Genomic DNA, 60,948 nt, shown 5'->3' on the forward strand with positions numbered 1-60,948 from the left:
TCCTGTAAAACCTTCAGCCCGATGTGTGCGTGTGCCATGAGATGGTAGCTAACTGTGGCTGGATCTATCTCAACACACACAAGTAATACTGTTAGCAAGGTGAACTTATTAGGTAAACACTTTGATATGCAATGATTCATCTCCCATGTAAAAGCTCTTATATGGCCAGCAGATGTTGTAGTTTACGGTACAGATAAATGACTCACATTACTGAAACAGCCTGTTAGTCCTTCTTTCCACTCTTGTATGGCTAAATGAGAATCTATTTCAGTTAAACAATGGCATCACACAAACAACCCAGACAAATAGTTGAATGAGGTTCGGGGCTAACTTATACAAATGTCTTAGTTTTGATATATCTCTTATTATGTCATAGCTCTCTAGCACTTGTACCATTTATACAATAAATAATAAGATCTAAAACACACTTATACCATTTATAAAATAAATAATAAAATCTAAAATACAACGACTGTCTAAACACAATAAAAGTGGATAGAAAAGGAAAGATGGAGTAAGATAGACAAATGGATCACGGACACGTGTGACAAATGAAGTTTAATGGGGTTATAGTCATTCAAATAGTTCAGAGTTCAAACAGTGAGATGGTTATATAGAACAAAGTGCAAAACCAGAGCCACTTTTGTGGTCATAAACCACAAAGAACATTAAACAAACCATTCCTCAACCTAATACAAATCACCTGGGCTCATCACAGTTCTGGCATGTCTGACACATAGTATTGGTGACCAGAGTCATATAGGCATATACTGCCTGTATATGGCTCTGTTGGTGACCTCTTTCTTTCACCAGGATTAGATTCTGGTTTTTATTTGGGCAAACATTGGGCTATATACCCTATTTCTTCAACACCCTGCTAACACCTTCAATGGGGATTTATCTGGGTGTTATTCTCTTTCTTCCTCTCTCCTTTCTCTCTCGATCTTATCACTCGTTTCTCTCTGTTAGTTAATTGAGATCAGTGTTACTCTGCTGGGAGAGTAAAAGTGACCTCAGTCTAAGTCATTGACACAATGTCCGTAGAGTATCAACTGTCCTGCCCTGACACACACACAGAGAGAGAGAGAGAGTGAGAGAGACAAACACACAAACAGACACGCTCTGGCCCTGGGACAATCACAGATTCAGAGATGCTGGGTGACTGACGGAGAGACACAGAAAGTTCTGGTGGATGGCGGACAGACAGACAGACATACAGAGAGACAGTGGTAAAGAAAGTTGCCGCATGACAGGGAGAAAGGGCAACAAGTGTACTGTGGCGAGGGCTGAGATCCTATTGGTCTGCCGTCAGCGAATGGGAGCGCTGCCCGGAAGCACGTCACAGAGTGCTAGTTGTGGAGGCAGCCAATCGCTTCCCTATGTAGATCCTGCGAAGGGAGAGAGAAATATACTGCTAATAATGAAGGATGCACATTTACCTCCTTGTTGTATAAAAACAGATTGCTGCCATTAGGAAAGGGATCTATAATAAAAAGCATCAGGTGCTGGTGGTCATATAGTAGGTTACTACATTATCATTATTAAGACAACCTGCATCTCATTATCTCTTAGTGTCGGTAGCTTATATGTCCTATATTTATCTATTATAGTGCGTGTATATGCTTTCGATTGTGTGTGTGTGAGTGTGTGTGTGTGTGTCTCTTACCCTACTCCCAGTGTGAGCAGGTGCGAGGCAAGCAGTGAGGGGATGAGGATCATGAGGACGTCAGAGGAGAACAGGCCTCTTTTCATCACCTCACTCTTCCTTACGCTCAGGGAGCCCGACTGCTGCTTCGGATGCTGGAACACAAACTCCCTGAGTGCAAGAGAGGCATAAAGCAGAATCGAGAGAGAGGGAGAGGGAGGAAAAAAAGCGAGGGAGGGAGATGGAGGGAGAGAGGGGGAGGGAGAAAGGGAGACAAAGAAGATGAAGAAAGAAAGAGATGGAGAAAGGGGAACATAGAGAGAAAGAGAAGGAGAGAAGAAAACATGCTTTGTTCCTCAAGATAAAAGGAGATTTCTCAGGAGAAATTCTAGTTCTCTTATTTTCTCAGAATATTTCAAGAAAAGCCTGTGAGCTGTTCAGTAGCTCCATAACAGGAGAAGAAACATACATTCATGTACATTAGTGTAAAAAGGAAATGAAACTATGTGGAAGACTATCATCTGTCATGTTTAGGTGTAACAGAGAGATATCTGTCATGTTTCAATGTTACTGTACAAGATTTCATTCATTATGTATAAAAGATAATGACTACATTCCCTATAGCGCATCCACAGGCTCCTCACAAGTCAGTGCTTGTTATAGGCAGCCAAGTACGTGTGTAAATTAATGTTTATTTTATTTAACCTTTATTTAACTAGGCAAGTCAGTTAAGAACAAATTCTTACTTACAATGACGGCCTAAAAATGAAACTAGGGGTGAAATGATTCACTGAGACATGGTCAATGTAAGGTTAATGGAATTAGAACGAATTAGAATGAGAATCAATTCGGAGTCGTTCCAATTCTATGCGTAGGTTCTTACTTTGGTGGAAGGTTCTCAGGCCGACTGGACCAGTCCCACACCCACTCGGAAATGAGCCTCCTCTCACCTTCTTCTTCGGACTGAGATGGAGAGGGGGAGGAAGAGAGAGGTAAAGAGAAGAGAGGGAAAGTTAAATGTCAATTATCAATAACATTTGCCATCATGTTTTGATTAAGAATGGCGCTGCAATGTATAGCAGCCGTTTTACCGGGCTCCTGACAAATTCTGCTATTTTCAGGTTTTTTTGTGTGCTAATATTAACTTTTTGTACATAACGCTTCCGCCATCATTTCCTATGACCGAAAATAGCTTCTAGACATCAGAACAGCTATCACTAACATCGATTTGGATGAAGATTTCCACTTCAATGAGGCGGAGGCACAGGACATACTGCTGACCCCAGACCAGGTCCTAATCCCCGAAACTCGAAAAAGGTGGCGTAAGAGGCCGACATGCGAGCACCCTGACGAAACTACGTCGGCGAGTACATAAACCACCTCTACCCTCCTATTGGAGAACGTACAATCACTGGGGAACAAACTGGACGAGCTCCGTTCAAGACTATCCTCAATACGGAAGTGGTCAGATGAAGCTGATGCTAAGCTACAGGACTGTTTCGCTAGCACAGGCTAGGATATGTTCCGGGATTCATCCAATGGCATTGATGAGTATACCACATCAGTCACCAGCATCATTAATAAGTCAATCGATGACGTCGTCCCCACAGTGACTGTATGTACATATCCCAACCAGAAGCCATGGATTACAGGCAACATCCGCACTGAGCTAAAGGCTAGAGCTGCTGTTCTCAAGAAGTGGGTGTCACGTCCTGACCATAGAAAGCTTTTTTTTCTATGGCAGAGTAGGTCAGGGCGTGACAGGGGGTTTTTCTAGTTGTTATTTTCTATGTGGGGTTCTAGTTGAGTTTTTCTATGTTTAGGTGATTGGTGTGATACCCAATTAGAGGCAGCTTGTAATCATTGTCTCTAATTGGGGATCATACTTAAGTAGCTTGTTTTTCACTGGGGGGTTATGGGATATTGTTTATGTATAGTTGCATTGTAGTCACGGTTCGTCTATTCTTTATTTGTTTTGTAATTGCATTACGTTTCACTTTATAATAAATTATGTGGAACGCTACTCACGCTGCGCCTTGGTCCGATCCTTCATCTAACGAACGTGACAGTGGGACACTAATCCGGATGCTTATAAGAAATCCCACTACGCCCTCCGACGAAACATCAAACAGGCATTCACGTCAATACAGGACTAAGATCAAATCCTACCACACCGGCTCTGACGCTCATCGGATGTGGCGGTGCTCGCTAACTATCACGGATAACAAACTATCACGAAAACCCAATCACAATCTGCCCAGTAACGCAAGCCTTCCAGACGAGCTAAATGCCTTCTATGCTCGCTTCGAGGCCAGCAACACTGAACCATGCATGAGAGCACCAGCTGTTCTGGAAGACTGTGTGATCATGCTGTCCGTAGCCAATGTGCGTAAGACCTGCAAACAGGTTAACATTCACAGGGCTGCAGGGACAGACGGATTACCAGGACGCATACTCAGAGCATGCGCTGACCAGCTGGCAAGTGTCTTCACTGATATTTTCAACCTCTCCCTGACAAAGTCTTTAATACCTACATGTTTCAAGAAGACCACAATAGTCTGTGTGCCCAAGAACAACAAGGTAACCTGTCTAAATGACTACCGCCCCGTAGCACTCACATCTTTAGCGATGAAATGCTTTGAAAGGCTGGTCATGGCTCACATCAACAACATCATCCCAGACACCCTGGACCAACTCCAATTCGCATACCTCCCCAACAGATCCACAGATGACTCCATCTTTATTGTAGACCACACAGCCCTTTCCCACCTAGACAAAAGGAACACCTATGTGAGAATGCTGTTCATTGACTACAGCTCAGCGTTCAACAAGCTCATCACTAAGCTAAGGACCCTGGGCCTGAAGACCTCCCTCTGCAACTGGATCCTGGGCTTCCAGATGGGCCGCCAACAGGTGGTGAGGGAAGGCAACAACATATCCACCACGCTGACCCTGAATATGGGGCCCCTAAGGGTTGCGTGCTTAGTCCCCTCCTGTACTCCCTGTTCACCCACAACTGCATGGCCACGCATGGCCACGCACGACTCCAACACCATCAACTGAGCTACAGCCTTCCCTGTAGCTCAGTTGGTAGAGCATGGTGTTTGCAACACCAGGGTTGTGGGTTCGATTCCCACGGGGGGCCAGCACAGAAGAAAAAAAAAATTATGAAATTGTATGAAATGTATGCATTCACTACTGTAAGTCACTCTGGATAAGAGTGTCTGCTAAATGACTAAAATGTAATGTAAATGTAAAATGTAAATTAAGTTTGCCGACGACACAATGGTGGTAGGCCTATAGGGAGGTCAGAGAGGCAGTGAGTTGCAAAGAACAACAACAACCTCTCCCTCAACGTCAGCAAGACAAAGGACCTACAGGAAATGGAGGGCTGTGCACGCGCCCATTCACATCAACGTGGCTGTAGTGGGGCGGATTGAGAGCTTCAAGTTCCTCTGTGTCCACATCAATAAGGATCTATCATGGTCCACACACACCAACAGGGTGAAAAGATTTGGCTTGGGCCCTCAGATAGTAAAAAAGTTATATAGCTGCACCATTAAGAGCATCTTCACTGGCTGCATCACTGCAACTGCTTGGCATCCGACGCAATGCGCTACAGAGGGTAGTGCGTACAGCCCAGTACATCAATGGGGCCGAGCTCCCTGCCATTCAGGACCTCTATACCAGGCGGTGTCAGAAGAAGGCCCTTAAAATTGTCAAAGACTCCAGCCACCCAAGTCATAGACTGTTCTCTCTGCTACTGCACAGCAAGTGGTACCAATGCACCAAGTCTGGAACCAACAGGACCCTGAACAGCTTCTTTCTCTGTTGGGAAGGGCCCATAAGTAATAATTTCACTGTTAGTCTACACCTATTGTTTACAAAGCATGTGACGAATAATTGGTGTATTTATTTTATTTGATAACACTGACTTGTGTGGTGTTAGAGCCATCTAATAGCAAAGGATTGCTACTGCTACAATAAAATATGTAATTTGAGTGTGATGTGCGTGCATGCGTGTGTGTGTTTCGTACCTGTATGGTAACACAGTCTGTACTGCTGCTGCCTTCACTGTGGGGAGGGGAGTTAGTGGTCTGCGGAGGAGTCACCACCAGGGGAGGACTGAACAAAGAGAGCAGGTCAACAGGACTTCTCAGTAACAACAGACATCCATGTATGCACACACACACACAGAGGGGGAGAGAGATTTTTGTTGGTGTAGGGTACTGACCTGTCTTTACTCCTCTCACACTCAAGCTGTGCCTCCAGCAGGATCCTCTCTAGCTCCCCCTGCAGGGCCCAGGAGGCTGTGTCCTGTTGTTGTCCTGTCAGACTATCCCTGCTGCTCACTGCTGATATTAGCTCCTCCAGCTCGACCCACGAGCCTGTGTGTGTGTGTGTGTGTGTGTGTGTGTGTGTGTGTGTGTGTGTGTGTGTGTGTGTGTGTGTGTGTGGTGTGTGTGGTGTGTGTGGGGGGGGGGGGCAAGAGAGAGAGACAAGAAGGAACAGCACGTCAGAAATCAGCTCAATGTAATTGAATAATCCATAGAATCTAAACAAACCATTTCTGGGAATATTGGAACACACTAAACAAACAACAACACAAAGCGTTATCTATCCAAAACAGAGATGTATGGATAAACCACTTCTCCTATCTTTTTGGCTCTATAACAAAGAACAAACAGCAAAAACAAATCATACATCTACAGAGAGATGAACCTGGAGAAGAGTCCCCTAAGCAAGCAGGTCCTGGGGCTCTGTTCACAAACACATACAGACCCCACAGAGCCCCAGGACAGCAACACAATTAGACCCAACCAAATCATGAGAAAACAAAAAGAAAATTACTTGACACATTGGAAAGAATTAACAAAACTGAGTAAACTAGAATGCTATTTAGCCCTAAACAGAGAGTACACTATCGCAGAATACCTGACCACTGTGACTGACCCAAACGTAAGGAAATCTTTGACTATGTACAGACTCATTGAGCATAGCCTTGCTATTGAGAAAGGCCGCCATAGGCAGACCTGGCTCTCAAGAGAAGACAGGCTATGTGCACACTGCCAACAAAAAGAGGTGGAAACTGAGCTGCACTTCCTAACCTCCTACCAAATGTATGACCATATTAGAGACACATATTTCCGTCAGATTACACAGATACACAAAGAATTTGAAAACAAACCAAATTGTGATAAACTCCCATATCTATTGGGTGAAATACCAGTGTGCCATCACAGCAGCAAGATTTGTGACCGGTTGCCACAAGAAAAGGACAACCAGTGAAGAACAAATACCATTGTAAATGCATATTTATGTTTATTTATTTTCCCTTTTGTACTTTAACTATTACATTGTTAAAGTACATTGTTAACACTGTACATAGCCATAATGACATTTGAAATGTCTCTATTCCCCTGAAACTTTTGTGAGTGTAATGTTTACTGTTCATTTTGCAACCTCTCAGTAATGTTGCAACTGAGAGAAGAGCTAATTCTGGATCATTCCATAGTTTACATTTCAGTTAATCGTATTCAATCATATTGAATCTCCCAGAATAACTTTGCTAAAGCCTAATTCTGGAAGGCTAAACCAGGAGGAAGGCTAAACCAACACTGCCTATCAGCCAGAAGCCATGCAGGTGGAATGACACAGCATGAACAGACAAAAAATAGACAGACAGACTAAAGAGATTGTAATTGTCTGTTGTTGCTCAATCATTACAGTAGATGGCCTAATGTTAGGACACGTAATGCAGAGGGGCTACTACAAAGCAGGATCGACGAGTTAGCCAGCTAACTTGCCTAAATATTCAGAATTATTTTTTGGGAAAGATAAGCTTGAAATGGGCATGGTCTAATTGACAACAACACATATATACATTTAGCTTTGTTAGTGAACCAGAAAATCAACAGTTATTTCTCATGGTTTATCAAACATTGCTGGCTAACTCATTGATCCTGCTTTTTTAGTAAAACCTTTAGGTCTGCGTTGTTGTTGCTGTTGTTGTTGGACATGACATAGGCATTCTGTCTCCTTTAAAGTTGCAATCCAGGATCTTAAGCACAACAAATTGGTAACATATGGTACGAATGGGATTCACCACACGAATTGCAAAAAAATTAAAAATATGTAGGACGTAACATATCATACGCAATTTGATGACTTAGTACACAAAAAAACGGGAACCACTTTTAGCTTGTGAGCATCACTTTCAAAACGAATGGCTGAAATTATACAAACGTTCAAGAGTGCATTTTTAAGCAGACAGGACATCCCATTCCTGACATAGTATTAGACAAGACCCAATGACTTAATGACATAAGGGCATTTGTAACAATGAAGGTTGTGTTTCCCCTGGTCCTTAGTTTAGCTTGAGTGTAACACACACAACAAACAGGGACAACCACACACACAACACACACACTAACACAAAAACAAACAGGGACAACCACACACACACTAACACACACAACACACACTAACACAAAAACAAACAGGGACAACCACACACACTAACGAACACAACACACACTAACACAAAAACAAACAAGGACAACCACTGACACAGCCTGACAGAATGCTTATGTAAGATCTTATTTCTCTATGAGATTAGCCACCCTTTACTCTCCTGTCTCATTCTCGTCTATTTCCTCATCTCTCATTCTATCTCTTTCTCTCTACGGAATGCAAGGCCTGCAAACATCATCACCTGCTCTCCTCATCGACACATCCTCCCATCCCCTCTTTTTGTCTCTTCCCCTTTATTATTTGCTTTAGGGAAGTGAGAGATCATATAAACAGCAACAGTGGAGAGGGGGGTGGAGATGGGGAAGGAAGGGCAGAGGGCACACTGTGCCATTGCCCTAGTTTTCCTCCCAGAATGAGAGAGAGTTATGACATAACCACTGGCTGCCAGCCTGCTTGTGCTCTCTCTCTCTCTCTCTCTCTCTCTCCCCCTCTCTCTCTCTCTGTGGCCTTGACCAGGCTGCACTGCAGCAGCACCCAATGTCTGTCAATAGTCCAGTATCCTTCCATATAAGTACTGTAGTGCATATCAGGTGTATGTTATGTGTGTTAATATAGGCCTAGTTCTTGAAAAACAAAGCACAGATGTGTTGTTGTGCCAAAGCTTTGTGTATGTCCTAGCTGTGATATTATGAAGGCTATACAACATCCCCCATGCACTGTAGAGGCTATAAGCAAACTGTACAGTGAGCTATAAGCTTCAGGTAAATCTCCTGGGCTTAATTGGCTTAGTGATATACAAACAGGTGAGTCATGAAATCTGTTTACACGATGACCATGTCAGTGGCAACAACAATGATAACTTCAAAATGGCATACTTACATTTCTCTCCCTAACATGCCCATTTTCTCACATCATTTTCTCACAAGTCCACGTTAACCATGCATTATGTCGTGGATAATGATTATAAATAAACGTTGTCCATTAATTAATTAAAATGTGATAAACAAACTTATTCTGGTGAAAGAGGTCACTGTTCATGCATCATTAATTGATTGTTACTAAAAATAAGCATTGTAGGCCTAATGAGGATGAACATAATAATTTCAACATCAATAATGTTATTTTCCTGATGGACCCCTCTTGGAATTATTTATTTAAATGTTAGCCTAGAAAAACAGTTGAACATAGTTTATCCCTAGGGTATACACAGAGAAAGAGTCGTCATAGGGCAGTTACAAGGCTTTTAATAAACATTTCATAGTTACTACACCACAGATAAATCAGAATTGACCCGACTTTGCAATGACCCAATAACGACAAATCGTCCAGATCCATCGCCCCCCAAAACCCTTACCGTACAAAGCGTCCTCTGGAGTCGACGAGCCTGACATGGTTAGGGGCTGAATTGTGGAGAGAGATTCTTAAAACGGACAAAAACGCACAGTGAGGAGAAAACGGTGTATTATAAACTGCCTGCAGTAGGTCGATTTGTCGTTTATTGTTGTTGCCTTAGCGCGTAGACCGTGACGTACAGCGCGCAGTAATCCCTCCCTCCCCACGTGCAGGGCATGTCGAGGTAAACAAAACAGACTGAAGCTCAACAGTCATTTAAACTAGCTGACAACACTTGTGTGGTAGATTACAACACAATACATACTCCATTAACGTTTGACGTTCATTCAAATAGCCTACAAATTGGAAAAGTATCGTTCTTTGCAGTGTTTCTGAAATGTTTATTTCCACACAGCAATGTGTCTTGAACCATTTTCTCGTCTGTAATTCGTTGCGTCAAAATGAAGGGGCTTGTGAGTTGTTGTGACAGCTTGTGGTGGATGGACAGTGACTCATCTATTTCGCTCCATTGAAAAGAAGCCCCGGCAACTAGTGACATCAGCACTCCGCAGGCTCAGGCTCATTCTGCCTATGAAGTGCATGTTGTTGTCCATAGAGATAGCACAGCACAAGGGCGTGGGTGTCATGACGCACAGTAGCTCCTCTGAATCCACGTTTTTGCGCTCTCCTTCTCGTCATTTTCCTCTTCAAAGAAACACACACGCGCACGCTGCAGTGGGGGATGGAGGGATGAATGTCAATAGATGAAAGACATCTCTTATAAGAAGAGTAGATATACTGATGATTATGTAGGCTATTATGTACCTCTTCTGTTGATGTTGTTGATGTGGCTTTTGTGTCCGTTACACAACTGGTTGTCCTGCTCCTTATAGGCAACACTGCCACCTGGCTGTCACGGCTCCTAAAGATAACTACAGGATGTGCCTATTACTGCAGGCCTACCTTAGGCTACAGCTTTCACAACTAGCCAGGCCTATAGAATACTGTACTCATATTTAACATTTTTGTGCAATCAGACACTTTTACTACTGCATTAGTATTACATTTTTATGAACAATGCAATTTGTATTGATTCAAATACAGCAGTCCTAAGCGATAAAGCTGTCATGGTCACAGAAGGCCGTATTAGCTAAATGCTGAAGAATCAGTCCTTCTCCTATTATGGTGCTTTGCTTTCCGTCTCTGGCCAACCCTTCAGGCCCTTAAAACCCTGGCGCCAACGATCCACAAGTTACCCGTGCCAAGACTAGGCCTATTATTTGCTTTCACAAACTATTCCTTTGCCCCCCCTATTGGTTTAGCTTTGTTTCTCATCTCATCTGACCTCCCGTTCTGCCCTGAGAAAGTCATTATGAGATACAATCGTACAGAAACCCAGAAGTTACCCATTCATCAATGGAATTTGAGATCTCTGTGACAATGTTCCTTCTTAGACCACGTCTCTGTGTCATAGAAGATGAGATGCATTCTGGGATGCCATGCTCTTAAGAGTCCAGCAAATGACCGTCTGTGGTGCTAATCCATCATGCTTTACGTTCGCAGATAGCGAAATAATACAACCTTTTCAGGTAATGGCTACGGTTAGATCCTCCCATTAGACAATGTTCCCGATTCTACAAGACTGCATTAGGAGATGATTGATGACTTGATCTGAGTCGGCACTAAAGGCTTCTGCTTAAAAGTCGCTTTTGTAGCCGGCCAGACGTGACTGGCTTGATTAATGAACGCCAGAACTAGTTGTGTTCCTCTGTTGGCTCCCGTGGACCCTGTGAAAACAGGATCTGATTGGCTGCCCCGCCGAGCCCGTTTGGATTAGCGTGATAAATAATAATTACACTTCCTGGTCTCGCCCCTAGAGGACGGATGCCTATTGACTTATAGAGGGATCACGGATCAACACTTCACCATGGTTCTGTATAAGCAAACAACTGAGGCCTATTGCACTTTTAAGCGCTCGGTTCACACTTCTAGACGTGTTTAATGAATTGAGGGACATGACTGCTGTCACGGCCTTTTTTTACTTAATATCTGTCTTAAATCCGCCGAGGGTGAGTTCCAGGAGTTTCATGTTAATTAAGTATTAGTGGCTGTCATCCTTTCTCAACTGCCACCATTGACACGTATGCACGTATTTACCATAGCCCATAATATTATTCATAGTCTCTGGTGGATCTTTAATCAATGAGCCTGTTTTTCCTCTGCCGTTTCAAATGTACATTTGAGGCTGAAAGTAGAGCAACTGGGCAATAACAGGAGGTACAGAGAGAGAGAGAGAGAGAGACGAGAAGACAAGATAAGTAATCAGGGATGAGATCTGTCAACCCTCCTTCACCCCCCCCCCCCCCCCCCCCCCCCTCCTCCCAGGCATTTACCTTATCTCCAAGCCAGCCCCACTACACTAGGTGGTTGACATTAGCCTGAGGTGATAAGTACTGCAGGAATGATGATACAGTCGCAACAATACAAGAAGAAAATTGCCTGAATCAATTGGTTCTAGTCAAGGGACTATATAATATACTCTCTTTCATGTAAAACAGAGAGAGAGAGAGAGAGAGAGAGAGAGAGAGAGAGAGAGAGAGAGTGAGCAACAACCTGAGCGTGACAGAATAAAACAACATATTAGATGTATCCACTGGGGCGTGACATCACAGGGCACTGCTTAATTTGCACATAAACACACATATGCAAGGAATGTGCAAATGTGTGTGGCAGTGCAGTCACAGACGAACACATGGAGTGTACACACACACACACACACACAAAGAAATACACACACGCGCACACACGCATGCACACAAGAATGCACACGCACGCACACACACACACACACACACACAAAGACATCGGCATAAATTGCAGCCAGGGCCAAATTAATCTATGAATCATCAGTGGGATAAAACTGCTTATACGGTAGTTTTTTCAGATTAACATCAAGGTGATTTGGAACATATTTATACTGTAGATACTGTATCCATACAGAACAGCTGTTTAACCTTATATTTTAACCCTGTGTATCGCTATGAATAGAATTCTAGGGGATCTGTTTTTATGGGAATATTTCTATGGTGCTTTACCCATATGCACTCACTCTATTGTTCCCCTCATCAAGATTCTCTGGTTGTGCTTCTTCTGTTCATATTATGAGCAACTTACGTCTGCAGAATTCGACCTGTCTGTTCTTATCCCTCTTATCCTCTCTCTCTTTTCTTCTCTGCTCCCCCTCTGCCCTTCTTTCAGCCCTCTACAGCTGACCTTGGTGTCCGGTCGTACCTCCTTCCTTTTCCAACCTCACACACTAGGGTCCCCCCCCTTCTCTCTCTCTCTCTCTCACTCTCTCTCTATCCCCATCCCCTAGTGACTCCCCGTTCCCTCTCTGCCCATTGGTCCCGCCCCCTAGATCACTTCACTCCTTCGCTCGGCTCTCTCCCACTCTCCCTCGGTCCCTCTCTCTGCAGCTGTACATACTCTGCTTTTTAATTAGACAGAGAGACACACACAAGCCCCACCTTCTCCTGCCTCCTACTCTCTCTCTCTCTTTCGTTCTCCCTCCCTCTGCTGACAAGTATACAAGACTTGTGCGGCGTCACTGAGAGGGAAAGAGAGGTCAGAGAGGGAGAGCGAAAGAGAGAGGGAGACCGAAAGAGAGGGCGCAAACTGAACGGAGCATCTAAGAGGATATCTGCCTGTTTGTTCACTGTGTCTCTACTCCTGCTCTCCCTCCCATTCTGTCTCACACACGTGCCTGCACACACACACACACACACACACACACACACACACACACACACACACACACACACACACACGAACACACGCTGACAGTCACCTGCAAAGCCACAGTGCTCAGGCTGGGAGATGAAGAGGCTCACAGTTGAGGAGATGAATTTGGGGAGAAGAGAGTGAAACAGAGGGCACAGCAGACGGAGAGAGAGCGAGAGAGAGGGGGACAGATGGAGTACTCACTGATTATACTAGGGAACGGAGGATCGGAGCACACAAGGCAGCAGTGAAAGAGAGGAGTGAAAGAAAGAAAGCAAGAACAAACTGGAGCGATGTGAAAATGAAAGAATACCAAAGAACAACAAACAGCGAGCAGGAAAGAGAAGAAGAAGAATGTGAGTAAAACAGTAAAGTGAGAGAAGACAAGAAGAGGTGGTGTGTGTGACTCCTCTGTTCAGGATATACCGAGCATCACTTTACTTCTACCCAAACAGCCCACGACAGAGGGAGAGGAGGACTAGTCCCAGGAGAGGAGGAAAAAGAAAAACAGATAATCAGAGGGCAGGTGTAAAATAGTGATATAAGGAATGCATGCTCTTGGTTGGTGCAGTGGATTAACTGGTGAGTTATTGGTTTCTACTTGTTTATCCTTCTCTTCCTTTCTACTCCGGTGTGTAACCTTGTCACAACCATGGTTAGAATTGACTGGGAGAGAAACCTGTTCTGTGTGTGTTCTGTGTATGTGTATGTGTGAGCGTGTGCTTGTGTGTGTGTGTGTGTGTGTGGTTCTGTGCACAATGCTTGCGTGTGCGTGTGTCTGTGTGTGTATGTTTGAGCGTGTGCTTGCATGTGTGTGTGTATGTGCTTATGCTTGTGTGTGTGTGTTTAAGTCCAAATGCGTGCGTGCGTGTTGGGATGTGATTTACGGCAGGTTTGGGAGTTGTGTGTGAGAATGTGCATCTTTATGAGCAGCTTTAAAGGCCAAGGGGCTTAGATTGGGTCGTCAGAGATGCCGGTTTGCACATTGAAGCAGAATGCTATCAGTGCATATTTTCCACGAGTAAGAGTGTGTGTGTGTGGGGGGGGGGGGGGGGTGGTATGTCACATGAGGTTGGTGGTGCCTTAATTAGGGAGAACGGGCTTGTGGTAATGGCTGGAGTGTATGGATGAGATGAGAGCACGAGTGTACACTGTGTGTATCATGCGATGCATGCCTTGGTGTGTGTACTGTATGTGACTTCTTTTTTTTTTTTACAGCGTGTGTTGTCATTGTGCCCATATGGTAAATGGAGTTCATAGGTTACACAGATGTTTTTCTCTTCTTCATGTTAACAATATCATACTCGCACTTACTCAGACGTGAACACGCTCGTTCGCACACGCACACACCCAAATAAACACACGACCCTACACTCTTACCCCCTTGCTCCCTCTTTGTAGAAACACTGTGCTGTTAGCACTGTCTGTCATTCTGCTCCCTATCTTTTCCCTCTCACTCTCACTCTCATCACTGTGCATATCTAGGGGCCACTTTAGGCTCCGTGCCAGAAATGTGACCTTGCTGTTTCCGCCATAACTCCATCTTTCTCTATCTCTACCTCCCTGTTTCTTCGTTTAGATATCTCGCTTCATCCACTTCCCCCATCCCTTCACTCTCCCTCCATTTCTCCATCTCTTTCATACTCAGCCTTTCTTTCTCCCCGGTTATACATCCCCCTTCGTTTTTAGGATGTGGTGTGTTCTAAATCAACTTACTTGGTAAAATAAGGGTTTGATTAAAGCGATGATCTGATGTCCAACTATATTGTCCAGGTGTCTTAAATGTGATCAGGTTGAGCTTTCCTATTACTGAAATACAGTGATGTGCTCTTGGGACATTGGGCCAGACAGGGACATTGCAGCACAACAGCTTGCCAGCCCACAGAAGGACCCCCTAGGGAGTGTATGTACATAGTGTGCCACGGCCTAGACAGCGTATCCCCATCACCTGTTCCCATGCTATTCAGGCCTTTGAAACTACGCCACCGCAACCACCTGGCATGGGTCACAAAATGTGACTTTACATCTTTAATTTTCCCACTTGGGAGACTTACCAGTAGAAAACCGGACTGATCCAGTGGGTGAAATTTGGCACGAGGCCATAATGACGTTATATTCTGGTTGTACGTTTTTTTTTTAGTTGAGAAGATGTTAAATAACGAGATTACAACTAAACAGTCTCTGTTGCTCCCAGATAAAAAAATATTTTTTTCATGATAGCATCAAGATTACAGATTACAAACAGATAAAGATGTATTTTTCAGGTTGCTAAAAAGACATTGACAAAATCAAATTTGCCAACTAGTATACAACCTGACCGCAACGTAAAACGAATAATAATTGCAACCAGTTTGCCGGCTGTTAATCGTCTCATATTGTTGATCCCCTTGAATTAGCTTCCTGAAGATGGTAATGTGGTATCACTGGCACTTTTTACTGACCTAAGAGAGCAAGCTGCTGTCCTACATCCTTCTCTGGTAGTGGATTTGGGTCAAGATAGCACAGACGGAACAATCATTTAGGACACTCATTGGAAAAGTTGTGAGTAATCCGGCTAGCAGCTAACTAGGAGGTAGTTTGTTGAAAATTGAGATAGCCTGGAGTTATGAATAACCTTGCCTTAAACCTGAAGACTCACTCAGCCTCACGGAAGTAATACCCAGGCTTTTTCTCCGGAATCCAAGATAGTTTTGTGGTGCACTGAAGACCTTGGTTTAATATGCTAGCTGTAACATTAGTTTACTAGCTGCAGGATTAGCTGTAATCTAGCTAGCTACAAAGTAATATGCTAATAATCACAAATGCACTAACGAGCAAACCAGCTGATTCAATTTGCTGGTCATTAATGTACAGCGATTGTCTTATTATTTGGTCGAATAATGATAAAATACATATTTTATTTATAGCCTATAGATCCTCAAAGCTCTTTCCAGGCAGTTGCAAAAAGAAAAAACATGACATTTTTTGTGGTAAAAAATAAATATTATGATCCAAAACAATGAAATTCTCAGCAATCTTTCCCATCTAACATACCATGCTGTAGGCTCAAAGTATACATCCTTAACCTGTTATGTTGCTGTAGCGGATGGCTATCCAGCTGTAGATTTCTATTGTAATGTGACCTGGCACCTGTGAAAACATATTGTTCTGTGAATGGCTATGTGAACTATGTGCGTATAGGGACATGTCCCGTCAGCTTACTTATTAGAAGGTTGGGCTCAGCTCTAGCCTGGAGTCTTCTTTAGTCTTGTTCACTGTACCACAGTTTATATGTTACACACAGTCCCAACTACATCTACCGAAGGATTTATGGAATATATTTCATCTATTCCCGATGGGCTGATATGTGTGTGTGTGCGTGTGTGTTTGTACACGTGTGTATCCTGGGTCATTATAAAACTTAATGAAATATTTTCCCACGAGAAACTTCTGTAGCGAGAACCTTAATCTACTTCATAAATTACAGTTATGAACAGACATAATGCAATGTGCACCTACCTAGAGGCTGCTCCTAAGAGGTGTGTACTGAATTGGACTCTCTCCCTTTCTCTCTCTCACACAACATTAAACACACCGCTATTACCTCTGTTCTGCCTGCCCACAGAAATATAACCAGAGGATAAACCATCACTATTGCTTTGTGCCTTGCTGTATATATTGTTCAGACAGCTCGCCGCTCTATAAATCCAATCCCCTTGGCTGTGCAGGTATCTCTTCACTCTCTCCCCTTGCTCCCAGGACCAATAACTGATCATATACCTTTTCATAGGTCCTCTCCAGGTCCTTTAAGGCCCTGATATGCTGATGTTCCTGATCTACCACTTCACTGAACCCTAACCGTGACATTTTCTCTCCTCCCTTGCAAGGGGGTTCTTCCCTCCCTCCTGCCTCCTCTTTCTCTCCCTCTCTCTAAATATATCCATCCATGTCTACCTACCTACCTCCACCCAACCCTCTCCCCCTTCCCCTGTCGGTGGCTGTGCGTGTACACAGTCATGTCGGATAAAGTTAGCCATGCCCAGACAATCCAATCTGACACGCCTTTACATAACAATTCAATCTGCAGCACTCTGCCTGCCTCCCCCTCAACAAACACACACACACACACACACACACACACAGGGTGAAAAACTCCAAGGTGCTTTATTGGCATAAGTTGTAACATCCCGAGAAATCAAATATGTCATATATAACACAAGACTTAGCCTCCATCTCCAATGTATATCCTGTATATATATATATGTGTCATTGGTCTCTCAATGTCAACATGACTTAGTAAGCACAGAGATCAAACATTACGTTATTCCATTGCACACCTTCACTTCTGCTGCCTGCTGATTTATCTGTTGTCTGCCAATAAAGCTTTACATGGAAATGTCACATGAGGAAAGGCTGGGCCTCAGCCCCAAGAGTGTGCCGAGCATTAAGAGGCACTGGATTCATTAAACTGTCGGTGTAAATCTTGATCTCAGGGCAGTTTGCAGACTGAGTGGGAGGAGAGAAAGGGAGAGATGGAGGGAGAGAGAGGGGGTGGGAAGACAGAGGGTGCAGAGATAGAGATGGGGAGAGAGAAAGAAAGGGAGAGGGTGAGGATGAGAGAGAGAGAGAGAGAGAGAGAGAGAGAAAAGAGGAGGATAATGGGAGAGAAAGAGGATGGGAGAAAGAGAGGGTTGGAGACGGGATGGGAGTTGAAAAAAGGGAAAAAAGGAAGGGGTGGTAGATGAAAGAAAGATAGGGAGGGGTGGAATTGGGTTGACATGGAGGAGAATGAGTGGAGGGTAATGGTCCTGCAACGAGTGGAACTTGGGAAATCTGTCAGGGTGAAGGGTGAATGGGAAACACTCTTCATGGAGAGAGGTAAGATTGAGGAAAGAGAGAAATTTAGTTTGGAAGCGGAGAAGGAGAAACGGGGAGGATGACCGTCAAGGTTAAGAAATAGTGTCGATCAAATTCTGACCATAAAGAGGAAGAAAATACAGCTGTATTATAGACACCACTGAATTACAGTATTTCATGATTCTGTATCATTCATAAAGGCCCGTCCACATCTAGCACGATAATATGTAATATGTCATTCAGCAGACACTTCTATCCAAACTGACTTATGCATTCTTTTAATTTTTTTTTTTACTTATGGGTGGTCCCGGGAATCAAACCCACTATCCTGGTTTTGCAAGTGCCATGCTTGACTATCTGAGCTACAGCATAATAACTATTACAACAAACATTCTAATTCAAGTGAATGACTGTCTGTTCTCCCACTACATGGTTTCAATGCTGCAATGATCGTTAATCATTTACACTGAACAAAAAAATTGAAATCAAATATTTCAAATATTTTACTGCGTTACTGTTCATATAAGGAAATCAGTTATTTTAAATAAATTCATTAGGCCCTAATCTATGGATTTCACATGACTGGTAATACAGATATGCATCTGTTGGTCACAGATACCTTTAAAAAAGGTAGGGGCGTGGTTGAGAAAACCAGTCCGTATATGGTGTGACTACCATTTGCCTCATGCAGCGTGACACATCTCCTCGCATAGAGTTGATCAGGCTGTTGATTGCAATAGGCATGCTGACAGCAGGAGTGTCCACCAGAGCTGTTGCCAAAGCATTTAATTGAACAACGTTGACATCAGCAAACCGCTCGCCCACACGACGCCATACACGCTGTCTGCCATCTGCCCGGTACAGTTGAAACCGGGATTCATCCATGAAGAGCACACTTCTCCAGCGTGCCAGTGGCCATCGAAGGTGAACTGAAGTCAGGTCAAGACCCTGGTGAGGATGACGAACACGCAGATGAGCTACCCTGAGGCGGTTTCTGACAGTTTGTGCAGAAATTCTTGAGTTCTGCAAAAACCCACAGTTTCAAAAGCTGTCCGGGTGGCTGGTCTCAGACGATCCCGCAGGTGAAGAAGCCAGATGTGGAGTTCCTGGTCTGCGGTTGTGAGGCCGGTTGGACGCTCTACCAAATTCTCTAAAACGACGTTGGAGGCAGCTTATGGTAGAGGAATGAACATTTTATTTTCTGGCAACAGTTCTGGTGGACATTCCTGCAGCCAGTATGCCAATTGCACACTCCCTCAAAACTTGAGACATATGTGGCATTGTGTTGTGTGACAAAACTGCACATTTTAGAGTGGTGTTTTATTATCCCCACCATAAGGTGCACCTGTGTAATAATCATGCTGTTTAATCAGCTTCTTGATATGCCACACCTGTCAGCTGGATGGATTATCTTGGCAAAGGAGAAATGCTCACAAACAGGGATGTCAACAAAATGTGTGCACAACATTTGAGAGAAATAAACTTTTGTGCGTTTGCAAAATTTCGGGTATCTTCTATTTCAGCTCATGAAACATGGGACCCAACACTTTTCATGTTACGTTTATATTCTGGTTCCGTGTATAAAGTTTCATTCACATCCAGCACGATAACTATAACAACAAAATCATTCTAATTCAAGTGAATGACTGTGTCCCCACTACATTGTGTTTCAAAGCAGCAATGAAGAGGTATCATCATTAGCAAGTCTGATACACGCTCCTCAGTGAGTCACATTTAAGCAGATCATCGGTACACAGATCCACACTGCAGCGATAACATGGATGTAAAACAAGGATGAAATCCTGTGGTTTCCACATCCACTAACTGATTCACATCTGTGCAGGAGCCCACGGTTCCTTCCCCATTCCCTCCCCGGGCCCGTTGAGCGTGACTGTAATTATAATTAATCCTAATAATCATGTTTTTAAAAGGTTGACGGCTGTGACAAATATGTTCCTCTTTTATAAAAAGAAACAAGATCTGGAAAAAAAGGGAACGTAAATAACAGTGATGGCCCCTGGGGTCCCTATTCCCTAAATAACCTATGAGCTGTGAGGCAACACTAATTGTCTCTGGCTCCACAGAGAGACTGTCAGACCACAGGCCTGCCTCTTGTCACAAAGCATCTTGTTACGGCAGGACACTTGTCAATCACTGAAAGTATATGTCTGTCTGAATGTCTATTATTTTTGCTCTTCTCTCTATCTGTTCTGTTTCTCTCTCTCACAAGCAAACACACTCTCTCCCTCTCTCTATCAATGCTCCCTCATTCTGTCTTTCTCTCCTTTTCATTACTTATCTTAAAGACACTTAATCTCCCCTTCACTCACACTTTGTGCGTTTCTCTGTTGACCCTGCTCTTATGAATTTTTAACAACTGGCTAGGTTATTATAAACTTCATTCTTATGAGGTCCATTTCATTATCTTCCACGGGAAATGTGATGACAACAATATGAAGACTAATTCTCTCTCTCCTCTCTCTCTCTCTCTCTCTTTGGTCACCTCCGGAACCCAGGCTATTCTGTTATCCTGCACAATGAGTGGAAGATGAGTCACTGAGAAGAGGTACTGGAAGAGAGAGAGCGAAGGAGAGAATGTGAGAGAGGAAGATAGACCATTATGGGGAGTCACACAGTGCTGTCCCACATCTTACCAATCCATTCTTCCTCCAGCCCCCTGGGACAATGCTAAGCGGACAGGAAGGGCCAGCCTGTATATTCGGGGGATGGGAAGGATGGATAAGGTGTATTCAGAGGAGCTGTGCCTATTCGCTGGTAGATACAGTGCCCCTGTCACGATTCCATCTCCTGGGATGTTATTAGAGGTACGTTGGAGCTGAGTGCATCCAGGAGTCATGCAACATAACTGTGTGCCCTGTTCTCACGCTCACCTCTCTCTTCTGGGTCTTCTGACTTATTTAATGTGAAATAACATGTCCTCTTTTAGATGTAGATTTTGTATGAGGCATACTTTAAGTTGGCACTTGCTCCCATGTTTAATGTGCTGACGTTATTGTACTTTTAATGCGGCTATATAGAACTGCTCTTTATAAGGAAATCAGGAAGCTGAGTGGACGAAAATTTGAAGTAAATGAAGTTCTGTGGACTATGAGACTCCGGTTCACCCTGAAGACTTACTTTATGACGTTAAAGCTCAGAATACAGTTCTCTCTATCCGTAGTCTGAGCAAAGTACAAACCTTCTGGCTTTGGTTACATTTCTCAGGAAGTCAGATAGCCGGAGAAACACACACACACACACACACACACACACACACACACACACACACACACACACACACACGAGAAAGGACCAGTCCTATGGAGTGCTGCAGAAGGGGGATGGCAGGACGGACGGCACTGCAGTGTGACAGTTATCTCAAATCACCTCCATGATCACTCAAACCAACAAGCTACAGCTGTCTCCCCAGATCTGCTTGGTGATGGAACTCCAGCTCAACAAATGCGACAATACATGTATCCCATTGTCATAGAGAAGAAACGAATTGTCAACAGACAAATTGCATTGAGATAGAATAGAATTACTCCTTACTCTCTGACAGAGGATTTTATCACGTCAAACGGCCTGCAGGGACTGTGGATGTCGGGGGGAAGAACAAGACGCCACAGGAGACATGGTGAGCAAAGAGCCGAATCACTTGCTCATTGGTCAATACACCAACAGCAAGACAGCCGACAAGCCGCCTGGCGCCATGACCGTGCGCTCCGTGCTGCTCAACCGCGACTCGCCGGACATCGAGAGCCGCCTCAAGCGCCGCCGCAACCGCACACACCAGGTGCGCTTCAAAGACTTGGAGGATGGCGGCGGCAGCGGGACCACTGGCGCTGGAACCAAAGGCTCCGAGAGGACTGCCGCTGAGCGTGACAGCCCCCACCCCCTGCGGAAGAACACCCCCATAAGCCCCATGGCCCCGCAGGGATGGCTAACAGAGAGGTCAATGGGGGACGAGGTGTCCTCCAACCAGGCCTCGGTGGTTGGGGCTGTCCGAGGAGATATGGCAGACACTATTGAGGTAGTGGCAGCGTTTTTGGCTCGGGCGCCCCCTCATCCGCTCACCCCGGGGCCCACGCGCCGCTGCTGGGCACCACCATCGCCCCCACGGCCTTGCTCCCTCACACTACCTCTCTCCCGGAGGCAGTGCACCAGCATGGCCATCCAGACCTCCTCCTGCCTCAAGAAGCCCAAGCCTAAGCCTCCGGCGCCCTCGGCCGTCAGCACGCGCAACCGAAATGTGGGGGACTCGGTGGGGGTGAATGGGGATGACGAACAGGACGATAAAAAGAATGAGTACTACACTACCCGCAACCACATTTCAGAACCTGCATCTATAGATGGAAACGGCCCTGGGTCTAAGGCTAAACAGGGATTGGTGGACCAACCCCACTGCCTCAGGACTAGCGAGGCTAACACTGAGGCTAACGCTATCCACCCTGCTGTTGGGAATCACATGGACTCTTCCAGGCATGACTCTTCTTCTCCCCCTCAACCAGTTTGGCTTCGGCACACTGCAGAGCCTTGCTACTGCGGTTCTGTGACCTGTGGGAGGGAGGGATCTAAACGCCAGGGGAGTGCAACTCTGTCCCAAGGGAGGAGGAGATGGCGCATGAACCGTGGTATCAGTGACCCGGGAAGGGAGGTGTCCTACTGTACCACTCCCACACAGACAGACAGTCCCTGTGTCTCCCCTCCTAACTCCCCACCTCCCTCAACTGTGCAGCCCTGCACCTCCTCAACTCCCTCGACTGTGCAGCCCTGCACCTCCCCAACTCCCTTGACTGTGCAGCCCTGCACCTCCCCACCTCCCTCGACTGTGCAGCCCTGCACCTCCCCACCTCCCTCGACTGTGCAGCCAGGCACCTCCCCACCTCCCTCGACTGTGCAGCCCTGCACCTCCCCAACTCCCTCGACTGTGCAGCCCTGCACCTCCCCACCTCCCTCGACTGTGCAGCCCTGCACCACCCAAACACAAACTGACAGTCTCTGCGCCTCCCCGCCTCCTCCCACCATGCAGCACTGCACCTCCCCACCTCCCTCGACTGTGGAACCCTCCACCCCCCAAACTCAGACTGTGCCTCTCTATGCTTCCGTACCTAAAACTGTGCCAACCTCCACCCATCCATATTGTGAAACACCACCACTGGTGGTTCTGCCTTGCGCCTCCCCACCCCGGTCCATCTGTACATATCCCCCGAAAAAGTCAGTGCTTCCCCAAACTGTTCTTCCATCTAAAGCTCAAACCCCTCCACCTCTCGCTACACAAACTGAAACTGTCCCACCCAAACTAACATGCACCGCCATAACTACAACCACAGCCTCAAATCCAAATTGTCCCACCGTACCACCAACTCCAACGATAGCCCCCTATACAGCCCCTAATTGCCATGACCCAAAACCAAATCCTGTTCTAGCCCCCTCCACAGCCCCAACTTGCCCCCCCCCAACACCAACTCCAAATATAGCCCCCTGCACCATCCTAACACAAACTGCCCTATCGTGCTCTTCCTTAAATCAACTCATATCTCCACCTCCAACTGTGACATCATGCCACCCCCCAGCCCAAACTGCCCCTCCCTACATCTCCTTAATTCAGACCATACCACCTGGGAACCCCCCATGTCAGACCGTACCACCCTGCTCCTCCCAACCTCCAGCAGTACCTTCCTACTCCGCCCATATTCAAATAAAATACTGCTCCTCTCCCTCTCCCATTGTAAAAAGCTGCAACTCCCCGTCTCCAATGGTAAAATCCTACCATACACTTCCAACGGCGCCATCTTGTGCAACTCCAACGAAAACTGTGCCCCTCTACGCTTCCACGTTTCGCCCTGCACCCCCCTACACCCCCCCACCTCAGGCCCAACACTGCAGCGCTCAGGACAAGAGGGTGATAGAGTGGGAGTGTAGGGGGGAGAGGAGGATACTTCCACCACCACCCCCGCCCCCTCCCCCGTACACCCCACGCAAAGAGGGGGTGAGTTGCACCCCAGGCTCGGCCTGCCGGGCGCCCCTGCTCAGGCGGGCGAGTGAGAAGGAGAGGTCAGGAAGTTCAGGGTCACCCCTGCCCTGTCCTCGAGCCAGCTCTCTGAAACACAGAGCTCAAACACCCTTGGTGGTCCCTCTGAAAGGGAACCAGGGGGACCAGGGTTCCTCGCCCACCAAGGCCATCTCCAGACCCACCTGCCTGGGCCAGGCTCAGGCTCAGCTAGGAGCTCAGCTCGGGGCCCTCCATAAAATGCTCTGCTCAGGGACCAATACCCCCAACAGCCAGCAAGCTCTCCCCCCTGGCCAGTGCCCGTCCGGGGCCCGTGGCTGCTCTGGCTCTGGAGGGGGCCCCACGGTTGGGCCCCTGACCTCCACCCAGGCCGACACCCTGAGGCAGGTGCAGGAGATCCTGGGGGGGCTGGTGTCGGGGGCCAGGAGTAAACTGGATCCAACCTGGGTAGCAGAGAAACTGATGGGCCCCAACGGGCCCCTGCACGACATCCGGAGCCTGCAGACCCAGCTGCACAGCATGGAGGGGGTCCTGGAGACCAGCCAGAACACCATCAAGGTCCTGCTGGACGTCATACAGGACCTGGAGAAGAAGGAGGCAGAGAGAGACGGGTGAGTGAGTCCCACTGAGCCATACAATTACAGTCAGCTACAATAATACATTGTTGTGCCAACACAGATTCGGCATTCAGCTCTGAGTATTTCCTGAAAATTTAAATTAAAGTCCGATGACCATGAAAAACTCAGGACCATATTGCTTGGCATTATTTAAAAAATATATCAATAAAAAATAAGACAATATTGTAATTATAGGCCACTTGAATTTTGAGAAAACATTTTTTATTAAATTGGTTACTTTGAAAAAAGAGGAGAGAAAAAATGAGAAAAGTAAGGAATTGGTTAGTGTAATTATTTGAATTTTATTTACACTGAACAAAAATTTGAACGTAACATGCAGCAATTTCTAAGATTTTACTGAGTTACAGTTCATATGAGGAAATCAATCATTTGAAATAAATTAATTAGGCCCTAATCTTAGGATTTCACATGACTGGGAATACAGATATGCATCTGTTGGTCACAGATACCTTAAAAAAAATGGGCCTCACAATGGGCCTCAGGATCTCGTCACGGAATTTCTGTGCATTCAAATTGCCATCGATAAAATGCAATTGTGTTTGTTGTCCGCAGCTTATGCCTGCCCATACTATAACCCCAACGCTACCATGGGGCACTCTGTTTACAACATTGACATCAGCAAACCACTCGCCCACATGAAGCCATACCAGTGGTCTAGGGTTGAGGCCAGTTGGACGTATTGCCAGATTCTCTAAAATGATGTTGGAGGCGACTTATGGTATAGAAATGAACATTAAATTGTCTGGCAACAACTCTGGTGGACATTCCTGCAGTCAGCATGCCAACTGCACACTCCCTCAAAACTTGAAACATCTGTGGCATTGTGTTGTGTGACAAAACTGCACATTTTAGAGTGGCCTTTTATTGTCCCCAGCACAAGGTGCACCTGTGTAATAATCATGCTGTTTAATCAACTTCTTGATATGCCACACCTGTCAGGTGGAGGGATTATCTTGGCAAATTTGTGCACAAAATTTGAGAGAATTAAGCTTTTGTGCTTATGGAACAATTCTGGGACCTTTTATTTCAGCACATGAAACATGGCACCAACACTTTACATATTGCGTTTATATTTTTGTTCAGTGTATTTAACTTATTTTACCAGGTAAGTTGAGTGAAAACACATTCTAATTTACAGCAACAACCTGGGGAATAGTTACAGGGGATGAATGAGCCTATTGGAAACTAGGGATGATTAGGTGGCCATGATTGTATGAGGGCCAGATCGGGAATTTAGCCAGGATAGCAGGATTAACAGCCTTACTCTTGCGATAAGTGCCAAGGGATCTTTATTGACCACAGAGAGTCAGGACACCCGTTTATCGTCCCATCTAAAAGACAGCACCCTACACAGGGCAATGTCCCCAATCACTGCATCCTGGGGGACTGGGATATTATTTTAGACCAGAGGAAAGAGGGCCTCCTACTGGCCCTCCAACACCACTTGCAGCAGCATCTGGTCTCCCATTCAGGGACTAACCAGGACCAACCCTGCTTAGCTTCAGAGGCAAGCCAGCAGTGGGACACAGGCTGGTATGCTGCTGGCATTAGAAAACAGAAAGTTGGAATAAGAATAAAGGAATGCCTTGGAGCACAGGAACACAAAGGCCTGGAAAGTAAATGTCACACATAAGTTGTCATAGCTCTGCTTCGAGAGGTAATTGTTTGTGCAAAGAATTTGTCCATTGCGAAAATGAATCAGCCCCAGACAATACAACGTGATCATATTGACACGATAACATTTTCTTTCTCATTCTGGAATCGTATTGAGGGTTATTGTTGGTAGATATCACTCCTTGGTAGATATCACTCATGTTGTGTTGTTCATATTACAGATGGACATTTGTTTTGTTTGAGCATTCCTGTTCTATCACCCATCTATTTGTAGGCCAGTCCAGCCTTGTGATGCTGTAAATACTTTGGCAACCTGGCTGTGCAGTGGAGACATAATGAAATGTACATTTGGTGAAAATAAGGAGGAGAGGAGAAGGGGGGAGGGTATGAGGAGGATATGCCAGATGAAAGAAAGATGGCAAGGGAGAGAGAGATAGAGATGAAATCTGGGATTAAATCCACCATGTCAACAACAAGTCAAAACTCTTTCCGTATTCCAAACCAAATTTCCGAAACGTCAAACGATAAATAAATCCCTAGCATATTTTTTTTGTGGGATGAGTTACACCTAATTTCTCCATCATTTCCTCATTTTGGGCGAGTAGCGATAGCGATCAGTGCTGATGATGAGGTAATGCGAGTGCAGGCGTTGGTTTTAGTTGCGGCGCAGGCTCTTAGTGTAAACCCTTTATGATTCCCATCAGCACTTTAATTAATCTACTTCCCACATTTCTAAGCTGCTTACGGATTTCTCCACCATCGTTATCATACCAACATGTTAGATCAGAGGAGGTTAGGAAAACTCCAGGAGAGGAGAAGACATGCATGTGGTCTATGGAGAGAAAGTCTGTAATCATGAACAGTGTAATCACCAATGTAATGTGGTTCCTAATATGAACGCTTGGGTGGGATGACATATGTATGACTGTACTCAGAGCCATATTTATATACCGGGAAACATTGCATTATATGACAAGTGGTTGAAAATGCGTCATATAACCAGATGGTCTCTGTAACAACCAGGTAAATATGTATTTTTCCTAACAAGATCAAACGTTGGGGGAAGGAAGTGATATTTTGATTGTCATCCTTGTCTTGTAACCAGATTACGACCAGGTAAAGATGTATTTTTCTGGTTGCTAAAAAGACGTTAACAAATGTTCCTTATTATACAAACAGTATACAACCTGACCATGACGTCAAAAGGACGTAGTAAAAGACAGTGTTGTAGTACTCGAGTCCAGGACCAAGTTCATGACTTTTGACTCAACTTGGACTCGACCGTTGGTGACTTGGACTCGGACTCGCTTTCTCGACCATTGGTGACTCGGACTGGATAGTCTCCTACGATAAGCAGAGTATTAGCAGCACTGGGTGCGCAGAGCAGCGAGAAGTTCTGTTCTCTAGCAGTGGGAAGGATGCACATCAGACACACGCAGCCTACATCAGCTGCTAAGCTGCGGGGGAGCAAGCGATTATTGTGAGCAGACAGGCAGCCAAGCTCCTCTCCGGCTCCGCCTCCGATCGTAGCAGGCTACAAATCGTGCAAGCTACTCTCTTGCTTCCCTGCAACCACCAGTCACCAGCCTACTATTTAGCTTTGCCTGGTTAAGAAACACAAACTGCTTCACGAAATTGAAAACAATATTAGTATTGAGTTTAATAGTAAAACTGCAGTCTAGCTATGTGTCTCTCTCTCTCTGCTTGAGTATAGAAAAGTAGCCTGTCTTTGAATATGTCTCGCTCTACCCTCCCACTTTCCCCCCTACATCCCATAGCCAGGTTCTGACAAGTCCTCTTTAGTTTTCCCTCTGCAATAAAAAACCTACACAAATATCAGTCGGCAATTACAAAAATGTAGCTGAGAGACTGACTTACCATTCATTTATGTAGTAAATAAGTAGTGAAACACAGGTATTGAGTAGAACTTGTGAGGTAAAGATGAATAGTAAATGAGTTGTTTTTTTCATGAGGGAGTGGCAATATACTGCCATCTGGTGGCGACTAGAAAAAAATGACATAAGACCGACTCGTAACTTGACCATTTGTGACTCGGACCTGGACTCGGACTTCAGCCATAGGGACTCGTGACTCGACTTGAGCACAGGAGACTTGGGACTCGACTCAGACTCAAGGTTTAGTGACTTGACTACAACACTGGTAAAAGACGCCATCCTGTCGTCACTGCAACCAGTTTTGCCCCTGGGTGTATATCACAGTGTTGACCTATCTTCCAAATCAAAGATATTTCTAATGGTCTTTAAGCATTCTTCTCTCATAAGGTCTCTTGTTCTGAGATGGGTCTACATGTAAGGAATTCAGACTTGACTTTTACCTCATAAACAGAATCTTTCCCCTGAAGATAAAGTCATGCTTTACGTAGCCGTCAGGGAGTCGGTTGGGGTAAAATCATTCAAAAGATATGATCAGGAGTGGGTTTCTGGATGAGGAGTTAGCAGGAGGAGAATCATGGGACTGAGGCAACACTTCATCATGATAAAAATAGAGCTAGCTACTTCTCAGATGAAGTGATGAAACCTAGCCAGGGACGATAAGACTGAGATCCTGCTTATTTCCAGTCCCTTTCTCTCACACACACACACCATGGATGCACACACACACACACACACACACACACACACACACACACACACACACACACACACACACACACACACACACACACACACCCTCTCCTGACGCTGTGACTCAAGCCAAGGTGGCAGCTGTAATGGTCCCCTGGTGATGATGTCATCTGTGTTTGCCCCTCCAGGAGACACTCCTACCGGACGGGCCAGGACATAGAGAACTGTGGCACGTGCAGAGACTGTGCCTGCATCATATACAGGTAAGGCAGGGGTTGAAAGTGTATGCATGTGTGTTTTGAGTGTGTGTGCATGTGTGTGCATATGAGTGCCTATGTATTACTGTAAAAGCAGAATGTGGGCATCCTATTCTACAGTAACATGCGGTTGGTTCACTGTCACTTCAAATCTCGTCCATATTTGCGATTCAGTCAGTTTCATGGCTCGGCAGGATTACGACATCCATGAGGCAGTCTCTGTGCAGAGCAAGATTATCGAGCAACAGCACGCAACATTTAGGATATAGGCTATTCATCCGACGCTTTCAAGTCTTAGGTGTGAATAATGCTGCAGCAGGTTTGTTCACTGAGCCCCGTGAGGGGGGATTGGTGAAGGCAGGCATTCCACACTCACACACATTCACTGACACATGAACAAAAATACAGAAGACTCGTAAAGAGATAGAGGCACGCACACACACACGGATATGTATACACACATGCACGCGCGCGTACACACACACACACGTACCGAAAAGTCCCAAATACTGCTTAATCACCCCGTGGCTGTTGGAAATGTGAATTGAAATCAGTCAATTAACAAACAGGATTTCACAGTTTACAGTAAGATGAATAATAGGCGGGTGAGCACTGGAGGATTACTATGAAATGGAAACCCATGTCTCTTAGTTGTAAATGTCAAAAGCATGAGAACAAGGGGGAGTACGAATGACAGGAGAGCAGTGGAGGGAGAGGGGAGAGAAGGAGGAAACGAAAGAGAGAGACAGAGAAAACGGTGGAAGTTGGCCTGTCAGGTCCCTACTGAAATCTAAGCAAAACAGAGCGAGAGAGGAAAAGAGAGGAAGGGAGGGAGAGACAGAGTGGGAGAGAGAGAGAGAGAGAGAGAGAGAGAGAGAGAGAGAGAGAGAGAGAGAGAGAGAGAGAAAAGACAGACACACACAAAAAAGGAAACCCTGAGACTGGCAGTATAGTGAGATGAGATTAAGTGAGCGAGAGAAGTCTGCCTCTGAGAGAGAGAGTGTAGAAAAGAGAGAGAGTGTAGAGAGAGAGTGTGTAGAGAGAAAGCGGGAGAATATGAGATAAGTCATGGAGAGTTTCGACAGGCATATTATCCTCACCATGTGATCTAGGTAACCCAGGCGGGTCTGCTGTCTCTCTATACTATTTAATGTTACCGTTACACACAATAGTATTGTTTTCTGGTCAAAGGAACACTTGTCACCATAGTGTCCTGTCAAGGCCTCTGCTGAGCTTGACGTGGATTTCACAGGCTTTAGTGAGCAGGCAATTCCTTTGCTTTGAAGCTTAGTTGAGCACGGTCTGGCAGTGGATGGAAAGAGGTGTCAAAAAAGAAAGGTGAGAAAGGAGGTAGAGATAAAAGACACGAAAGACTCACAGGTTCTTGTTCTTCTTATTCTGATTGAATATCAATATTATTTTTTATACCTTTCATCTCAGTGTTTCAGTTAAGTTAGATCCGTGTAGATAGGTTGGTGTGTGTTTGATGTTTATTGATTTTGAACGTCAATATCTTTTTTATTCTCTGTTTTTATGGCTGGCTGTGTTATTATATTAACCCCCAGCACCACAGACTCCCCACAATCAAACCCTAGTCCTGGATGAAAAGCATGCGCAATAGAACGATTTTCTTTTTTTTTGTCAAGGACAAGGCTTAATCTATGTCCCGGAAACTGGACCCTACTGTTTTACATTTTACAGTGACAGAACATAACATACTACTGTATCCTAGTCATGGAATTCTGTGACAGACGGAGAAGCGTCCATCCATGTATACGGGTAAGAAAGTCTAGCTAGCTACATTTTCAGATATTCTAATTTTGTCAGAAAGTCGACTCCGAGAAGACCGGATCTCATGTAAACCCTTTGAAGACCAGCTCCACCCTCTGTCCCACTCTTCTGAAAATGCTCCTTTGTGCCAATTAATCCCCTCATATTGTACAATCGATTCCCAAACATTATTGCAGGTCTACGATGTACTGTATATCTAGGTTGTAGTTCCTCTGTGGAGATGGGAGAACCTTCCAGAAGGACAACCATCTCTGCAGCACTCCACCAAACAGGCCTTTATGGTAGAGTGGCCAGACGGAAGCCACTCCTCAGTAAACGGCACATGACAGCCCACTTGCCAAAAGGCACCTAAAGACTCTCAGACCATGAGAAACAAGATTCTCTGGTCTGATGAAACCAAGATTGAACTTTTTGGCCTAAATGCCAAGTGTCACGTCTGGAGGAAACCTGGCACCATCACTACGGTGAATCATGGTGGTGGCAGCATCATGCTGTGGGGATGTTTTTCAGTGGCAGGGACTGGGAGACTAGTCAGGATCGAGAGAAAGATGAACGGAGCGAAGTATAGAGGGATCCTTGATGAAAACCTGCTCCATAGCGCCTAGGACCTCAGACTGGGGACGAAGGTTCACCTTACAACAGGTCAACGACCCTAAGCACACAGCCAAGACAACGCAGGAGTGGCTTCGGGACAAGTCTATGAATGTCCTTGAGTGGCCCAGCCAGAGCCCGGACTTGAACCCGATCGAACATCTCTGGAGAGACCTGAAAATAGCTGTGCAGCAACGCTCCCCATCCAACCTGACAGAGCATGAGAGGATCTGCAGAGAAGAATGTGAGAAACTACGCAAGTACAGGTGTACCGAGCATGTAGTGTCATTCCCAAGAAGACTTGAGGCTGTCAAAGGTGCTTCAACAAAGTACTGAGTAAAAAATGTAAAAAAAAATGTCTAAAAAACTGTTGTTGCTTTGTCATTATGGGGTATTGTGTGTGGATTGATGAGGAAAAAAACGATTTAATCCATTTTAGAATAAGGCTGCACCCTAACAAAATGTGGAAAAAGTCAAGGGGTCTGAATACTTTCCGAAGGCACTGTATGTCAATCTAGCAAACCAGGCAACTAAAAGCAACTTTCTAAACGACGTTTTGGTTCATTTCTAGCTTGTTAGCTAGCTAGCTAATGTTAAATTAGCTGGCTAGCCAGTTCAAATAATCACCACATCATATACAGTGCCTTGCAGAAGTATTCATCCCCTTTGTCGTTTTTCCTATTTTGTTGCATTGCAACCTGTAATTTAAATGGATTTTTATTTGGATTTCATGTAATGGACATACACAAAATAGTCAAAATTGTGTGAAATGAAAAAAATAACTTGTTAAAAAAAATTCAAAAAAATAAAAATGGTAAAGTGATGGTTCATATGTATTCACCCCTTTGCTATAAAGCCCCTAAATAAGATCTGGTGCAACCAATTACCTTCAGAAGTCCCATAATTTGTTAAATAAAGTCCACCTGTGTGCAATCTAATTGTCACATGATCTGAGTATACAGTGGGGGGGGAAAGTATTTGATCCACTGCTGATTTTGTACGTTTGCCCACTGACAAAGAAAGGATCAGTCTATAATTTTAATGGTAGGTTTATTTGAACAGTGAGAGACAGAATAACAACAAAAATATCCAGAAAAACGCCAGAAATGTTAGAAATTGATTTGCATTTTAATGAGGGAAATAAGTATTTCACCCCCTCTCAATTAGAAAGATGTCTGGCTCCCAGGTGTCTTTTATACAGGTAACGAGCTGAGATTAGGAGCACACTCTTAAAGGGAGTGCTCCTAACCGCAGCTTGTTACCTGTATAAAATACACCTGTCCACAGAAGCAATCAATCAATCAGATTCCAAACTCTCCACCATGGCCAAGACCAAAGAGCTCTCCAAGGATGTCAGGGACAAGATTATAGATCTACACAAGGCTGGAATGGGCTACAAGACCATCGCCAAGCAGCTTGGTGAGAAGGTGACAACATTTGGTGCAATTATTCGCAAATGGAAGAAACACAATAGAACTGTCAATATCCCTTGGCCTGGGGCTCCATGCAAGATCTCACCTCGTGGAGTTGCAATGATCATGAGAACGGTGAGGAATCAGCCCAGAACTACACGAGAGGATCTTGTCAATGATCTCAAGGCAGCTGGGACCATAGTCATCAAGAAAACAATTGGTAACACACTACGCCGTGAAGGACTGAAATCCTGCAACGCCCACAAGGTCCCCCTGCTCAAGAATACATATACATGCCCGTCTGAAGTTTGCCAATGAACATCTGAATGACTCAGAGGACAACTGGTGAAAGTGTTGTGGTCAGATGAGACCAAAATGGAGCTCGTTGACATCAACTCAACTCGCCGTGTTTGGAGGAAGAGGAATGCTGCCTATGACCCCAAGAACACGATCTCCACCGTCAAACATGGAGGTGGAAACATTATGCTTTGGGGGTGTTTTTCTGCTAAGGGGACAGGACAACTTCACCGCATCAAAGGGACGATGGACGGGGCCATGTACCGTCAAATCTTGAGTGAGAACCTCCTTCCCTCAGCCAGGGCATTGAAAATGGGTCGTGGATGGGTATTCCAGCATGACAATGACCCAAAACACACGTCCAAGGCAACAAAGGAGTGGCTCAAGAAGAAGCACATTAAGGTCCTGGAGTGGCCTAGCCAGTCTCCAGACCTTAATCCCATAGAAAATCTGTGGAGGGAGCTGAAGGTTCGAGTTGCCAAACGTCAGCCTTGAAACCTTAATGACTTGGAGAAGATCTGCAACGAGGAGTGGGACAAAATCCCTCCTGAGATGTGTGCAAACCTGGTGGCCAACTACAAGAAACGTCTGACCTCTGTGATTGCCAACAAGGGTTTTGCCACCAAGTACTAAGTCATGTTTTGCGGAGGGGTCAAATACTTATTTCCCTCATTAAAATGTAAATCATTTTATAACATTTTTGACATGCGTTTTTCTGGATTTTTTGTTGTTGTTATTCTGTCTCTCACTGTTCAAATAAACCTACTATATACACTTTGGGGGGGTGAATAGTTGTGCATGCTCAAATTTTCAGTTTTTTGTCTTATTTCTTGTTTGTTTCACAATAAAAATATTTTGCATCTTCAAAGTGGTAAGCATGTTGTGTAAATCAAATGATACCACCCCCAAAAAACTTTTTTTAATTCCCGGTTGTAAGGCAACAAAATAGGAAAAATGCCAAGGGGGTGAATACTTTCGCAAGCTACTGTAGCTGAGAGCATCTTCACTTTAGCAAATTTTCTTCATTATTACAGGATAATAAACAACAAGATCATTATTTACAAGTTAATGGCGAGCCAATTACAGAAAATAGCTTACGTTTGTGAGTGTGACGAAATAAACCAGGGCATTCTACCAGAGAAGTTTAGAACATGTATACTGTCTTGTTTATCTTAACGTTATATCCTAATTTGACTTTGTGCAGGTCATGTTCTTCACATTACCGCCTCTGGTAAACACATACTCAATCAAATAAAATGTATGTTTATTTGTCAAATGCACAGGATACAGAAGGTGTAGTGAAATGGTTACTTGCATAGTGGAGTCTTGTTTGACATGTAGCTAGCTAAACAATGAACCATAATCCCAACTCATAACGTTACTACCCATCATGAATCTGCAGGTAGTTAACCAACTAGGTTCAATTTTAGCTAGCTAGCTAACATTAGGTTATAACTAGCAATGCAAATGGCTCTGAGATACGAATAATATTACTACTTAGATTGTACACGTAATGTTAGCTAGCGAGCCAGACAGGTAATGTTAGCTATCTAGCTAACAGTATGCTTTAACTTAAAATTAAAATGACTTTCTGACAAAATTAGAAACGTATAATATCTGAAAATGTAGTTAGCTAGACTATCTTACCCGTGTACATGGATGAACGCTTCTCCCTCTGTCACGGAATTCCATGGTTGCCCTTGAAGATGTAATCCGGACACAAGTGTTTTATACAACAGCCTTCAGTGTGTTCTCTTTTCGATTCACTCTGCATATTTGCAATCAAATCTCTTTAGCTATCATACCGGGCATAACACTGATTTGAAAACTCGGTCCTCCAGAAAGTGGAGAGCAACACTTTTGCAGTTCTACTAAGTGATATCTTTGAGAGAGAGAAAACAGCGTTAGAAAGGATTACTTACACATACTGATGTTGAGGGAATTTTCAATTCCAATCATGCATTTAATCTTTAACCAATTCCCCTAGGTTTGTAAGACCCTGGGTTCACTAATAATTGGGCAAAGTCTCAGATTTTATAAAAAAGGTTCAAAGATCTTTATTCATGAGAGCTCTAACGTCAAAAATGAAGACTCAGTCCTTTTATAATACACACACACATTCCTATCTTTAGACCACTCCCTTCTCAAACAACCAGTACTTTTCCACTAACCACAAAGAACCATAAAAGTTGTCATATTCTTCAAGGCTTTCACCTCCCCTCCCCCGTTGGGACCCTCTTGATTTGAAACCCTCTAATGATTTTCTATTATCTACTCTACAACTTCACTCTGTTTACATCCCAACTAAAGAATATAACATCATAGTATTACAATACTAACAGATCTACCCACATCCTGGTTTTATCTTCTCCTAATTATCAAACATTACACCCTATCCTACAATTTCAGAGTGGAACACTTAAGTCATTATTCTAACACATACAAATGATTCTAACAACTGACCAGCTCATGTTATAGACAGAAGTGTGCTACATGGCAGACCTATCCAAACTCATCTCTCGGCATGTCCAGCCCATCCATTATCTCAGCCAATCATGGCTAGCGGGAAAGTCCCTGCCTTTTTCCGTGGCTAAACCAACTAAATGTAACTATTTAATTTGTATTTACAGATGGAATACAAGTTTGTTATTAAGGCACTTGAAAGTTCACATGTTCCAGAATGCATTTCTGCCAAAAACAATGCCTCTACTGTGAAGTAGTGACGCGCGACATACGCCTAGTTTCCTGAAACTCGTCACCTATATGCAGGTCAATACTACGCACTCCAACCCATCAGGAAAAGTGTTGTCATAAAAAAGATGCCAGACTGACGACATTGCTACTAGTTTTGGCCACTGGGAATGACTCTTAAGTGTGAGAAATGTTGGTCGATAAGCTTAATAGACAGACATAAACCTTTGTTCTATAGTTTCTTCAGAATATTTCCTTTAAAAGAAGCCTTTACTTAAAAATGATATTGAAAACTTTAAGCAATGCAAATGTAGACACAATTGCACCAAAAATGTAACATAGCTACAAATTGCATTGCGGCTCGACAAGTAAATGCTACATTTGTTTCCAGTGTATTTCCTCTACATTTGGTATCTGTAAAAGTACAGGAACGCTTGTATCTGATATTATTTATCCAGCACCCGTGGCGCATTAACTGCATATTAATATGTGAATATCATTGTGAGGCGTGCAGGAGTGTTAATTAGTGAGTAGAGTTTGGAATCTAAAAGTCCTCCCTATTATGCATTTTGCTAATGGCATATTTATGGAACAAAGCTTGAGTTATAACAGCGAACTCTTGTGCTTCGATCCCTACAGGGTTTACGGGGACATCAGCCTAATTACATCACTGACCAAACCTCTGTCTCCTCCTCACAAGATATTGTTTAATGATGCACCTTTCTTGTGGAAGCTGATAGGGCCCTAGACTAGGATTAATTTGCTTAATGTTGAGAAAAAATGAAGCCACTCTTTGGAGTGAGTTTCGATTTCCTGTGAGTAGCTGCTAAGAGTCTTAGCTATGGTTTGCGAGGACAATCCTTCATATCGTACTCAGTGAACTGCAGATAAGCGCTATAGAATGGCTGCTGAGGTTTTATTCCCCCCCTCTTGCTTTGCTGGCTGTTATCAGCTCATACACTGTGTGATAGCAATGGCTTTCATTCAGGTTCGTAGATCGTCCTCTGTCTGAGACTCCTTTAGTCCCGCGTGAACCTTTGACCTCGAATACGTCTCCAAAGTTTTGAAGCTCGTCGACGAACCCCGTCGCACCCTTGAAGTGTAGAGTGTCTTGCGACTGCGGAAGAGAATAGCAGTCTCGGCTGGGTCTGTGGGGCGACGGGGGGGGGGGGGGGGAGCGGAGGTTAGAGTCACTGGAGTGAGGGTGGACTCGTAATGAACCATCTCATTGGTTTGAGATAAACATCCCCTGACAGCGCCTACCAACTCATCGCTCTCTTACACTGCACACACACATCATGACTCAACACACATCATGACTCAGCGCTTTCCGCAGCAGAACTCCACTGATACAACCCTGGGTGACATTACTCGGCTCTCCGACACTGTACTGTCCTGTCCTCTGACTGATAATGCACCAGAGGAGAGGAGAGCTGGGTGGGGCAGAGAGAAGTAGCGAGACTGCATGTTGGTGGAAGACGAGGTGAACTCTCCTTGCATCTCAATGTCTCTTTCACTCTATCTCTCACTTCCCTCTCTCTCTTTCTCTGCATCTCTTTTCTCAACTCCTGACTGCCGTGTGCCGCAGTGAAATATTCATCTGCATTAAATATTCATCAACACGTTAAAAGATTTTAAAAAGTAATAATAGAGGTAAAAACCTCTCTCCTCAGGACCCGTCTGGTCGGTGTGTGAAGGATCGGAGCCAGAGGGCTGGACTGAGCTGTCCTTGTGACTGAGCGCTCTACGCTCTCTGCATGTTTAAAAACCTTAGAGGAATGACAGGAATTGATAGACTTTTACTGAATTAAATGAATTTTTAAAAGGACACGACTCACTCAAAGCATCAAGGTCTCGGGTTCCTTGCCAGTTCCTGTGCTGTAATTAAAATGCAGTGTGTGAGTGAGTGTGTGTGTGTGTGCGTGCGTGCGTGCGAGAGCACTGCTAAGTGTAGAATCTAGTAGAAACAAAGCACCGCATCTCCTTCTGTCACTCAAGAGTGCCTTTAGGAACATCAGCTGTGGTGCAAGGGGCCTCTTTCACTCCTCTTATGACCTCCATAATGTGCTTCTGGCTGGCTGCAGAGCACCAGAGACCCAGAGTGCTACTATGGTTCCCGTGTTTTGGGTTCACGTCTCTCGTTGGCATCTCCCTCACTTCCTCTGTGCGGAGCCTGAGTCTGAGCAGGGCTTGGCAACCACATGAAATGTTTCTCTGTTAAGGCGGATTGCCCATAGGATGTGACAGCTGGGTATTGTAGCAGATTGATCCTGAGAAATATGGTCTTTTATAGACATCAGGGATGGCCGCCTCCTTTATTAGGTTGGCTGTGTCACTTTCCCCTCCCGCTTCTCTGCTCCGTGGAATATACATTTCACAACTAAAGAGGGATGAGGGATGATGGGGGAAAGCTCGATGCATACTCAGAGGGAGGGGAGAGGGGGAAGAAGAGGAGAGGAAGCAAGAGTAAAGGAGAGGGGGGAAGGGGAGAGGAGAGGAGTAGAGAAGAGATGAGGGGAAGAGAGGATAGCTGAAGGGAGACTACAGGAGGTGAGAGGAATGGGTACTGTGTGGATGGGTTACTTATCGGTTTGTTTTCCACCTTGATATCGGAATGAATTAGAATCAAATATTTCCCTAGGCCCTGACAAATCAAAACCTGCTTTACAATACAGCAGCCTAAAACACTATATCCTTCATCCTCAAGTCTTGTAGGTTATGCATTTAGCCAACCTCACAGACACTTACTGACCAAGATGAACTTTATGTGTGACTACATCTCTGGGAGGAAGTCTTCTCACCCGGGTCCAACCCTAAAGTCATTCATTAAACATTGACAACAATGGCGGTGCCTGAAATGATGGTAAACGGTAGTGAAACGTCATGGCAGGATAGGAAATCACATTAGGCTCCCACAAATGAGAGAGAGAATGTTTGTGTGTGCGCGCGTGCGTGCGTGCGCGTGCGAGAAAGCTAGAGGAAGAAAGACAAGACCAGAAAGGCAGAGAGTAAAGCTCTCTGGTGGTGGGCATTCTGCAGAACTAGATGTGTAGGCATCAGGTTTTTCTAAAAAGGGATTTGTCAGATTCTTCACACTGACCTTTCGCTAACTACCCTGTCAGGGATTTCCGACCCAGCGTGTCTGAGTTAGCAGCCTGTGGAAGCTGCTAATGGAGTAGATGGTGTGCGTATGTATGCGTGTGTGTGTGTGTGTGCGCACCCATGTGTGTGTGTTTGCGGGCGTACACGCGCGCGTGTGTGTGGGTAAAGGGCAGAGTCGGCGGTGCGCTGTGCTCCTAATGTAATCCATCTTTCCTTCGGAGGCATCCAGGCCATGAAGCAACAGGCAACTCACAGGGAAGAGGTGGGAAAACATTGTAGGTTCACTTCCAATTCAGATGAATAACACAGGGATATAATGCTCAGCCAGCACGATCTGGCTCTTCACACAATGAGATACGTAACGTATTATAATTGAGTTACAGCATCTACAGACACCTTCAATTGAACTTAATTGCATACAATAATGCACACTGTGACATAATATAATGGCACATGTTGTTATTGCATTAAACCAGGGATCCATAATCACATTAATGTAACGGTGTATTTCATTGTAAAATTGCATTGTTGTACAGTATGTATATGTATGTGAGTGCATGCATTTATTTCTGAAAGTGGTTATGCTCCTTTGTGTGTGTGTGTTATTTGTGTGGGTGTGGGTGTGTGAGTGTGGGTGGTGCAAGTCTGTTCACTGAGGGGGAGAGAGAGAGGGAGAGAGAGTGAGTGAGTGAGACATAGAGCCCTTCCCAGCTAGCACATTTGGTTCCTTGGAAGTTGTGGGAACATACGTTTTTGGTTTTCCCATTGGTTCTGGGAACAAAGCCATGATAAAACTGATTTTTTTTTAAACATTCTGAGAACGGAAGTGAAAATTGTATTTGTTCTGAAGGTAATTAAAAACACTCTGAGAACATGTTTCAATAAGACTTTTAATAACACCGCTAGCTTAGCTTGGGTTAACTGTTTTTGAACTCCAAGCACAGATAGGACACATGGAAATGAATTTGCTTAGGCATTAATCATTCATTAATTCTGGCATGGGGTCAGTGAAATTCAAATCTATGAACTTCTGTTCTCTATCTATGAAATTAGTCCACTGCGCCACCAGGTTGGTGTGTCTATGTCTAAGTTGTTACAGTATGTCTGATATTTGCCTGAAACATTGTTCCCCCTGTTGCTGTCTTGGTTCGACCAGGTTTCTCTTGAAAAATAGATTTGATCCAAACCTGGATAAATAAAGGTTAAATAATTTAAAAAATGTAGTTACTTATACAAAGCTGTTCATTTTAGTCTATTCAAACAGACCCCATTTCAAAGGAAACAAGCGCTCATTTAAGATCAGGTGTGGCCAATGAGTGGGCGTGGCCAAAACCCCTAAACACACTACAAGATAGAAGATAGAGTTTTGTTGACGCTGAAAACGGAAATTATATGTTTTTAAATAACATTCTTAGAACATTCTTTGAATGTTACTAATGTTTTCTTGTGGTTTTTATGGACAGTTTTCTTAATGTTCTGAGAACATGACTTTAAAAGGAACCATTAGGAAACCTGTAGGAAATGTTATGCTGAAGTACTGAAATTCCCACCTAAGAAACACATGGTTCTGAGAATGTTATGTGCTAGCTGGGTATCCTTGCACCATTCCCAGAACATTGTGGGAAGGTTGTATGCAAAATAACCATAGGACAACAACGCTCTCACCAAGCTCTAAGAAACCTATGGTTCTCAGATCGTTGTGCGTTAGCTGGGTTGTTTATGTTGTCTTTGGCAATAATCACAGATACTGCTCATGCCAATAGTGAGGTATGGTTCTCAGAACGTTGTGTGCTAGCTGGGTTGTTTATGCTGTCTTTGGCAATAATCACAGATACTGCTCTTGCCAATAGTGAGGCCAGATGGTATCCATCCTTGTCATGCATGCCATCATGTCTTTGAAACAGTGAAGCGAGGGGAAAATCAAGAGTGGCGTACAGAACAGGGATAAACTGCATAATGTGGCTGTGTCATAAATATACTAAATCACACTCATATTACACCCACAGCTAATTTAGCCTAGCTAAACAGCTTACATTAGCACAATCCCCAATCTGCTGCCTCTATAGGAAATAGCTAATATCTTAATATAAGAGGATGAATAGGCTATTTGGATGCAATATGAGAAGCATGGGTCTACTAGTCAAATAAAGTTAAACAAATCACGTAAGCTCAATACAGATTTATTCCCTTCTAATTTACATACATGTCTGGAAATGTTACCAAGAATTTTGGTGAACAATTCAATAACTAAAAATACATTTTGTGTGCTTGCTTCAGCTGTCTAAAAGTATTTTTATGGTGGTGAGAGTCTGGGAGAGGTATTAGATTCTGAAAAGAAGCTGAAGTCTAAATATAGTAAGAATAGGTCTGATTGCTTTAGGTAAATTATTAAAGTGTGATTACATTTCACTGTTCCTTTTACAAATCAATATTGCCCCTTTTGGACTGTAGCCTACCTAGTTCTCAGCATTCATTCCTCTCTTCCATCCCTTCTACAAAGCACCATTTTAAAAACACTGTGGTCACATTGATGTGCCCCTCAGCTGTCGGTGACTGCCGTCCGCTGTCAGTCGCCCGAGGATGTCAAATGTTGTGGAGAATTAAGTGTGTTCCTGCTCATTCCTCTCAACCTGTTCCCCATTTTCTGCATCTCTGCACGCCGCTCAACTCCCCCCCCTTTCCTCAACCCTATGTCTGCCTCTTCCCTTGGGATCATCTTAACCTTCACACTCCCAAAATGTAAAAAGGCTAAAAAAACGAACTAAAAAAAGGAAGCTCAACATGGTAGCTATGAGTGTGTTCATGTGTGAGTGAATAGGAGAGACAGAAGGAGAGATCCTAAGTGATATTTACCTCTCTCTCTTACCCATCCCTCCATTCCACCAGTGAAGTGTCTGTCACACCTCTCCTCCTGAAATATCCTCTGTATCCATCCACCCATCCCTCCTTTCTTCCATCCATTCATCATCCATCAGCCTCTTCCGCTCCAGCAGCTATCAGTCAATAGCTCAACAGCGCAGCAGTTAGTCTCAGACATACACAAGGGCATTTTGCATCTATTCCACCGCATGTGTGTGCTTTAGTATGTTAGGAGAATCCCATGATGCTGCTGAATTAAAGCTGTATACTGAAAGTGCAGCCCCCCCCCCTTTGTCTTAGTTCTACTTACTAAATGTGCAGTTTGAAAGGTCATATCTAATGCCACTGTTGTCCAGCAGCACTTGATAACATACTGTTGGAGAGTCGAAACAAAAAGGATAACAACCTACAAAATTGCAACCCTGCGGATGCGGTCTCCTTTAGTAAAAAAAAAACCAACAACACAAAACAAGACAGACAGAAAGAGAGAGCGCGGGATGGTGGAGAAGGAGACAGGCCAGGAGAGTTGGAGAGGGGGGGGACAGAGAGACGGAGGGAGAGGGACAGAGGGAGATAGAAGGAGAGACAGAGGGAGAGACAGAGGGAGAGTTGAAGCCCCTGAACCACTAGTACAATGGTTTTCTGAATAGATTGACTGTTCAGTTTAATTACATTTTCTTTTAGCATATTAAGTTCATGTTCCTTGGAGAGAACTACAAAGATACAGTATCTTGTTGCTGGTAAATTTGTAAGAAATTCTCCTCTCACTTGTTTGGCAAATGCCGTAATAAGACAATAAGAGATGGCCATCCCCTGCTGTACTGTAACTGCTAGCTACTCCTAAATATGAATATAATATAAAATGTATGCCTTGAGACATGGGGAATCTCCCACCTGAGTCAAACAATTTCCTACGCAATGCCCCCTATCACCAAGCACAGATGGTGAGTATAAAACTTTATGGCCTCTGTAATTTTACCATCTTTAATTTCATCTCCAATATATACAGTGCCTTCAGAAAGTATCCACACCACTTGACTTTTCACACATTTTGTTGTGTTACAGCCAGAACTTAAAATTGATTTGATTTAGATTTTTTTTATACCGGCCTACATACAATACCCCATAATGTCAAAGTGGATTTATGTTTTTTCTAAATTTTTACAAATTCATCAAAAATGAAAAGCTGAAATGTCTTGTGTCAATAAGTATTCAACCCCTTTGTTATGTCAAGCCTAAAAAAAAAAAAATGCTTAACAAGTCACATAAAATGTTTCATGGACTTACTCTGTGTGCAATAATAGTGTTTAACTTATTTTTTTATGACTGCCTCATCTCTGTACCCCACACATACAATTATCAGTAAGCTCCCGGAGTCGAGCAGTGAATTTCAAACACAGATTCAACCACAAAGACCAGGGAAGTTTTCCTATGCCTCGCAAAGAATTCAGTTTCCGGAGAGGAAGGAAACCGCTCAGGGATTTTTCACCATGTGGCAGATGGGGACATTAAAACAGTTACAAAGTTTAATGGCTGTGACAGGAGAAAACAGAGGATGGATCAACAACATTGTAGTTACTCCACATAACTTATCTAATTGACAGAGTGAAAAGAAGGACGCCTGTACGGAATACAAATATTCCAAAACATGCATCCTGTTTGCAACAAGGCACTAAAATAAAACTGCAAAAAATGTGGCAAAGCAATTAACTTTTTGTCCTGATTATAAAGTGTGATGTTTGGGGCAAATCCAATACATTACTGAGTACCACTATCCATATTGTCAAGCAGTGGTGGCTGCATCATGTTATGGTTATGCTTGTAATCGTTAAGGACTGCAGAGTTTTTCAGGATAAAAAAATTTACAGAATGGAGCTAAGCACAGGCAAAATCCTAGAGGAAAACCTGGTTCAGTCTGCTTTCCACCAGACACTTGGAGATGAGTTCACCTAAAACACAAGGCCAAATCTACAGTGGAGTTGCTTCCAAGAAAATAGTGAATGTTCTTGAATGGCTGAGTTACAGTTTTTACTTAAATCTGCTTGAAAATCTATGGCAAGACCTGAAAACGGTTGTCTAGGAATGATCAACAAACAATTTGACAAAGCTTGAAGAATTTTGAAAATAATAAATGGGCAAATGTCGCACAATCCAAGACTTACCCAGAAAGACTCACAGCTGTAATCGCTGCCAAAAGGTTCTTCTACAAAGTATTGACTCAGGGGTGTGAACACTTACGTAAATGTGATATTTCTGTATTTAATTTTCAATAAATGTGCAAACATTTCTAAAAACATGTTTTCACTTTGTCATTATGGGGTATTGTGTTTTTTGAATTTGGAATAAGTCAAGGGGAATGAATACTTTCTGAAGGCACTGTAAAATACAGGTAAACACTGAAATAAATATAGTGATCTGTGATTATAAAGGGGAAATGCTGATGCCATTTTGCTATCCAATCCACCAGAGCCCATTTTCTTAGGACAAAATAATATTTCATCCTAGATGATCTGACATTCACCTTGGTTGTCCCTTAATATAATTGTGTTCTTGTGTTTACAGTATACCATAAGACCTTGGGGTTAGGACAACTAGTGTGGTTGTGACCAGAAATTTGCTGATTCAAGTCCCTGGTGGGATACGCTGTTGTGGTGCCCTTGAGCAAGGTCACTACTCGCCACCTTATCTGTTTTGTTTCAACATACAGTACTACCCAGCTGTGGAAACAAACAAAACCATTTTTTTTAAGTAATCTCTGAGGATAGAAACATTTTCAGAGCGAGGTCAGGCCATTCAGTAGGAACATTCCCATTTTGTGGGGGGGGGGGGGGGCTCTTTGAGCCTATCTCTAGTCCCTATAGGTCTCTCAGGCTGTGGCTGTGTTCACCTCAAATCCCCCTTCAAGAGAATCAAGAAATAAAAATTCAGAAAACCGTCAAATATTGCCTTACAGTATATGATAACATCTTATAGTATATAAGTATATTTTACATAACGATATCTTCAGAAATTCTCAAAAAGATCAAATTCAAGATTAAATGCATTAAATGCATACACTGTATAGATGCATATCAGTGATACGATCCCATGTAAAGAATCCCATACCAATCATTTTGTCTAAGATCTCACTATCAGTATCTAGACTCACTCTGCAGTGAAGTATAATTTGCAACACAACCATTATTACTGAATTGTATGTACCCACACAGCTTTTCCGTAACCCTCAAGCTACCAACATATTTTACATACAGAGATTACCAACTGGGGTCATTTTGACCCCAAGAAGAAACTATTGGAAAAAGCAACAATCATAGTAAAATATCATCTTATTTCTTATCAAAACATCATTATACATGTAATGAATGTTATCTGATATAAAAATGACCAAAATAGACTTTTATTTTTGCTAAATTACCGTTCATTTATATATTGTGTCAAACGAAAATATGCACTTTTCCTTTATATAATGTGCAGCATTTTTCCAGAGTACAATCCACATTAGTACTAAGACACTTATTTACCATCATTTGATTAGTATCATTTAGTTTTCAGAATTTTGAAGTAAATATTAATTGTCATATTTATGTGGTAAAAACAACTGCCATTTAAAGGGGCAGTATACAAACTTTTGAAATATACTAAATTGTATTGAAAAAAGTTATTAAATTCACTTAAAAAGTGATCCTGGAAGACATTGACCAAAAAATATGTCTTCGTTTTCTTTATTAACCCCACAGCCAGCATTACTTAGTGAAATAATGGGAGTGGCATAGGGGCTATGGGAGTATGCTTCAAAACTAAATGGTATCAAAATATCACATGTTGCACATGTAGAATATTAGAGGATATTATAGGAATTCTGGTATTTGTATAACATTTCCAGTAGAATAACCATTTTTAAAACAATTCACACCAGTATAGCAATATGTGTATCTTCATAGGGTAGCTGGTTTCTGTATTACAGTTCTACCAAGTATTCATACTACTGACATACCTTTATGAGCTGTTTTGAGTGAAACTAAGCGTGTATCTTAGGTCATTTAGATTTTTTTTACATGGTCATAGCTATTTATGACCAGTTATAATGGCGCCGGAGGGAATTGCGGTTCCTGACCAATTGTGCAATTTTGTGTCTTTTTTGGCGCTCATCGTAACTTTTTTGTACATTATGTTTCCGCTATCGTTTCCTACGACCGAAAAGAGCTTCTAGACATCAGAACAGTTGTCACTAACCTCCATTAGGACGAGGACTTCTACTTCAATGAGTCGGAGGCGAAAGACATATTGATTATTGCGGACCAGGCCCAAATACTCGAAGAAGGAGGAGATGGTGCTATAGAAGCTGGAGTGCTGGATACCTGACGAGACTACGTCGGAGAGTGTATAAATTGCCTCTAACCCCCATTCTGTTGGCTAACGTGCAATCACTGGAGAATAAACTGGATGAGCTCCGTTCGAGACTATCCTATCAATGTGATCTGAAGAACTGTAATATCCTACGTTTCTCAAAGTCGTGGCTGAATAAGATAAATATAAATCTAGCAGTTTTTTCTATACATTGGCAGCACAGAATGGTTGCATCGGGGAAGCTCAGAAGAGGGGGTGTGTCTCTTTGTTAACAACAACTGGTGCGCAATCTCTACTATTAAGGAAGTCTCAAAGTTCTGCTTGCCTGAGGTAGAATACACACTATTTGCACACTATTTGCCAAGAGAGTTTTCATCTATATTTTATGTAGTTGTCTATTTACCACCACAAACCAATGCTGGCACTAAGACCACACTGAAAGAGCTGTATAGGGCCATAAGCAAACAAGAAAATGCTCTCCCAGAGGCGGCGCTCCTAGTGGCCGGTGAATTTAATGCAGGAAAACTGAAATCCTTTTTACTTAATTTCTACTCTACGTCACCTTTTCTCCACACACAGAGATGCATACAAAGCTCTCCCCACGCCCTCCATTTTGCAAATCTGATCATAACATGCTGACCAGACCGCACGTGCGCATGCGTCTGCGTGCACCATGGCGCGCATGTTGATTTTGTCCCCCCACACTAGACGCGATCAGGACACGCAGGTTGATATATCAAAACAAACACTGAACCAATTATATTCATTTGGAGACATGTCGAAAAGCATTAAACATTTATGGCAATTTAGCTAGCTAGCTTGCTGTTGCTAGCTAATTTGTCCTGGGATATAAACATTGGGTTGTTATTTTACCTGAAATGCACAAGGTCCTCTACTCCGACAATTAATCCACAGATAAAACGGTAAACCAAATTAGTTTCTCGTCATCTCTCCTCCTTCTTTCAGGCTTCTTTTTCTTCTTTGGACTTAATATGGCGGTTGGCAACCAACTTTACGGTGCATTACTACAACTGAGTGTGGACCTCACTTCATCTTTCAATCCCCCACATGGGTATATGCTCCTAAAAACCAATGAGGAGATGGCACGTGGGTATATGCTCCAAAAAAACAATGAGGAGATTTAAGAGGCAGGACTTGCAGCGCGTTGAGCGTCACATATAGAACCAAGTTCTATTTTAGCGCCCGTCTACGCAGATGCTCGCTGACGCACACGAGCAGTGTGGGTGCAATGATTGAATAACATGTATGTGTACATTTATTTTGTAACACTTGCACAAGTGACGCGAGCAGTGTGGTCAGCATGTAACTCTATCCTTCTAATTCCTGCTTACAAGCAAAAACTCAAACAGGAAGTACCATTGACGCGCTCAATACGGAAGTGGTCTGATGAAGCGGATGCTAAGCTACAGGACTGTTTCGCTAGCACAGACTGGAATATGTTCTGGAGTTTACCACATCAGTCACCGGCTTCATTAATAAGTGCATTGACAACGTTGTCTCCATGGTGTAAGTCGCTCTGGATAAGAGCGTCTGCTAAATGACTTAAATGTAAAATGTAAATGTAATGTGATCGTACGTACATATCCCAGCCAGAAGCCATTGATTTCGGGCAACATCCGCACTGAGCTAAAGGCTAGAGCAGCCACTTTCAATGAGCGGGACAATAATCGCTTATATGAAATACTGCTACGCCCGCTTATGAACCATCAAACAGGTAAAGTGTCAATACAGGACCAAGGTCGAATCCTACTATGATGCTCGTCGGATGTGGCAGGGCTTGCAAACTTGAAAAGAAAAGGAGAGCCACACACTCCAGGAGCTCAGATGCAATAATTTTATAACCAACATTTCAACATCCAAGCTTTCTTCTTCAGGGTATATTGACAAACACTGCAGGTCACTTATTTATATAGTTTGAAAGGACACACAAAGGTGTCTGTAATCAGGGCCGGCTGTAACTTGGTTGATTTACAGATATAAATAGAGCATATAAAAAGCATGAATGGATAACATACGATCATAGGTACAATTTGTCTACACAAGCCTAGAAACATTATTTACAATGGATAGCAAAAACACAATAATCACAAGAATGGCTTCAGATCAAACTTTAAGTTTAGACCGAAAGGGAGCAAGGGTCTTTAAATAAAAAATCCAGGCGGCCTCTCGTTTTAACAATAAATTGTCATGGTCACCCTCTCTTCGCGCTTAGTTTTGCCCACATCATTTTTACCAAGGACAAGGAGTTATCAGATAAATAACTGACTTAGTGGAGCATGTGATAACACCTTTGATTTGGACCTGTTTCCTTGTTTGGGGGTGTTTGAATGATCTACATTTGTAAGTGCCAATGCATTTAGCGCAGCCATTACACTTGTAGTTTCCATCTGGTAGAGACACAAGAAGACGTTGTGCGGGAGTATTTTGGGTTGGTAAATCAGAGTTTACCAAGGGCTTGCAAACTACCATGGATTACAAAGGGAAACCCGGCCGTGAGCTGTCCAGTGATGCAAGCCCAGACAAGCTAAATACCTTCTATGTGTGCTTCGAGACTAGCAACACTGAACTATGCATGAGGGCACCAGCTGTTCCGGATGACTGTGTGATCACGCTCTCCGTAGCCAATAAAACCTTTAAACAGGTTAGCATTCACAAGGCCGCAGGGCCAGACGGATTACTAGGATGTGTACTCAGAGCATGCGCTGACCAGCTGGCAAGTGTCTTCACTGACATTTTCAACCTCTCCATGACCCAGTCTATAATACCTACTGTACATGTTTTAAGCAGACCACCATAGTCCCTGTTCCCAAGCACTCCAAGGTATCCTAAATGACTTTCGCCCTGCAGCACTCACAGCTGTAATTATGAATTGCTTTGAAAGGCTGGTCATAACACACATCAACACCATCATCGCAGACACCCTGGACCCACTACAATTCCGATTCCGGCACAACAGATCCACAGATGACGCAATTTCAATTGCACTTCACACTGCCCTCTCCCACTTAGACAAGAGGGGAAATAATTATGTGAGAATGCTGTTCATAGATGTCAGCTCAGCGTTCAACACCAGAGTCCCCTCCAAGCTCATCACCAAGCTCAGGTCCTCCCTTTACAACTGGATCCTGGACTTCCTGATGGGCCGCCCCAGGTGGAGACGGTAGACAACAACATCTCCTTCACACTGACCCTCAACACGGGGGACCCTAAGAGGTGCGTGCTTAGTCCCCTACTGTACTCCCTGTTCATCACAACTGTGTGGCCACGCACGACTCCAACACCATCATCAAGTTTACTGACGACACGACGGTGGTAGGCCTGATCACCGAAGTGATGAGACAACTTATAGGGAGGAGGTCAGAGACTTGGCAGTGTGCTGCAAGGGCAACAACCTCTCTCTCAACATCAGTAAAACCAAGGAGCTGATTGTGGACTACAGGAGAAAGAGGAAAGAGCACGCCTCCATCCACATCGACAGAGCTGTAGTGGAGCGGGTCGAGAGCTTCAAGTTCCTTGGCATCCACATCACTAAGGACTTAACATGGTCCATATACACAGTCGTGAAGAGTGCATGACAGCACCTGAAAAGATTTGGTATGGGCTCTCGGATCCTCAAAAAGTTCTACGGCTGCACCATCAAGAGCATCTTGACTGGCTGCTTCAGCACTTTGTATGGCAAATTCAGGTATGTTTATCCCTGTTTTGTTCCGTTTGCTTCCTTTTAAGAAACATTTTTCAACAGGGCTTCCACCATTTTAATGTAGTCAACTGGATGGGACTTCCACTTCATTGGCTGATCCCTCCTGGCTGATCCCTCCTGGTGACCAACACAAACGGAAGAGATTAAATCAAAATATCATTCAAATGATTGTAAAGATGAAATAGAAATGTAAACTAAATGTTATTTAGAAAATATATTTTTTTATATACAGTTAAAGTTTAGAACTTAGGTTGGAGTCATTAAAACTCGTTTTTCAACCACTCCACAAATTTCTTGTTAACAAACTATAGTTATGGAAAGTCGGTTAGGACATCTACTTTGTGCATGACACAAGTCATTTTTCCCAAAATTGTTTACAGACAGATTATTTCACTTATAATTCACTGTATCACAATTCCAGTGGGTCAGAGGTTTACATACACTAAGTTGACTGTGCCTTTAAACAGCTTGGAAAATTCCAGAAAATTATGTCATGGCTTTAGAAGCTTCTGATAGGCTAATTGACATCATTTGAGTCAACTTGAGGTGTACCTGTGGATGTATTTCAAGGCCTACCGTCAAACTCACTGCCTCTTTGCTTGACATCATGGGAAAACCAAAAGAAATCAGCCAAGACCTCAGAAAAAAAATTGTAGTCCTCCACACGTCTGGTACATCCTTGGGAGCAATTTCCAAACGCCTGAAGATACCACATTCATCTGTACAAACAATATTATGCAAGTATAAACACCATGGGACCACGCAGCCATCATACCGCTCAGGAAGGAGATGCGTTCTGTCTCCTAGAGATGAATGTACTTTGGTGCAAAAAGTGCAAATCAATCCCAGAACAACAGCAAAGGACCTTGTGAAGATGCTGGAGGAAACAGGTACAAAAGTATCTATATCCACAGTAAAACGAGTCCTATATCGACACAACCTGAAAGGCCGCTCAGCAAGGAAGAAGCCACTGCTCTAAAACCGCCATAAAAAAAGCCAGACTACGGTTTGCAACTGCACATGGGGACAAAGATCATACTTTTTGGAGAAATGTCCTCTGGTCTGATGAAACAAAAATAGAACTGTTCGGCCATGATGACCATCGTTATGTTTGGAGGAAAAGGGGGAGGCTTGCAAGCCCAAGAACACCATCCCAACCGTGAAGCACGGGAGTGGCAGCATCATGTTGTGGGGGTGTTTTGCTGCAGGAGGGACTGGTGCACTTCACAAAATAGATGGCATCATGAGGGAAGGAAAATGATGTAGATATATTGAAGCAACATCTCAAGACATCAGTCAGGAAGTTAATGCTAGGTTGCAAATGGACAATGACCCCAAACATACTTCCAAAGTTGTGGCAAAATAGCTTAAGGCCAATAAAGTCAAGGTATTGGAGTGGCCATCCCAAAGCCCTGACCTCAATCCCATAGAACATTTGTGGGCAGAACTGAAAAAGCTTGTGCGAGCAAGAAGGCCTACAAACCTGACTCAGTTACACCAGCTCTGTCAGGAGGAATGGGTCAAAATTCACCCAATTTATTGTGGGAAGGTTGTGGAAGGCTCCCCGAAACGTTTTACCCAAGTTAAACAATTTAGAGGCAATGCTACCAAATACTAATTGAGTGTATGTGAACTTCTGACCCAATGGGAATGTGATGAAAAAAATAAAAGCTGAAATAAATAATTTTCCCTACTATTATTCTGACACTTCACATTCTTATAATAAAGTGGTGATCCTAACTGACCTAAAACAGGGAATTTTTACTAGGATTAGGTCAGGAATTGTGAAAAACTGAGTTTAAATATATTTGACTAAGGTGTATGTAAACTTCCGACTTCAACTGTAAATCCTTCTCTGAAGGCCTAGAAGGCCCTCACGGTTCCTCACTGGCAGGGTTGGGTAGGTTACTTTCTTAATGTAATCTGTTATAGTTACAAGTTACCTGTCCAACATTGTAATCAGGAACGTAACTTTTGGATTACCCAAACTCAGTAACGTAATCTGATTACATTCTATTACTTTTAGATTACTTTCCCTTTAAGGAGCATTAGAAGAAGACAAAAATGTATGTTACCAATTGAACAACATCTATTGCTGGATAAATCAATGTTAAAGTTGACATTGCTGGCCATATATGGATGTTAAATGTTACTTTATGGGTTGGTTACGTAGGCTTCTTCTAACCCATTGCTTTCTACTACATATAATAATACTGTTAAATTATATCTTTACATTAGAAGTCTATCAGAATTCCAGTCATTCTAATAAATGTTACACCCCTTGATCTTCAAGAATAGGACTTGGAAATATGAAAGTATAGACTAGCCAAATTGTTTTACCTGAGAATGACCCCAAAACTAAGGACTTATTAGCCAGCCCTACTCTGTTGTGTATGATTTTATTGTCATGGAGGACTGATTGTGCTCATTGATTCGAGTTGAAAACTAAATGCTGCGCTCATGGAATTGCATGCTTTGCCAAGAGTGGGCAAAGCTGTCATCAAGGCAAAGGGTGGCTACTTTCAAGAATCTAAAATCTAAAATATATTTTGATTTGTTTAACTCTTTTTTGGTTACTACATTATTCCCTATGTGTTATTTCATAGTTTATATGAAGAAAAACCCCTGAATGAGTAGATGTGTCCAAACTTTTGACTGGTACTGTATGTATAATATATAAATAAAAAAATGGATGTAGCAACTACAGATTGCCCCTTTAAGTCTATCAAAAGTGTTCGAGTTTGAGCATGTGTCCATTAGGCCTATGGATTTATTTTTTTATCAGCATGAATTAGATTGAGCAATAAAAGCCCCACTTTTATTCCATAGGCTTTTATCCGCACTATGCAACTGTTGCAAGAGCACATTTTTCACTTGCTGTCCACTGGTTTCAAAAACAATGATTGATAGGCAGTTTAAACTCCTTGAATGCAACCATTATTGGGTTCAAATACACATTTAGATTTGTGAACAGCCATCCACAACAACCACAATCCATAAGGCGCAAATAGCTAAATGAGAGAGCAGCAGTGTGATTCACATCAATGCGCTATGTAGATATCAATAATAAGTGATATCCGTATCGCCGTAGATTACACCACTATTGTCATCCTTACCTCCAAGCGTTTATTAAAGTTGGATAATCTTTGGATGCCGACAGCAGTCGCACAATTGGAAGACATACCTTGGAATGTAGCCTACAAAAGCCTATTCCTGCTCTTTTCCCGCGATCCATCAAACACATTTGTTGTGTCACCATATTGGTCTCTGACTTGTGGTCAGACTCGCTCAGGTCGAACAAACTTAAACTTGTGCCTTTTTTCAATGATGATTTGAATGTCATTGAGAAAACAGAAAAGTGTCAAAGATTGTTTTTTGCAAACATCCTTTCAGAATTTAAAAGTAATCCTCGAATTAATCTAGTTTTTCAAAAGTATCGGTGATCTGATTACAATATTTTTGCTGGTAACATAACAGATAAAAGTTACTGTTTTTTGTAATCCCTTACATGTAACGGATTACATGTAATCCGTTACTCCCCAAACCTGCCCACTGGGAACTGGTACTCCCTGTATATAGCTCAGTGGCGGTCGGTGCCGTTTAAAATGTGGGACGCCGATAATATGTTTAGGAGCATGGCCTTATTGCTATTACAGCATATTGGATGACTGTCATTCATATTCCATTCACACAGCTCAATGTAACATTGATAGGTTTAGGATACTACATGAAACTCAAATTTTCCCTGTACCCATCATGAGGTTGCTACAACCTAATCTATGAATGAAAGTTTACAACGTAGGTGCACAGGTCGAGAAAAACGTTTGAGTAATCAAGGTGACAGACAGTGACACATTCAATACCGCCTTGCACACTCTGGCCTGCATCTACCTGATCTAGGGTGTAATCTTTAGTCCAACAGTTGCAAACAAGTGTTTCTATTGGACAAATTCAGGTATGTTTATCCCTGTTTTGTTCCGTTTGCTTCTGTTTAAGAAACATTTTTCAACAGGGCTTCCACCATTTTAATGTAGTCAATTGGATGGGACTTTCAACTTCATTGGCTGATCCCTCCTGTTGACCCGGTTAGAGTCATGTCCCACTGGGTCATCAAGAGGGATCAGCCAATCGTGAAGAAGAAAACTGATTACTTCTTATTGGAGATAGCCTCAATGGTGCTGCCCATGCTGTCACAGGCACCTCAATGGCACAGATACAAAGATGAGTCCTCTATCTATCTCTATGGGGAAACTCTGTCATATCCAGGACTGCACCTGTCCATAACCTGTAATACATTACATAAACGGAAGGGACTTCCTCACCCACTGGAGATAGAGCCTCACCCAGAGAGCTGTGCATGTCAGTGTGTGGTTAGACAGACAAATCCTTAGATTTGTCCAAATGGACAAATAGAATGCTATTCTAGTTCTGGTTAGACACCTGACGTTGTACTCTACAAACTTCTACACACAACTTATTATTATTTGTTAGCTAAGTCTAGGCTGTATAAGCACATCAATATGATATTTACAGCATAACATTTGTGTCATTGTAACCTGAACACACTCATTGATTGTCGTTGTTAAATGTATCTACACTCAAGCTAGGCGATATTTGTGGAATGTCCACATGTAGCCTACACCTGTTGTAGAGATATTAGTAGTTCTGGGATTTGTCCCCCGGGAAAGATCTAACAGCGGACATAAGGAGAGATGAGACGAGAAAAAACTAGCCAGTTATAGAATATTGTGTTGTAGCACAGCTGAGCTGACTCAAGACCTGGCATTCAAGACAACTCTTGTTTGCCTTCAATCATGGCTGCTGAGCATTGATGAAAAACAATGCCAAATCAGGAAGTGCAGTCACCCTTTAATATTATGACCAGAGAAACCTGGATTTGCCGTAGAATACTTTTCAGAGAATATGTGTAGATTCGGAGTGTATTGCAGGTCAATCAATTATTTATTACAATTGGCATACTTTGTATACCATCAGTAGATCTTTATGTGCACAGAAATAAGGTAATTTTGTTTTTTTTACAAAGCCATAAGATACTGTACGTGGTATAGCAAAGTACAATCTTAGGTGAGTACATGGGGCGCTATATACAGTGGCTTGCGAAAGTATTCACCCCCCTTGGCATTTTTCCTATTTTGTTACCTTACAATCTGGAATTAAAATGGATTTTTGGGGGGTTTGTATCATTTGATTTACACAACATGCCTACCACTTTGAAGATGCAAAATATTTTTTCTTGTGAAACAAACAAGAAATAAGACAAAAAAACTGAAAACTTGAACGTGAGTAGCTATTCACCCCCACTCAATACTTTGTAGAGGCACCTTTTGCAGCAATTACAGCTGCAAGTCTCTTGGGGTATGTCTCTATAAGCTTGGCACATCTAGTCAGTGGGATTTTTGCCCATTCTTCAAGGCAAAACTGCTCCAGCTCCTTCAAGTTGGATGGCTTCCATTGGTGTATAGCAATCATACCATAGAATCTCAATTGGATTGAGGTCTGGGCTTAAACTAGACCATTCCAAGACATTTCAATGTTTCCCCATAAACCCCTCGAGTGTTGCTTTAGCAGTATGCTTAGGGTCATTGTCCTGCTGGAAGGTGAACCTCCTTCCCAGTCTCAAATCTCTTGAAGACTGAAACAGGTTTCCCTCAATAATTTCCCTGTATGTAGCGCCATCCATCATTCCTTCAATTCTGACCAGTTTCCTAGTCCCTGCCGATGAAAAACATCCCCACAGCATGATGCTGCCACCACCATGCTTCACTGTGGGGATGTTCTTCTCAGGGTGATGAGAGGTGTTGGGTTTGCGCCAGACATAGCATTTTCTTTGATGGCCAAAAGGCTAAATTTTTGTCTCATCTGACCAGAGTACCTTCTTCCATATGTTTGAGGAGTCTCCCACATGCCTTTTGGCGAACACCAAACGTGTTGGCTTATTTTTTTCTTAAGCAATTCATTTTTTCTGACCACTCTTCCATAAAGCCCAGCTCTGTGGAGTGTACGGCTTAAAGTGGTCCTATGGACAGATACTCCAATCTCCGCTGTGGAGCTTTGCTGCTCCTTCAGGGTCATCTTTGGTCTCTTTGTTGCCTCTCTGATTAATGCCCTCCTTGCCTGGTCCGTGGGTTTTGGTGGGTGGCCCCCTCTTGGCAGGTTTGTTGTGGTGCCATATTCTTTCCATTTTTTAATAATGGATTTACTGGGGCTCCGTGGGATGTTCAAAGTTTCACATTTGTACTTCTCCACAACTTTGTCCCTGACCTGTTTGGAGAGCTCCTTGCAGACTCTGGGGCCTTTCAGAACAGGTGTATGTATACTAAGATCATGTGATAGATCATGTGACACTTAGATTGCACACAGGTTGACTTTATTTAACTAATTATGTGACTTCTGAAGGTAATTGGATGCACCAGATCTTATTTAGGGGCTTCATAGCAAAGGGCTGAATACATATGCACGCACCACTTTTCCGTTTTACATTTTTTTGCAGTTTTTGAAACAAGTATTTTTTTTCATTTCACTTCACCAATTTGGACTATTTTGTGTATGCCCATTACATGAAATCCAAATAAAAATCCATTTAAATTACAGGTTGTAAGGCAACAAAATAGGAAAAATGCCAAGGGGGATGAATACTTTTGCAAGGCACTGTATCTCTGCAGATGAGCTGTCTATCTGATCACAATCACTGATACTGGTCCCCCTCCACCTTCTGGTTGTATATGGATAACTTGTAATTATGTTTCCATAAAAAAACATAAATTACTATCATATTTTTTGGAATCTATCAAATTACTATAGGCCGAAATTAGGTGTTTTTGGCTGGGGTCCACACAAAACAATCATTTTGATTTGTTAAGAACAAGTTGATTGACAATCATGAAAAAAAAGAAAGAATTGAATAAACCACATTTGGGCTAAGATCTAAATTATGCCTCTGGCGTCAAATTGACCCCAGTCTGTAGCTTGAGGGTTAAAGCACCTTTTAGGACAGCACATCAGTAGCACTGCAGCACAGCAAAGGGGTAGGAGTGTGTGTGTGTGTGCTTGCATGCACGGCGCGTGTGTCTTTGCTCTTGTGTATGTTTGCATGCACGGTGTTTGTGTGTGTGTGTGTGCACGCGTGTGTGCGTGTGTGTGTGTTTTGTTTGGTGCCACAGCACAGTAGTCACTAAGTAGGCTTCTTGATGCTCGATGCTAGCTGAGATAATTAAGGTTGAGGGCGGACAGCTCCCTCCAGTGCCTGTCGAGCGTTGATCACGCTGGGGCCACAGACTGGGGCTTTTCATTTACACAAAAAGGAACTCGGCAGGAACATAGGACATCTCACTGGGGAACTCTGGTGGGGTGCTGTCTTGGGATAGTGGTGGAGCGTACAGAGGGAGGGCATGTTTGTGTGTGTGTGTGTGTGTGTGTTGGGATGGGGCAGAGGGAGTAGGCTACTCAGCTAGTGTTTGAGGCTGTCTCGCCACTATTTAAGCGTTGCTGGAGTTGGTCTGTGTTTTATCTGAAGCTTTAGCAGTCAGTCACACAGCAGTCCCCTAAGCTTCCATGGATAGACTCTTTACATTCTAGAGCGAAAAGAGGTTTGGTTTTGAAGTGACTTTTCCCCACCTTCTGTACTACAGTAGTATACAGTGGGGATGGATGAAATCCCCTTTGAGATACTCCGTCTGTACTGTTGCCTGCCTTTTGTTCATTACTCTGCCTGCCTGTGTCTGTCTGAGTGCCTAAATTCCTGAGAGTGTTTTTGTGCGTTTGAATAACTGAAGTGGCTGGTAAGTGAGCGACTATGTGTGTGTGTGTGTGTGTGTGTGGGAGGCTAAGCCGGATGTCTAGTATGAATTGACAAGAATATGAAGCTCCTGATACATCTCATTGTTCTGCTGTTGAAGCTCAGGGTCCTGCTGTTGTGTCAAGTCTCGCCCTCTGCATTTCTCTATCCCACTCATTCACTCTCTCTCTCCTCCCACTGAAAGAGGGAGGAGTGATGCTGTGATGAGAAACTCCACCTAACTAGGACACTCACTGCATAATCAGAAAGAACAGCAAGCAGCAAAGTAAAAAAAGAGAAAAATATGCTTGCAGGGGGAGGCAGAATTCAGTTTACAGAACGTGTAGCTGCAGGTAAATACGATTCTTATAGGCTTTTCTTTATCTACGATGTGTTTATTTCTTAATGCCTCACCTGAATAGCTTATAGACTGTGGAGGGGGTGCATCAGAGTTTAAACCTGACTCTACTCCTACACACTAGGCCCTAAAGCTATACTGTCACCACCGAAGCAGCATCTTAGCTGCCTTTCTTATTCTTCCTTTTTCCCTTGATTTTCCTACCCCTCTTTTGGTTTATTCACACTATGGAGCCAAGCTGAACCAAGCCGAGCAAGGCTGTACTGTGCTGACTTGCTTACTCATCCACCATAGTTGTTGGAACTAAGCAGGAAAGGACAATGGGTGTGTTCGGAAATTGCCTCCAGAGTGCGCTCTGGACTGTTCATAGACTCAGAGCATTGTCAGATTGTCTGTTCATAAATTCAGAGCGTTTCACTCTCAGAGCGGTCAGACCACACACTGGACGCTCTAGGTGAAGAGTAGGGTTGATCCTAGCTTTCTGATCTCACAATGGCAGTCAAGCACCGAAGCTAACTGGCTAAAGCTGGATAGCTTGGTAGCTACATCCAGACATACAGTAAATGAGAGAAGACTTTACTCTGAACATTTGACTTACCTTAGCAGAGCTGGTTCGACTGTTTTCATGTTATCTAGAGGGCCAGTGACTTTAACTGTTTTACTGGCAAGAATTTAATTGAGTTTTTTATGTTTACTGAAACCTGTCATAACAACCAGGTGTAGGTTGTTTGTACATGCATCAATTATTCTGAGCTGTGGGACTCGCAAACCAGAGTGCAGTAATATCGGAGTATGGTACAGTTCAGGTTGACATGATAGTGAGAGGCGGCTATTTGTGACTTAATCCTTCTGTCTCTTCTCTGCAGTGTGGAGCATGACTTTCGGCTGCAGGAGGGGGCAGTAACCCGCACGTGGAGGGTAGGAGACCCTCCAGAGGGCTCCCCCCTAGCCGCTGTGACCCCCCAGCCCACCACGCCACACCGCCAGGACTCACCCCTGCCGGTGACACCGGCACGCCCCCCTCACAGCGGCAAGAAGAGCCGGAAGAAGTGCTTTTGGTTCTTGTGAATTTTAAAAGGGGAAGAGTAGCGAAGGACACAATGAATTAGGACACTCCTTCTAAAGACTGCGGAGGACTGAGTGGTAGTGTGTGGAGTGTGGGGCCCAGATATGGAAGGAGAGAGAAAAATAAAACGGACGCTCAAAACAAGTGTTAGAAGAAGCAGCAAACAAGAGGGAAAATTAAAAAAAGGTATAAAAGAGATATTAAAGAGGTATGAAGGCAGTTAAAGGACCTGGAAGACCCCTAGTGTGGTGATGAATGGAATCTGTTTTGATCCTGACGTGTTTGTACTGTACAGAGTGGAGAGTGGAACATGCATGTGTTGTAGTTGCACCGAAATGCCTCTTCAGCACCTGAGATCAGTTGTTCGTGCAGGGCCCTCCCTGTACTGTAAAATGTGCTGAAGTCTTCTGAAAACTTGATCCACCTGGTAGGGGCAATTATAGAAATGAAAGTGTAGAAGATGAAAAGAAAAGGTAAGGAGAAAAGAAAGGAGAAGGAAGCGACTAAGTATAAAAGGCTAGGGAGTAAAAACGAGAGGAAAAGAATGAGTGTACAGAGAGAAGAGAGGAAGGATCCATCCTCATCACTAATGGACAAATGAGGGTCAGAACACCAGCTTTTATATCCAGAGATGTTTCAGCCAATCAATTATTATGATGACCCTTATTTCAAACTTTTCATAGAACTGATCATTCAAAAACTACACACACACACAGTCAGGCTGAGAAATGCACCACAAGAAAAAGTGAGGGTAAAAAAAAGATTAAAGTGTACATAAAACAGAGTGTTCTACTGCTTGAATTGCTATATTTCAGATACGGATTACTGGTCTATAAACTATTTTACCACAATTTGTTTGCTTTATGTAATTTATGCTCTCATTGATTTTTAACAGGATGAACACAAGTATATAGCACCTATAACACTAGTACTTACTTTATTGTAAGTCGCTCTGGAAAAGTATGCGCTGGGTGGCATATAGTATTATATATTATGAGTGAATAATCACTTAAACGTTAGTAAGACTGTGGCCGTGACACAATGGTGTTTCAACTAACAACTTTTCTGCATGCAAATACATCGATTGGGATGAAACGCCTGTTGACCTCAAGCGATGCAGGACCCGAAACATTATGCAACCCAACACAAGAAGATGCAGAAGCAGTGCATCATGGTCCCCCAGATGGCTTTGCAGACCCACTTGTCCTGTACGCTCCGGGGCTCGTCTCACAAAATTAAGCCTCAGCTGCTTGACGACTGCAAACGAACAAAAACACAGCAGATTCCTCGTTAGTGATGGTCTTCTCATCGTGACACATACTTGTGTCAAAAGTCTACACAAACGTTTGACAACAGTCAATTTGTTTTCTTCAAAATCTTATGCAATTGATTGGGAAAGGGGGATACCTAGTCAGTTGTACAACTGAATGCCTTCAACTGAAATGTGTCTTCCGCATTTAACCCAACCCCCTGAATGAGAGGGGGGGGGCTGCCTTAATCAACATCCACATCACTCAGGAAACAGTGGGTTAACTGCCTTGCTCAGAGGCAGAATGACAGATTTTTACCTTGTCAGCTCAGGAGTTTGATCCAGCAACCTTTCAGTTACAGGCCCAATGCTCTAACCACTCGGCTACCTAGCCTTATTCTTTCTCGCAGTTTCCCAATACAGATAAGACGGTGTTGGCTGAAGGAAGGAGAACGGAGTTTTTCGTCTTGGGAACAGATGTAGTGTGGCAGATGT

The 60,948-nt window shown here is 43.4% G+C and overlaps 2 protein-coding genes and 1 long non-coding RNA gene across 6 annotated transcripts; 1 reads left to right on the top strand and 2 right to left on the bottom strand.

Annotated features, from left to right (window-relative positions):
- Nucleotides 1-539: 539 nt before the first annotated feature.
- Nucleotides 540-9,624, bottom strand: LOC115159201 (BCL2/adenovirus E1B 19 kDa protein-interacting protein 3). Its single transcript, XM_029708678.1, has 6 exons — nucleotides 9,474-9,624; nucleotides 5,880-6,033; nucleotides 5,683-5,770; nucleotides 2,529-2,608; nucleotides 1,667-1,816; nucleotides 540-1,388 (listed from the first exon to the last, which is right to left on the bottom strand). The coding sequence occupies exons 1-6, from the start codon at nucleotides 9,508-9,510 to the stop codon at nucleotides 1,340-1,342; spliced, it is 558 nt and encodes a 185-aa protein (XP_029564538.1). The 5' UTR covers nucleotides 9,511-9,624; the 3' UTR covers nucleotides 540-1,339.
- Nucleotides 9,625-9,880: 256 nt separating this feature from the next.
- LOC115159202 (uncharacterized) lies at nucleotides 9,881-11,219 on the bottom strand. The gene is made up of 3 exons (XR_003868869.1): nucleotides 10,858-11,219; nucleotides 10,277-10,383; nucleotides 9,881-10,181 (listed from the first exon to the last, which is right to left on the bottom strand). It is a non-coding gene; the product is annotated as an uncharacterized LOC115159202 (long non-coding RNA).
- A 1,250-nt stretch (nucleotides 11,220-12,469) lies between these two features.
- On the top strand, nucleotides 12,470-60,055 carry LOC115159204 (mucin-2). Of its 4 annotated transcripts, none has more exons than XM_029708680.1 (5): nucleotides 12,470-13,813; nucleotides 20,584-20,892; nucleotides 21,106-24,691; nucleotides 29,106-29,180; nucleotides 59,005-60,055. In XM_029708680.1, exons 3-5 carry the CDS (start codon nucleotides 21,702-21,704, stop codon nucleotides 59,204-59,206), a joined length of 3,267 nt encoding a protein of 1,088 aa, XP_029564540.1. In that variant the 5' UTR covers nucleotides 12,470-13,813; nucleotides 20,584-20,892; nucleotides 21,106-21,701; the 3' UTR covers nucleotides 59,207-60,055. The 4 variants fall into 4 exon arrangements, with proteins under 4 accessions (XP_029564540.1, XP_029564542.1, XP_029564541.1 ...); XM_029708682.1 differs by having other exon boundaries at nucleotides 20,584-20,633; nucleotides 20,741-24,691; XM_029708681.1 differs by having other exon boundaries at nucleotides 12,470-13,587; nucleotides 13,687-13,813; nucleotides 20,584-24,691.
- Nucleotides 60,056-60,948: the final 893 nt, after the last annotated feature.

Source organism: Salmo trutta, chromosome 23 (assembly GCF_901001165.1).
Source record: "Salmo trutta chromosome 23, fSalTru1.1, whole genome shotgun sequence".
Classification (NCBI taxonomy): Eukaryota; Metazoa; Chordata; class Actinopteri; order Salmoniformes; family Salmonidae; genus Salmo; species Salmo trutta.

Bases quoted from the DNA above. Each gene is read 5' to 3' on its own strand.
- LOC115159201 (XM_029708678.1), bottom strand. From the start codon at position 9,510: ATGTCAGGCTCGTCGACTCCAGAGGACGCTTTGTACG. The intron at 2,609-5,682 runs GTACGAAACACA...TCTCCATCTCAG, and splicing joins CAGACTGTGTTACCATACAG to TCCGAAGAAGAAGGTGAGAG. The intron at 1,389-1,666 runs GTAAGAGACACA...CTCCCTTCGCAG, and splicing joins CTGCTCACACTGGGAGTAGG to GATCTACATAGGGAAGCGAT.
- LOC115159204 (XM_029708680.1), top strand. From the start codon at position 21,702: ATGGTGAGCAAAGAGCCGAATCACTTGCTCATTGGTCAATACACCAAC. The intron at 24,692-29,105 runs GTGAGTGAGTCC...TTGCCCCTCCAG, and splicing joins AAGGAGGCAGAGAGAGACGG to GAGACACTCCTACCGGACGG. The intron at 29,181-59,004 runs GTAAGGCAGGGG...TCTTCTCTGCAG, and splicing joins TGTGCCTGCATCATATACAG to TGTGGAGCATGACTTTCGGC.